At 45.1% G+C, this 61,319-nt stretch overlaps 3 protein-coding genes across 10 annotated transcripts in view; 2 read left to right on the top strand and 1 right to left on the bottom strand.

Moving 5' to 3' along the window:
- Positions 1–883: 883 nt before the first annotated feature.
- On the top strand, positions 884–34,901 carry efr3bb (EFR3 homolog Bb (S. cerevisiae)). 5 transcript variants are annotated; one of them, XM_030345006.1, is made up of 24 exons: positions 884–1,017; positions 1,442–1,582; positions 10,360–10,436; positions 11,655–11,782; positions 11,958–12,108; positions 13,798–13,919; positions 14,651–14,800; positions 17,251–17,370; positions 18,936–19,014; positions 19,511–19,646; positions 20,213–20,374; positions 23,834–23,945; positions 24,208–24,259; positions 24,839–25,011; positions 25,358–25,433; positions 26,107–26,268; positions 27,555–27,686; positions 27,800–27,867; positions 28,113–28,240; positions 28,423–28,514; positions 29,701–29,749; positions 30,005–30,111; positions 32,135–32,184; positions 32,301–34,901. In XM_030345006.1, the coding sequence occupies exons 2-24, from the start codon at positions 1,576–1,578 to the stop codon at positions 32,404–32,406; spliced, it is 2,439 nt and encodes an 812-aa protein (XP_030200866.1). In that variant the 5' UTR covers positions 884–1,017; positions 1,442–1,575; the 3' UTR covers positions 32,407–34,901. The 5 variants fall into 5 exon arrangements, with proteins under 5 accessions (XP_030200866.1, XP_030200863.1, XP_030200867.1 ...); XM_030345003.1 differs by lacking the exons at positions 884–1,017; positions 1,442–1,582 and adding an exon at positions 1,861–2,598; XM_030345007.1 differs by lacking the exons at positions 884–1,017; positions 1,442–1,582 and adding an exon at positions 4,027–4,271.
- Positions 34,902–35,116: 215 nt separating this feature from the next.
- LOC115534212 (pro-opiomelanocortin) lies at positions 35,117–39,683 on the bottom strand. 2 transcript variants are annotated; one of them, XM_030345009.1, is made up of 3 exons: positions 39,525–39,683; positions 36,644–36,779; positions 35,117–36,432 (listed from the first exon to the last, which is right to left on the bottom strand). In XM_030345009.1, exons 2-3 carry the CDS (start codon positions 36,758–36,760, stop codon positions 35,872–35,874), a joined length of 678 nt encoding a protein of 225 aa, XP_030200869.1. In that variant the 5' UTR covers positions 36,761–36,779; positions 39,525–39,683; the 3' UTR covers positions 35,117–35,871. The 2 variants fall into 2 exon arrangements, with proteins under 2 accessions (XP_030200869.1, XP_030200870.1); XM_030345010.1 differs by lacking the exon at positions 39,525–39,683 and adding an exon at positions 36,912–37,069.
- Positions 39,684–54,949: 15,266 nt separating this feature from the next.
- utrn (utrophin) overlaps positions 54,950–61,319 on the top strand; it is a 171,244-nt gene continuing 164,874 nt past the window's right edge. For all 3 annotated transcript variants that reach the window (XR_003974299.1, XM_030345001.1, XM_030345000.1), the window contains exon 1: positions 54,950–55,359. Coding sequence is in view for 2 of the 3 variants with exons in the window: in XM_030345001.1 (XP_030200861.1) it covers positions 55,278–55,359 (82 nt within the window). In the remaining variant the exon portion in view is untranslated. The remainder of the gene's footprint in view (positions 55,360–61,319) is intronic.

The raw sequence follows: 61,319 nt of genomic DNA, 5'->3' as shown, positions 1-61,319 counted from the left end.
ACAGAAGCCAAACAAAGTTTTTCCAACAACAATATTAATAGATATTGCAATTATCATAGCTATTATTATTCAGATGAATCATCATGTTCTCAGTATTAGTAGGAGCAATAGTAGGCCTAGTAATAGCCAGTTGTAGGGCTAGTAATGCTATTGCTTAGGCCTTTATTAAAAACGATTAACACAATAATGATTGTTTACTTAGAACAAACACGACACAGATTCACTTTACTCTGACACCTTTACTTTTAACACCCTTATATAACAAAGTTTCAATGAAAATAAAATATTTTTATTTTCATTGAAATAAAATATAAAATATTTAGGAATTAGGAGGAAAGATGGCTTAATATAGATAGGCTACATCCATCCTTCAACCTGCTTCAGGTACATCGCTCTTTGCTATGTAGGCCTATGGGAGTCAGTCCATATCATTTAGTTGGCCTACATCCATATGCTGAAAAGAAAGGTATATATATATATATATATATATATATATATATATATATATATATATATATATATATATATATATATATATAAATATATATATATATGTACATATGTGTGTATATATATATATATATATATATATATATATATATATATATATATATATATATATATATATATATATATATATATATATATATATGTATATATATATATATATACAAATACAAGTATATTATCTATTTTCTTCTTACTATTTTGCCATTTCCATGCATCTACTTGACCTTATTTTACAAACACGAATGGAGTTCCTGCAATAGATACTGCGCAGTGCGCACCCATTTTTGTGAATCAGTGACGGTCGGCCCAATGTAGTAGGACCAGAGATTATTTGTTGAGCAATGAAGGCAGCCCCCCCGCCCCCCCATCATTATAATATTCCGCTAACAGCAAAACAGACAGGAAAGTAGTGCTGGAGCTAACCGACTTCATATCCCGGATACTTATATTAACCCAACATAGACTTTCCGCATACTGTTTAATTGTTTTAATTGCTCTCATTTCATGGTGAGTATAGTATGTGTCACTTGTCTGCCAGTGAACATTTAAACCCGTTAACTTTAGCATGGTTAGCATCCTCCTAGCTACTATGGATGGAGTAGTCTGTCAGAATTAGGTTAGTCTGTTTTATATGGGTTAATGTAACGAATACTTTGAACTGAATGTCAATATAAATATACTGCTAACCTGTATTTAGAATATGGATCGAGCCCTTCTGCAGAAATAATTTTAAGATTTGTCAAAGGGAAGGGTCCCTGGGTGTGTTGACCGCTTTCAGGGAACGATAGAAGCTTCAGCAGCCTTTACACTTTTGTGTTTTTCCTTCATCTTATCCTACTATTCTCGCTGTTGCGTGAGAGTGATTCAGTGCCCCGTTGAACGTTATTTTGGTACATGGTGTTGAACATAACCAATGTCGGATATTGCACAGGCCAAAGGATATCCTGGAGGTTTCCTTGTTTCGAGCGCCCGACGTGAAGGCTCAGTTCGGGGCATTGTTGCTCCATTGGTTCCCAGCCTCGCTGACTCTGGAAGAGCAACGCCGCCTTGTGCCCAACATCGAACATGACAGGTCAGCAGAAACATTTTCGATTTCTATTTTTTTTTTATGTTAAAGTATTATTGCCATCAGAATGCACTGCAGATTGTCACGTGTACGTAAACATCTATGCCTTTGATCATGCTCCTTGGAGTTGAGCATCGATAAACAAATGTTTTCTCGTGTTTCGCAACGTTTTACATTACATCACGTCTGAACTCCTTGACTTGTCAATCAGCTATGTGGCTGAATAGTTAACAATCCCACTCATTCTCCCTCTCTCGCTCTCTCTCCTCTTTCTCCCCTCTCTCTCTCTCTCTGAGATAGAGGGGGCGAGGGACTGGAACTTGGGTAGGGAGATCTATTGTGTTGGTGAGATGTTTATTAATGAGAGGGAGAGGCAGAAAGAACGGAGCTACTTAAAGGGACTAATCTCAGTGGTTGATCCAGTCCACATTGGTCAACAGAGGGGCATCGAGAAGAGTCGCGACCTATTGCTGAACAAAATTTGTTTTCTAACTTTTTGCGTGTGTTTTTTTTTTAATGAAAAAAACTTTTCATCATTGGGAGTTAATTGTCCTGGACATTTTTTTTGTATGAGTGTGCTTTAAGTGTTGCCTTGTAGCCCAAGAGACGGTAGAATACAGCAACAAGGAGAGTTTGGGAGGAATCAGTTTAGTGAGTCGGTCAACGTCAGCTCAGCAGTTTTATTTTGTTGGCTGTTCTTCCTCATATAGAATTTGTTTTTTTTCTCGATTGAGTCAAGCTGTATTGATTTGTATGCTATTCAGCCAGGTCTTGCAGGGTTTCACTTTTGTAGTTTCGCTTGCTTCATCAACAGTGTCAGTGTAGGTCCTGTTTCTGCTGTTGTGCAGGAGCTTTTCTGTGTGCCTGGCTTTTGGGTGTCTGGCTGTGTTTCGGGTGTGGTTTGGCTGTGTGTGTGTGTGTGTGTGTGTGTGTTGTCATGCCACTGCCTGTGCCTGAAGCACCGGCCTCGCGGAGGCTGGCACTGGACTGTCGTACCATTCTGGACCATCGCGTTGGCAAAGGTGGGTGTGATGGCTGGTGCGTTAACCCCCTCGCTGCATTCCGGCCGACTGACTGGCTGTTCTTTGTTCAGCCCTGGGATCAGGAATACCGCGGATGTCTATTGAGTTTCCATATTATGAAAATGTATTTGCGGTATGTCATTTATTTGGTTAATTCTTTTTGAGTTGCGCTGTATTGAAGTTGGTTTTGTTTAAACAATTTATGTCCGTCAGTTGATTTAAGCCTGATGTCAAGCTTCTCAAGGATGTAAAAAGTGATATCAGACTTGATTGTTCTGGTTGAGTTGTATACTACATTGGACATGAAGGGCTTAATGGATTATTTATCATGATATGTGCTGACTTGATAATCTACCCTGGTCCATAATGCGCATTGGTGTTGCCAGTACTTGGGAGAGCTAAGTTTGGCCAAATTTGTGGTTGTCTTTCAATTGGCAAAGTGCAATATTCATAAACATAAACGGTGTTGGTGTCTTTAAAAAAGAAAAAAAGCAATTTTCTGCACTTTGTGAAAGTCATTGATAACCAAAACAATTAGCAGAATTTTAGCAAACCAAGACAAAGGTGTCTGGCCACAACTGGTCTTGAGTGGATGAGTGAAGAGATGGCCGTTACAGTGCTGCCAAGGGAATAATAATTAGCACTACATCAGCTCTCAATAATGGTTTTGGCCCATTTAAATGAGTGCGATCGAGCAGAGCAGGCCAGCGCTTTTTCATGTTGATGAATTGCAAGTGCTGACAAAAGTGCTTTTGGTCGTTAAAAGGGTAGCTGGATGTGCGTGCGTGTGTGTAGAAATTAATTGAAGGAACAATTTCTAGATTATTTTGGACACTGAAGGCTCATGCATATACATTTAATTAATATTGAGAAAAACAAACGCTATCGGGCAATGATTGGTGTGCAGAATTTTTGCGAAAGTGTTCAGTGACATTTTTTTAATGCTTTTTTTTATACCGAGAATTGATGATGTCAGTGATTTTAAGGATGTGTCTATTAAATGTATAACAGCTGTTTGTCTTTGGCCTTTTGAAAGTCCTTTGCTGTTTTGCCTTTGCAATGATTTCAGGAGCTATAACAAGAGAGTAATAAAAGATGTTCTGCCTAGAATCACCTACGTCATCCATTATTTTTACGATTTTACAAAAATAAATACAAATTCATTTGAGAGAGGGAGAAAATTCTGCTCTCGTGCTCTCCCTCCTTCTCTGTGTCTCCCTGTCTCCCTCCATCAGCCGATGTATAATTTGCAATACCCTCTTGAGGAGCGCTGTTGCAGAGGGCAAATAGGAAAATCCAAGGTCACCATCACAGCCCGCTGCGCTATGACGTTTCTTCCTCATGCCCCTTATGTGTGTGACTGTGTGAGTGAGTGTGTGTGTGCGCACATGTGAATGCGTCAGGGGGGGGGGGGGGGGGGGGGTTAGGGGGTGTGCGTGTATAGCTCATTGCTCCAAGCTAGGCTCTGCACCAATCGCGCTCCACGGTGGCATTCTTGCTAGGTTTCTTGGTGCACGTGCAGGCAATTCCTCTCAGGGAGAGAGACCTATGTGTGTGTGAGCATTTTCTGTGTGTGTGCGGGTCTCTTTCTGTGAGAGAGCGGCAGAAGCTGCATTTGCAAAGGCTGCAGACTGTTCTCTGTAGAGTCACTTGATCATCACGATCGATGTACGGTAAGAAGGAAAACAATCCCACACTTCTTTTTCTCTGCTCTGCTATTGTGTAGGTCTTTGTAAATAGGAATGTGTGTGTATGCCTGGAGGGGGGGGGGGGGGTAAGTAAACCAGCAAAGTCGTCACTGTTTATCTTGTTTTGCTACATTCTTTAAATTATAGTACTCTTATCTCATCCCTAGTAGACTGTTCTCTGACCCCACGGTTTTTCAACGTCGGCTTATTTGGACAAACTAGACTCTTACCAGGGCACCGCGCCGGACGGATAACGCGCAACAACACTTTTGGACATGTATATTTTCGGTAATAACATGAGGACCTCGTCCAGGATGGATTTATTGCACTGTAAATGCCTGCGTTTGATAACTTGTATGGGGTAGCTCATGTGTTTGAGCGGGCTGAAGCTTGTCCGTGTGAAAGCTGGCTAATGTGAAGGGGGTGACAAACTGGAATGTTGCTGTTATACAGGGGGTATTTTGTTTACCCTGGCATTGTGATTACATCCGGAGCTCCACAATTCAGTTTTAGCCTCAGGAACGCAATAAGAGCTCTTATTTTATTTCACAAATGAATATCCATTTCTTGCAGAAATCTTTATTGAGTGCATACATACATGTCATTTGGAAGACCCTTTACAGATACCTATTGTTAAGATATTGGTGCTCTCTATAATAATTGTTTGCTTTGCAGTAACCGTATCTGCTTTGAGCTCAAGACATTTTAGGTTATTTTCCCCCGAAGGGAGTCTGGGGAAAGGTTGGTGATTGGGGGGTGTGGGGGGGCACAACAAAGTTCTTCAGACAGCCATGTCTAAGCCCCTTGCAATGCTCCACACCTCGTGTGTGTGTGTGTGTGTGTGTGTGTGTGTGTGTGTGTGTGTGTGTGTGTGTGTGTGTGTGTGTGTGTGTGTGTGTGTGTGTGTGTGTGTGTGTGTGTGTGTGTGTGAAAGATTCAATGACACTTTGTCTGCTCTGTCCCCACACAATCCCAGAGGACTTTTGCCGGGATGTGTCTGTAGATCAGTGGTGGCGGGGTTAGAGTTAGACCAGCTTCCTCGCCACCCACCAGGGATCAAACGCACTCTCTGAACCTGCCGTATAGATAGATGGAGGGCTGTGCTGTGCGTGGGTGCTGACTGGATGCACAACGTTCCCAGAGCCACAACAATGTGCGTCGTGACTGAGGAGAAGCGACCTTGCTGTTCAGATGGTGTAGAAGCTGTGTTTCGAATTAGCTATTTGAACCAAACTGGCAAGGCTTGTCTCATGTTGATAGTGGGCTATTAGCGCTCTATAGTTTTGGACCAAACTGTTGGTTAAATGACAATGAACCTTTCTGTTACATGTTCATTACAAATGGAAAACTCACCTGATGCTTAAAGACAAATAATATAATTATGTATGTTATGTCTATTTTGTCTTTTGTGTCTTATTCAAGCAATATTTGTGTTTTATCTAGGTTGTACAGAGATGCGTAAGAAACGCGCTGTAGTTAAAACAACGCTACCATGGCCATTTGCAGCACCATTTCATATTTGTTTTATAAATAATGGTTTGCATGTGTGTGTGTGTGTGTGTGTGTCTGTGTCTATGTGTATACTCCTTCTATACTGTTAGTGTCATCCCATGCAAGGCGTTTTGACTTGGGTCTATCTTTCTGTCTAACAGATGTGGCTTTCCATACATCACCCTCCTATTTCTGACACTTTGTGACTTCAGCTCCCCCCCGCTCGTCTCTTCATCATGCAAACTCGCCTGATTGGAGGTCCAAGCGAACGCTATCCTGCCCCTGTTAATTATAGTTGAAGCTATTGTGTGCAATCCTGGCGCTGATCTGTGCTCCTGCGTCACTTCCACACACATGTACAGGCCTGTGTCCGTGTGTGTGGTCGGTTGTTTGGCTGGCCGTGATTTAGGATATGCCTCACGTATGCCAATTTCAAAATAGCACGTTGGTTGTTGCTCCAACACCCTCGCTCTAACTCTCTCTCTCTCGCTCTGGTTTGCGACTCCAGTTGTGCCTGAGCGCGTCTAATCGTTCCCGGCTCCGTTATGTAATTAAAGCATCTCTAAGACAACATCAAACATTATTTTGCTGAGGTGTTTGTTATCATGTACCACTGAGCTCCAAATTGTGAACATGCTAAATGTTTGTGAGCAGTCAATCCCCCAAGGAATTGGTGACACACTCTTTTTATTTTCCTATGAAATGCTGCCAGGGCTTGTGTTGGATGTTGTTGAATGTGACCCATGGAATTATTGCCCAAACTGTTACATTAACTATGTGAATGGTCTCGTCTTTGAATGACATTGAGTATGTTTTGAAATAACTTAAAATCACAATGGTTATCGACATTAAACATACTCAGCTGCCTTACATCTGATGCAATATGCAACATAAATCCATAGCCAAAGTAGACTAGGGTATTTGTGTGTGAGATTAATCCACTATTTCCTGAAAGGATTCTCATGAGAGGTTTATCTTTTGCCATCCTGTGGTCTGATAAATATATACATCTTTAGTATATACATTTTAAGTGGGCCTTCATCCTAAGCTGATATGTGGGAAAGCAAACGGACGCACACGCACACAAACACTATGCTTGTTTGTGAATGGGTCGCTGTTTGTGTTCCAGGTTCCCTACATCGGCTTGTCCATGCAGCTTTGATTATCGGTAGCTTCCCTGTTGTCCTTTGACATTGCACTTCTCTGTGCCACTCGCCGCTCTTCCTCTTTTCTGTTATTCAGTCGGGTCGACCATCTCTAGCATGGGCTCAGGTAAGGAATGGGCTCGGGAAAGGAATGGAAGGGCAGAAGCCCCTAATGAAACAAATGGAGTTGACTGGCTCTTTTTCTTATAGGCTGGTTGCCGCGGTGATGGGTGACAGGCTAGTAGTGTTTGTTTTAAGTGTTCGCTACAAATGGATTTGTGTAGCCACACTCAGGAGTGTGTTTGTGTGTCTGTGTGCACATGTGTTGGTGGATCCACTACAGTTTGCAGGAGATGTCGACGTATTTCTCAGTAGTGTAAAGGTCAGGGCTGGAGCTATATTGTTTGTTAAAAATAGAAATATGGTTTCCCTTCCATTCCAGAGCGCATTTTGCTAAAAATATTCATTCAACATACGTTATATGCAGAAAGGTCAAGGTGTTGACCTTTTAGCTGCATGTCGTCATTTTCAGCCATGCTAAAGATGGCAATTGTAAGGTCTGAGCATCTTATTGATTGGGTGATAAGTGTGTTTGCTGTCATTGTAAGCCATGCTAAAAATGGCGATTCTAAGGTTTGAACATCTTAATGATTGTGTGTATCCCATTCAGCTGTCGTGCAGGTCTGATTCGTATCACCAATTGGGAGACGTCAAACAGCCCTGTTTGTACATAAATAAGTGTTTATATACTAGGCCTGCATGATAAATCGTTATAACATCGCAATCTCGATTCACCCCTGTGTGGATCTAAGTTTTAAATTACTTGATTTTTATTTATTTTTTAAATGACTTGATTTATATATTTTAGTTCTAAGCTATATTTTCCCCCGAATCGTGCAGGCCTATTGTATACCCAAGCCTTCCAAGGAGACGGGAGGGATTAATGTTAGTGGACAGGAGCAATGGTGGTCCAATGTTGTATGATATTCTTAATCTTGCAACGCAGCAACCACAACATACTTGAATCTACAACACAGAGCCAGCATAGTCCCTCTCTCTGTATTGTGGCTATTACTGTTTTCCTATTGGCTAAGGTCACTGCCAAATGTCACTTCAAAAGATGGCAACTGACACTCGCTTGGCACAATTTCTTCAAGATCCCAGATTTACGCCTTCGACCTTCTTCCATTTGCAGAAAAATGATTCTGCAATTCTGATTGTGGAGTAGCCATTTATAGATTAGCCATGTGTAAGAAAAAACAAACCAAAATACCATTGACTACCTGATATTCGATGGTATTCTATTTATAGATGCTTAGCCATAAACAGCGAACCTCCCTCACCATTCAGGAGGGGCATAGTAACTGGTCTATTGAAATGTAGAAATCTGTTGATTCGCTCTACAGAATACCCAAGAACTCCGTCCAACAATCTCCATCTTTGAGGCAATCAACACATCATTCAATTGAATGTAGCATAAGTCAACATTGATCTTCAGGTCTTCATTCGGTTGATCCTCGAGCTGTTCCAACGGCGCTGTACACAGTGTTGCATTGAAATTTTCCTTTGACCTACTGAACTAGCATCACTCAGGCACCAACCCAGCACACTGTCCGCCCCAGGCTGCCTACACGAAGGCTCATAATGGAATGGATTCATTTACAAAAGTGCCTGTTGTTGCGCGCTGTTCATTAATTTCAATACTTTACTACTTGCATGTGAGTTTAACTCTGCTGCTGCTGTGCTGTCACAGAACTGTTGGTTTTTAGAAGCAGTCAACATTTGCTTTAGTGTGTGTATGTTTTGTGTACGAATATGCATGTACAAAGATGTACTGGCTCCGCCGTGTGTGTGTGTGTGTGTGTGTGTGCGTGTGAGTGTGTGTGTGTGTGTGTGTTGATGTATTGGCCGAGGGCCAAGTAGATTTGCTGTGCGCTGGTGGAGAAAGGACGCAGTATCCAATGTTAATCCGTGACTCACTTGGTGAGCTGCACCACCTGCCTACCCACCCCCATCACCACCATCACCCCCCCAACACTTCTTACTCCTTCCTTTTAGCTCTTTATCCATCCTTCTGTCACTCCTTTCTTAAGGCCTCGTCCCTTCTTTTTCTTCTCCTTCTTCCTCACCGGGTATCCGTCAGTGTGGTCAGTCATTTATCTCTGTCCCCCATAGCCAGGCTGTGGGCCAACAATGCCAGGGACGAGAGAGGGAGCGAGGGAGAGAGGAGTGAGGAGGAGGTGTTGGGCAGACACAGCCCATATTCCTGTTTTGAAGTGATGGATAAGCGGGCCGGGGCAAGGCTATTAATAGATCCAAAGCGCTTGGGAGGAAACCCAGAGCACTGGTCAGACTCCTGCTGTCGGGAGTCAAGTCTGGGCGTGACTTGGAGTCGGACGGACGCCTTTTAAAAGGCCATCATTCTTTCCCTCCCCAGCTTCCCATACAACCCCTATCCCACACACACACACACACACACACACACACACACACACACACACACACACACACACACACACACACACACACACACACACACACACACACACACACACACACACAGTGTCTTCTGGACCTCTTTCGTATCTGATTGCTGGATGATGTGTCTCCAGGATGAGGCTCTGCCTGCATTGTCTGCCTCCTCCACCCCCACCAAGGTGAAGGTTACTGAAAAGACTGCAGGAAGACGATGAAAGAGACAGCCTTCCCAAAGGATACTCATTTACTAAATAAACATCAGAAAGATAGAAGGCTTTTGGTGTTTTTTCGTGGTTGTTGTTGCTGAAATTCTAGCAAAATATTTTTGCTACCCAAGTGCAGTTCGGGAGAATACTGTATGAACATGCTCTGCATTGCTTTTTGGTGTCGGCTCTTTTAAAAATGTATATGCTGACTGGGGCTGCTGGCGAGTGTGTGGTTCTAAAGGGGTTCACGATGGTGTAATATTTTAGTAGGTTATTCCGTTCACTAGCTTCCTTGTTGTCCCAGAGGCTCCTTATGACTCACCACTGCTGAAATTCCTGGACCAATCACATTCCAGCTGCCATTGGCAGCCTAGTTAGCCGTCTCCTTGCTGCAAAGTCAGACAATGCACTGTGTGTGTGTGTGTGTGTCTGTCTGTCTATTCTTCAAACACGTATGTTGGTGTATCTGTTTGGAGAATGTCTGCGCGGAGGGTTCTTTTCACAAGCATCGTGTGTGTGTGTGTGTGTGTGCGTGTGCGTGAGTGCGTGCTAAACTCTTGTGTAAGTAAAGTTGATGACTGTGCAAGACAGCCAACACAACACTCAGCATGTGCTTGAGCTTTTGCTTACCACAATAATGCATCTGTCAAACCCAATTAGTTATCCACGGAATGGGGCAAGAATGTGTAGGGGGGTCTTTTATCAAAGCACATCTCAGTGATGCCATGGTCTCCTGTCCTTTGTCTCCTACAGGGGTGTGCGGTTGTTGTGGTGCCCTGAGGCCTCGCTACAAGAGGCTGGTGGACAACATCTTTCCAGAGGACCCTGAGGTAAAAGACACTGAAGCTGCTCCACGTCGTGGCTGTGTTTAATGGTTAACCTGCCACCATTTATTCTTTTTTTTCTGGTTTAGATGGTTTGTCAAATGTCACAGCAAAAACCCATCATGTAAGAGCAGACCACAAAACATGTCTCAAATGGCCTTGCTTTGTCTGATAAGTATTATTAATCAAACTTATTTTGGATGCTCTTTGTTAATTACTAAACTTTGTTTTTAATATCTAATGAGTGTTCTTTTAATCAGTTAATTTGAAATATTTTAGCAGTAAACATGAAAATAATTCTTTGCTATATTTTCCAGCAAGTAGGGCATAGTACTAATTCACTACAAAAACCATAGCCGCAAGGTCTGTAACCAACATCCTCAACAAACTCTTTCGCAATGAGTTGGTCCAGGCACAAATATTGTCTGTTGAAAGTGTTGAAAATATAAATCATTCAATCCAAAGGGTATTCTCCAAATAATATGGTCTGTTTGCCGCCTGGATTGTTTAGTTAAATAACACTTGAATCGTGTAAAGTATAGTAGATGTCACAACCAAGATAAATTGTCATTAGTTAGTCAGTCTTTAATTGGCTAAAATGACCTGGACATTTTTGAGTCTAAATAAAGGTTACCAACCAGGTACAAAAAGGCAGCATTTTGAAGATTCTCGTATTGCCAGTGTTTACCAGGATGAGTCAAGAGAGGGAGGACACCTATTTGTGGAAGAGTAGGTGGTGATTAGTTTAGATATGTTTTTCTCCTGTACCCATAGTTAAACCTTCTGTGTTAGAGAAAGGCCCCACTTTATCTGTCGGCTCTGTTGACATTGCAGTTTGGCACGTGAACGCTCTCAAGCGGATGTTCACACTCCAAAAAACAAAATTCTAATTTGAGCTCTAAGCTCCAGCCAAGCAGAGTCTAGCTAACATAATCCCACCGGCAGTGGAGTAATAGAGCCCTTTGAACACACAGCACACATGAGCTCAATGTGAAGTGGAGGTGTTCAAGACAACAGACTTGGGATTTCATTTTTGCTTGATAAAAAGACTAAATATTGATATTGAATGTTGTATTCAGAAGCAAACACAACACCTTTAACTTTTCTGTCCCTTTTCAACTGCTCCTGTCAACCACTTCTTCCTATCTTTTGTGTGTCTCTCTCCCTCTCAAACTTTTGCTGTCAATTTACCGTTCAACTCTTTTTCTTGTTTCTCCCCCCCAGGATGGGCTAGTGAAGGCAAACATGGAGAAGCTGACGTTCTACGCCCTGTCAGCTCCGGAGAAGCTGGACCGTATCGGGGCCTACCTGTCTGAGAGGCTGTCCAGGGATGTGGCTCGCCACAGATACGGGTCAGTCTGGACTCCTGCTCCAGCACTTGCACAATTCTGTTTAAAAAAACTGCACGAATGCTCAAACTATTCTATTTGATTCAGTTCAAACGCTTCAGACTCTTAAGAATGGGTCGACGTCACTCCTCCGATGTGAACACGTGCGATAAGCCCGGCTCTCCCATCCCTTGTTCAGCTACGTGTGCATAGCGATGGAGGCCCTGGACCAGCTGCTGATGGCCTGCCACTGCCAGAGCATCAACCTCTTCGTGGAGAGCTTCCTCAAGATGGTGCGCAAGCTGCTGGAGTCGGACAAACCCAACCTCCAGATCCTGGGCACCAACTCGGTGAGTAACCTTAGTCCGGGCCTCTGCGACCAGCCATCTGCGTCTCTAACGAGCTCTCCTCTAAGAGGAGCCACGAGGAGGTTCTAGTGGGTCTTTGAACACCCAGGAGTCACCGAACGCGTACGTGACGTGACCGAGGCTGAGAGTCTGGGTTCAGACTAGTGCCGACAAGATGTACGATGCGAAAGGACAGACCTGTGGGATGTGTAGTCACACGCGTAGCTCAACATCAGCCAGTGGCGGTGCAAACATTGTCAAGATAAATCAAATCTGATATAATGAGGCTGGGCTGTTTAGTTCTTCTCATGGGGCACAATGTTGGGCGTGCACATTAAACGATCGAGCTGACATACTTTCTGTGTGAAATGGGGGATAAAAGAAGGCTGGAGAGGGAGAGAGAAAGGGAAGCCATTCCTCTGAAATGAGTGAGGGAGTGTAGGTTGGAGGAGAAGGACTGGGGGGCATAGCAGTCAGATTAGGAGCAGACCAGACGGGTGACACTCCCCTGTCACCCACACGATGGAGCAGATATGGGACTTTCTGGCACGCCCACAGATTAATCTTTCCAACATTAAACTCGCTTTAATACTACTTGGGTATTAAGGGCACATATCTTTGTTGATATACACACTATGATACCAGTGCTGCAAAAAGGCTCATATATGGCAGGCATTAAGCTTGTTTGTTTATAAATATGATGGTGATAAAAGTTTAATTAATGTTGATTTCAGAACCCACACACACACACACACACACACACACACACACACACACACACACACACACACACACACACACACACACACACACACACACACACACACACACACACACACACACACACACACAGTGGGGTGAGGATGACCGCGTGTCAGAGAGAGGTGGGAAGTGGTGGATTAGAGGATTTATCCCTGCAGGGAGTCAATGTTGAGCCTCACCTCCCACGCCTGGTATCATTGACCTAAATAAAATAAACATCCTACAAGAGAAGCTTCAAAACAGGCTGACGGTTTCTTTAACTCATGGTAACTGCGGTATTGCCTCTTTTTTGGGGGGCCAGGGTTCTATCTTTACCCTTTGCCCGCAGCTTTTAATAATTCATCACTTCGGTTTATTTTTAGTTGCAGATTACGTCCGTCCCGTTTCCAATTAACACACCATGATCATTAATTCATTGGTCGGCGTCAGGAAGCTAAATGTCGAGCTGAAATGGTGACATTTACTATCCCAGTGGGGGGGGATTCCCTGCCTTTGTGGTCCTGCCCCCACGAAGACTCATTATCACTGCAGAGTAGGGGGACTTCTGAGTACAACTCGTCAACCCCCTGTTTAAATGGCTGATATAGATCTCTACGACCTGCTCTGGTTCATGTATCTGGTTTTGCTCCCTCCCCAGTACTAGGCCAGGACAGTGTCCCCGTCCGGCCTCGTAGGCCTTTCCTCTGTCAGATTTAATATTGAAGTAACGCTTTCACCTGTTTTTTTATGTCGTTTACAGAATTTTTTCGATTGGGTATTTTATCGTCGGCTGCCCCTGTCTCGGCCAGGTCTCTCTTGTAAAAGATGGTGATGATGTCAATGTTGAGTGTTTATTGACTAACCTGGTAAGATAAAGGTTAACAACATAGAAAATAACGACCTCTTCCACTGTTTTCTCTTATCCTTCCCCACCCCCCCTCCTTTCCAAAGTTTGTGAAGTTCGCCAACATAGAGGAGGACACGCCGTCGTACCATCGCAGCTACGACTTCTTCGTCTCGCGCTTCAGCGAGATGTGCCACTCCAGCTACGAGGACCCCGACATCCGCACCAAGTGAGTCGACCCGGCTCTTTCTGTTCTGGGTGGTTTCCTTAGCTTTGGGGACTATCTGATAATGAATCACAGACTGCTTTGATTGGTATTCGGGTTGAAATTATTCCTTTCATGCATTTCCCTCTTCCACATGAGATACGGCTTGTGAATGTCTGGAGCTATTCTGAAAATCCAGACAAAGTAAAGTTTTACTCTGTTCAAATAGGACATTCTAATTGGAAAGGACAATCTGTTATATTTAATGGGTGCTTTGCATGCAAAAAATCGTAAGGGGCAGACTTTCCTAGCACCTGGGTGGTGGTGTCCTAACATTTTGGTGCGTGTGTCCTGGTCCGACCTGTGTCCCAACATGTGGATGGGGGTGTCCTGGCCTGACCAGTGTCCTAACATCTGGGTGAGGTTGTCCAAGTCCGGCCAGTGCCCTTGCATCTGGGTGGGGGTATCCTGGCCTGACCAGTGTCCTAACATCTGGGTGGTGGCCCAACATCTGGGTGGGGTTGCCCGGGTCTGACCGGTGATCCAACATCTGGGTGGTGGCCCAACATCTGGGTGGGGTTGTCCGGGTCTGACTGGTGTCCTAACATCTGGGTGTTGGCCCAACATCTGGGTGGGGTATGTCCGGGTCTGACCGGTGACCTAACATCTGGGTGGTGGCCAAACATCTGGGTGGGGTTGCCCGGGTCTGACCGGTGTCCTAACATCTGGGTGCGTGGTCTCCGTCTCCCCTCTAGGATCCGCATGGCAGGCATCAAGGGTCTGCAGGGCGTGGTCCGGAAGACGGTGAACGACGAGCTCCAGGCCAACATCTGGGACCCCCAGCACATGGACAAGATCGTTCCCTCGCTGCTCTTCAACCTGCAGAGCGGGGAGGGTGTGGAGAGGTGAGCGCTCGGGTAACCCTAGTGGGCCGTGTGTGATGTGTTTTGCCAGCGTGATCAGGCCTCGGAACGATTCATGAAACCATCTTAAGGGAGACTTAATCGCCTGGAATAAAATATTCATCCACGGCGCTTTGAGCATATTGTTTTTGCGTTGTCAAGGAAACTAGTTGCATTTGACCATTATTTTTCATGTTGGCAGGGGGGGTCCTGGTTTAAAAAAATCCTGCACACCTGTGTGCACACATTATTACCAAGACAAGATCACGAATTTAACAATGCTGTTTCATAATTGTGACCCCGTTGACCCTCAAACACTCTGTTTCCAATATTCTTGATGAAACAGACCACTATTTCCCTGGAGGACGCAGGGACTAAGGAAGGGTCAATATCACCACCTGATAAATGAAGCATGATGAACCCCTTCCCCCCCCACACCTCAGTGTCAGGGCCCAACACATCACCATTCATGGTGCCTGGTGTGTTTGGTGGGGGCATGTTTGTCATGGTCAACCAGCCAACAGACGCCTATGCCATTCATCATCACTGTCACCGTCGAGTGATCGCGCTGACAGACCTGCGCCCCCCAAGGACACACTCGACAGCTTCCAAGGACATGGTGTGAGTTGGATACTGAGCAGGAACAAAGGGAAGAGACTCACAAATGGATATGGAACAGAGGGGGTAGAATTGATGGAAGTATTAAAGTGGATGCCATGGCAAAGGAAGCGGAGAGAAAAATAGAGAGATGGGTTTGCAGAATATATCACGGGCATGGACTGGTGGGCACGATTTCACCTGCTGCCGTCACATTGACGTCAGCAAAGGATGGGAGAGCAGAGGGGAGAAGGAGACCGGGGAAGATCTGAGAGGGACTCACAGACGTTTTAGAGGACTAATTCAAATTATGTCTTGGTGGACAGATGGATGCCAGATCCAGCCACAGTCAGACTGCAGGGGAGAGAGAGAGTTCAGGGAGAGCCAGAATGCTGCCATCTGGGGCTTCAGTTCCCCTAAGCCAAGGCTTGGCATCCTCCATATCTTTCAACATCTCTCTATATTCAAGTCTGCTCAATCAATACCGTCCACTGAGAGCATAAAGATCAGTACCCTGCCAATTTCAATTCCCGGACAGTCTGCGGCAGATTACAGATTTTTATATATATATTAAAGATCTCTCAATAAATACGTTTGGACTTCGTCAAAACGAATAACTTAATTTATTTTGGGGTGTATTCATAACGCCGTTCCCTGAAACGATCCTATTAACTTGATTAGCTTCCAAAGGCCGTTTGTTTTCGACGGTTTCCTGGCAGCTCTCCGTCTTCCAGACGTTGGCTCGGCAGAAGCCCCGGGCTGCAAACGGCCCGCCACCCACCCGAGGGCTCGTCGGCTCCCTCAGCTTGGTGCGAGCGTGTGGGCGCCGGACGCCCTAATGATGCCGCTTAGCGCCCAAGGTGTTTTCACGGTGAATGCGAATCCTGTAAAGCCTCGAGTCAACGAGACCTGCGAGGCAAAGCCCGCGAGCTGCCAGGGAAGTTACGCAACCCAATTTACCTTAAATGATCGTTTTAAAGATATTTGTGAGATATTTATGAGACGCGATTTTCCCTAGAGTATAGTTTTGAAAGAGAAAAGGCCCTCACTGCTGAAGGTGACTTATGGAAAAAATCAATGCCAGGCCAGGAAGCCACATGGCCTTTTCCATCAGCAATAAGTGGAAGTTCTGCTGTTTAATAAATGATGTGGGCATACAAGGACCAGCCGAGGCCAGCCCCAGCTGAGCTGGAGCTGGACCGGTGACGTTAACAATGCATGAGATCAAAGCCTGGCTGTGTGTGTGTTTGTGTGTGTGTGTGCGCACATTTAAAGCCGTGCGTTTATGAAAACAAGCGCGCATTGATTGCCATTCGTCGTTTGGCTGATCACAGTTCCAGCCTCTACAAAAAAAAAGTACATTACATTTATATGAAAAAAAAAAAGAAGAGAATGCAGCAAACACGCCCAGCAGCACACACTGCAGTGGCTGCAGTCCCTCCGCTTCCGTTAGAAATACGAGCTCCTCTGATGGAGTCGTCACTCCAGGCAGTGACACAGCGACCCGGTGGGTGGCTCGGACAAAAAAGACCCAGTGAGGGGAAATGCTGTTCGTATTGAGTCATTGATCTAACCTCGCTCCCCATCCGCCCCCACCCCCCCTCGCTCTCCCTTCCCTCTCTCTAATCCCCCACTTTCTGCTGTTTTTTACGCTCTTCACTCTCTTTCCCCTCGCCCCTCGATCACCCGTCACTCCTCCCTACTCACTCCCTGCCTCCTGACTCCCAACACGCACTTATTGACTGCCCGTCCTCTCTCTCTCCCTCCCACCCACCCCCACCTCTTCCTCCTCCTCCCACCCTCACTCACTCCTCTCCTCCTCCTCCTCCTGCCCCCGCCTTCCCTCCTCCTCCCAGCCGCTCTCCATCAGAGAAGGAGAAGGAGAGCCCGGTGGAGCTGACGGAGCGCTGCTTCAGGGAGCTGCTGGGGCGCGCCGCCTACGGCAACATCAAGAACGCCGTCACGCCCGTCCTCATGTAAGACCCCCCTTTTGATTTTGAGGCATGGACATGATTGTCGCTTTTTTTGTTTTTCTTATGTCAATGTTTTCCTGTCGTGTGTTCACCTGGGACCGGTCCTATGTGGTGGTGCGTTCTGCCTCGTGCGCCGTGGAGCTTTTTGATTTCCAGTGGGCTCTCACCAGCAATCAGTGGTGGTTTGGGCTGACGGGCGGACAGCTCTATAATTGCCCGCATCGTGCTTGCGTTCCCGGGTTCATCGCATCCTGCGATCTAGCTGTCTCAACTGTCCTCCTCGCTGTTTTTTGGTTTGTTGCGCCATGTGTTTGGTTCTTCCTCTGGTGTGTGTGTGTGTGTGTCTGTGTGTGTGTGTGTGTGACTACTTCTGTTGTTCCATCTGCGTCTCTTTCGTTTTTCCCTCGCTCGTTTCTTCGCTGTTAGGTTTGTTCAACCTTGCCCTTTCTTCCAGCCCCACTGGGACTCTTTCCCTGCCTTTAGCTCGGCGTGTGCCCTCTCCACTGTCCCCTGGTCCCTATTGATGCCGACCGGCCCCACATGTCACAGTTAACATGACACTGAGGGATATCAAAAATAGTGCACCCGCTGCCAATGTCTCTAATTTTAAACAAATGTTTTATGTTGATCTATTTTGTAGATGCAGCCTTTGACCAAATTACCAAACAACAACTCTTCAACAAAATACTTTATAACTCCTGAACAGCACATCTGCTTATACTCTAGTTCAGAGTGTGTGTCCATCTGTGCCATTTGTGCTATTTGTCCTTGTGTTCTATTTCCTATCATTTAATTTTTATAATCTCCCATCTGTCACATCTGTTACACCTTTTATTTTACACCGGCCCGGTCTTTCTGCATCGTTCTCTATTCATCACTATCACGTATGTTTATGTGTGTGTGTGGGTGTGGGTGTGGGGGTGTGTGTGTGTGTGTGTGTGTGTGTGTCGGTCTGATTTGAGGGAATGTGAATTATGTGGATCCTGTGATCAAAGACATTGATAGGTTGAGTCATGACTCACCAGAGATGACGTGTTTCGAATACGGGGCCTCGAAATGATCTAGGAAGGAAAATTATTCATTGCACGTAGAAAGACAGTTCCAGGCTTTGTAGTTGAGAAGCAGTCAGCTTCCCTTATCGAGGCCTGAGTCAGCTCCTATTAGTGTTTTCAACCTTATAGCTCCGCCTACGTTGCCAGAGTTAATTCTCTGTGGACTTGCTGATATTTTTTCGCCTCGTCATCTGAGTCACGGTCAGCGTTTATCACAGGCTTTGACAAACAAATAAAAGGTTCCCCTCTATACCTTTTCATTATACTACTGCTGCTGTCTTTTGTTTATCTGTTACGATGTACAAGACAAAGTTTGGCTGTAGGCAAGCTAACAATCGTTCTGTGTTAGGAGTTTACTAGCTTGTTTGTCGCTAGCGGAAGTGCATCGAGCGCGGTTGCCTTATATGGGCTGTGACTTCCTAGTTACTGGCTGGTTCCATGGCGGTCGTCAATGCCACCGCCACTGTGTAATTACCTCCACCGCATTCCCTACTGAATACTCCTTTATCTCTCCAGGCACTTGGATAACCACTCATTGTGGGAGGGCAAGACATTTGCTGTGCGCTGCTTCAAGATCATCATGTATTCCATCCAGGTAAGACTCTCTCATCCTCTGACACCTCCTCATACCTGGGCATCTTCTGTCGGTTCCCTCTTTGTCTTGTTGTCTCTTCTTTCCTTTGTGCAACTCCTACGGCTTGTCTTATCGGTCTATTTATGTATCCGAGTCTGTTATCACCACCCTCCTATTCCTTTGTGGTCCTCACTTCCTCGTCGGGTTGAATATTAGGATTGTGTGAGTTTCTAGACATTGGACATATTTTTATTTTTAGCTTTATAAATAAGGATGCAGTGTGTCGTCTCATGCAAGCAATCCTTTGAAAAGTTGTTATTTGTTCTGTTTTTTGTTTCCCTGCACCCAGAGTGGTTGTGAATATCAAAGCTATGTCTGCTAGGCTTAAATGTGGTTCTCTTGAAATAGTCCAAACCCAACCTGCGACTTCCCTTCAAAGTGCTTCACTGCGTCTACCTGCTGGCTCGTGATCCGCTGCCACTCACGCCTCTCCGTCTGTCTGTCTGGCCCCCTCCAGTCCCAGCACTCTCACCTGGTCATCCAGCAGCTCCTGGGCCACCTGGACGCCAACAGCAAGTCCTCCGCCACCGTGCGGGCCGGCATCGTGGAGGTGCTCCTGGAGGCGGCCGCCATCGCAGCCAGCGGCTCAGTGGGTGGGTACACGCTCGCACGCACACATGTACACACAGGTGCACACACACTCACACACACACATGTACACACAGGTGCACGCATACGTGTGCACGCGTGCACATCTACACATAAGTAAACACACGTGCACACGCACACACACACACACGATGACTCACATAAAATCACACCTCCATGTTGCAGTGACACCCCCCCCCGTCTCGCAGATGGTCAGTGTTTCATCACAGATTCCCTGGCATCGTGACATGCCGTTTATCTGTACACTGGATTACTTTATATCCCTTTATTGATTTGTGCCACGTATCCGCCAGACTGGTGGGTTTTGCCTAAATTCTCATAGATGCAGTAAGTGCCATGATACATCAAACATCTGTTATAGATCATAGCTTTAAGGTTCACTGTCTGTAAACCGTCTGGGTCATTTTCTGGCAAATAAATTGGTGTTCCTAGACATTATGACCAGCACTATATAAAGCATGAAGGCCACATGCACTTCCCCATTTCGGCCACAGTATGGTGCTATTTGTCCGTTTTAACTTTTTGAGTTTGTGTGTGTGTGCATGCCAAGGCCCCACAGTGCTGGAGGTGTTCAACACCTTGCTGCGGCAGCTGCGTCTGAGCGTGGACTTTGAGCTGACTGGCTCCTACGACCCGGGCAGCAGCATGGGCACCAAGATCATCAAGACCCACGGAGAGAGACAGCTGCAGGAGGCCGTCATCAGAACCATCGGTTAGTGTGTGTGTGTGTGTGTGTGTGTGTGTGTGTGTGTCACTTCACTGAGAACGGATGGTCAAACACTGCTACATTGATCAGAGTAGCCCTGTCCACCATCCTGGTTCTGCCTGAATTTCCTCCCATCTCGAACTCGGTCCAACACCAACCTTCTAGGTGGTTCTGTGAGCTGTCCGTTCCCTTGCAGAGCCAGTGAACCCAAAGCTGTTTTGGGGTTTTAAACGTGGTTGTCAACAAAGTAATTTTTGCCGCTTCATCAACGTTACTGAAATAAGGCCGTAATGTAGACATCTGGAGTGAAGTATTTTGGCACAGACTGGGAGGATCGTACACGCCCCATCGAACGCAGTAGTAGAGGCGTATCACTCCTTCCGTTTGCTGGCAGGGTCCTGAGATAGCTCAATGAGAGCTCTAATGGGATGTCCTCAAGTTTTGCCTGTCCCAACAAATGTGTTGACATCCTCAGCCAGCCTCCACAATGGATGAGTCATTTCTTGTCCGCCCAGGGATAAGGCAGGGATGCCTGCCAGCCCCATACTCCACGGCCTGGAGCCGCAACGTGGTTCGGAAGAGCTCTTCCAGCCCATGTTCCAGGATGCCTTCAGACTGTCCCCGGTGCGGCGTTGAGAACGTTCAGCAGAGTGGGGCTGATGGCCAATGGAGTACCAGCCTCCCATCCACTTTACTTACTCCTCAGTGCTGGTGATGAACAGCTGTCGGTAGTCTTTCTGTCAGCCATCTTTCCCGTACCCGGGGAGCATTGTCTCTGAGGATAGTGGCATTGAGGACGACACGACAGCCGCATTAAACAGGCACCCACTGCCTTTGGGAGACGTTGGCTCTCAGAAGAACAACCTTCATCCTGCCACAAAGTAAATGGTAAACGGACTGCATTTATATAGCGCCTTTCTAACCAGTGGCCACTCGAAGGGCTTTGCAATTATTACATGACATTCACCCATTCATACACCCATTCACACACAGACGGTGACGTCAACCATGCAAGGTGACACTGCCGCCCTATCTGCAGAGCAATCTCTGAGCGCTCTCCTTAATATCTGTGGGGCTTGGTGGCACCTATAGCTCTCACATTATCATCCAGCGTGTGCCGTCCCACTGAAACGCATGCAGAGAGCCACTGCAGAAGAATTGAGGCCATGGCCCCCCAGCGCCAGCTGCTGAGGCTGGGACACGTGACCAGGCCTCCCCCATGTGGGCCACCAGGCGGGGGAGCCTTATGGGCTCAGCCTCGTCACGCTCCACACTCAGTCGGAGGGCTGAGGAAGCCCTGTGAGGCTCAAGCGGAGAGCGCCGTGAGGCAGTGAGGGATCAGAGCTGAGGAACTGGAGGGTGGTGCTGTGGACCGTACACCGGCAGTTCTTAGGGGGAGGAAACAGCTCAGCCCGACCCCGTAGCCCCCGAAATATGGAGTTTAATTTTTTTTATTTTTGGAAATGAGGACACAGACTTATAATGCCACATCAAATCAATGTTCTTGCCCAATTCAGAGTTCCAAAATCAAGCTCTAGCGGGCTGTCTGAGAGCGCCTCTCTGATGCAATAATTACAATGATCTTTGCATAAGGTTAAACTTTAAAAGTTAAACTTTATTCCAACCTGTACAAATAGTTTACTAAGCATTTCCATAGATTAAATGTTCCAGAACATCGACTTGGGCCGTATCCCTTGGCGACAGCTGTGTTGGGAGTGTGTTTGTACGTTGGAGCTCGTGGTCAACCAGAAGACAGCAGAAGAGGGCCAGCAGGCAAACAGCCGTGGTTATCATGACCACCGCCACACATGCATACACCACCTGCATGTGTGTGTGTGTGTGTGTGTGTGTGTGTGTGTGTGTGTGTGTGTGTGAGACATGTACCACTGGCCTGTGAAAGAGTCCCTGTGTGTTTGTCCTTTTAGAAGAACATCGTGCTAATAGAAAGGGGGGTGTTGTTTGTGACCTTGGGCTAGGGATGGGCGATATGGTATAAAATCCATATTGCGATATACATTGCAGCCTCTTGCGATAACGATATATATCACAATATAAAAATCATAAAATAACCATTTCAGAACAGGTTACATAGACCCTAAGGAAAGCCAAACTGCTAAATGTATTTTTTAAAAAGGGCTAGTTTTGAGAACATTTATTGTGCAACACTATAATCAATCAACATAATGTTGCAGATAAATAAAATTCAAGGGCATGAGCTGCAGAAACTTTAACAAGGTAAAAGCGTCAAGTATTGGGTTTCTTTCCTTAGAATGGTTTGCACTAAACTTTAGTGCAAAGCATTCTAAAAGGCACTACACTTAGTTTATGTCCTTGGTTCTTAAATGCCACCCAAGATGCAGAGAACAGGAAAAGCTGGTGTTCTTTTAGATAAGGAACAGACACTGTACTGACAATTATGGATGGGCATGATTAATTGATGATCGATCATTGATTGTTAAGAATTTTGTCGATCACGTGATATTTTTTATCGATCCAAACTAAAGGAGGTTCAGTTTCATAGTGTGAGAGCGGAACAGCCAAGCCGTTGCTTGTCTGTTTAATACAGATTTTGTCTTTTTTAATTGATTCCCGTGTTTAGTGCACACTAAAACAAGTTTAGTCCCAGGACCTTTGGGTCTGTTGCGAATAAAAAACAATCGAACTCGGGAACGGACCAAACAGCCTGTCCGAGACCCAGCCGGAGAGGTGGACTCGGTTCGCTTCAAAACGAACCCTGGTGCGGTTCGCTTGAGATGTGAAAGCGAACACACCTCGCTCTGATCAAGAAAAAAAATCATAAACATTTGGACGTAACATGCACCTGCTCAGCCGTGCGCATTATGGGTATTATTGTTTGATTAGCGGTAGCTCCAAGACTAGCAGCACGTTGTCGAAACGTCGGGTGAAAATGAGTCATGGAGCAAAGAGGAGAGAGACGGAATGTCTGTTGGATATTGGGGTCCGATATCCAAAAGACATTCCGTCTCCTCTTTGCTCCATGTTGAGCTACGACTCAATTTCACCCGACGGTCCGACAGAAGCACATAAAAAGTATGCTGGAAAATATACATAAAAATGCCGATGCATTCAACACATTCCGAGTCAGGATGAGGGAGAAGGAGTTGGACTGGTCCGCAGATCAATATATATCACGCTGGATATCCATGATTGTTTACTTTAACAGGCGCTTTCTTCCCCTTTCTTCCCCTTTACCCCTCCCCAGACCTTTTTGTCCAATGTTTTAACGTTCTTTGCACACATGCAGGTTTATTGACAATTCTGGCACTGTTGCGAAAATTGCAATGCGAAATGGAACCGCCCCAAACCAAAAATTAAACATTGTATTTTGTGTCATCAACATGCATTATCGCGATAGGCCGTTTTTTATCGTGTACATCGTTTATATCGCGCATTACTACCTTGGGCTACTGTAATCATTCATGGTTCCTCTCTCTCTCTGTGCAGGGTCGTTTGCCAACACGCTGCCGACCTACCAGAGGTCAGAGGTCATGCTCTTCATCATGGGCAAGATCCCTGTGCCTGGCGTCCACCCTGCACTGTCCTCCTCGTGCTCTGGGTGAGACACACACACACACACACACACACACACACACACACACACACACACACACACACACACACACACACACACACACACACACTAGGAGATATTCTGCTGTGAAATATATCGTGTCTTGCTGTTCCTACTTCTGCCACATTTGCATTTGCAACACTTGGAAAGCCTGCCTCATTATTGATGAAAAACCGATGCAAAGAAAATGTTCCACATACTTGATATGTGTAATCAATGTAACCCAAATTGTGCTCTGTGTCTGCAGGCCTGAAGGAACCAGGATGATCCAGATCATGCTGCTCAAGTCCCTGGTCCAGGTGAGTCTTGAGGTTCTCATGACAATAAAGCTAACATCTAAGGGTATCTTAAAAAAGCCTTGCACTGAGAAAACTGACCGTACGATGACAATTAGTCGACAATACAATGACGATGCATTGCACTGCATTAGTTGACAATAGACCCCTTTCACAGAGACATCATCGTAGGATAATCACAGCTATCAGTCAAAACACTCATTTCTGAGATATTTGTATATAATGAACAGACCCATAATTAGTGACACTATCGCAGGGCTTGATCAATCGTGCCTGTTTGGGACGGGGTGATTGTTGCCGCTTTCTCAAGATCGGCTGATCGAAACGACCTCCTGCTTAACACTGCAATTTCTTGGGTCACACACAATCAAATGTGAAGTCGATCGAATGAACGGCTGTCAAGATTCGTCTAATTATAGTTATGAGTAATTATACGTCAGTATATCCATCATGCGATTCAGACAATGACCCAAGGCATGAATTCCAGTACGTTGACGACATACATCCACCATCCACCACCTACCACCTGAACCACTCCTCTCTCTCGCCCTCTCTCTCTCCCCCCTCCCCCATGCGCTCCAGGTGACGGCGGGCTTCCAGACCACCAACATGCTGACGGCGCTGCCCAGCTCGTTCCTGGAGCCGCTGCTCTCCTTCTCCCTCACCGAAGACCCCGAGGTCCGCCTGCTGGTGATCCACATCCTGCTCAGCCTCATCGATCGCCACGACAACCGCCCCAAGTTCTCCGCCATCAGGTGAGGGATGGGCGCGACGTTGTGTGGAATGACTCGTGTGCTGTGTTGTTGAACGAGGAAAAGCACAAAGCACAAGAAGCACATTGTTGTGATGATTCGGCTTCTCCTTTGGGGTCGCTGATGAACTAGAAGCATATCGTTTTTGTGAAGCGAAACACACACAGAGCATGAATGTAGTAGGGCTGTATTTTTCCGCTCGCTTCATGTAGGGCGTGTGTCTAATTGGACGCTTGTCTGGAAACAGCCGTGTGCTCAAGATTAAGATTTTCTTTTTTTCTAAGTATTTTGAATTTGTAATGGTCATATTAAATTGTGTGTGTGTGTGGGTGTCTGCGCTTCTGTCCAGCATTATCTCGGATATCTCTGTGCTCAAGCTGAAGGTGGACAAGTGCTCCAGACAAGACAACTTGTTCATGAAGAAGGTAATCCCTCTGCAATTCTCTAGTACTATCAAATTAACTCTCAATAGAGGGTATGCTTTATGGACTTTAGTGCTGGGAATCAGCAGGGACCTCGTCCAATTATAAAGACAAATGCTTGAGTGCTCATATTCTTCGAATCAGTAAATCAGTTTTTGATTCTGTAGATTTTGCAATACCAGAAAGAAATGTGTTGTATTTTAAATGAACATGACAGACCAGACCGGAAAGTAATGGATGGATCAACTATTGGCTTGTAAACCGTAGCGCACTTTCTAGGACGCTACCAATATTTTTTATATATTTATTAGCAGATAATCCTGATAGGTCCAAAAATCACTTTTTCACCCATCCCTAATGATTGTAAGAAAATGTAAGCAACAATGTTATTAAGTGTCTCCTCGGGCTAAGAACAGGAGGAATGTCATTTGGAGAGACAGCAGGGGCAAAGAACCAGTTTGTAGTCAGACAGCCTCGATGGTTGCATGGCAATAAGCCGCCATGAAAAATATCAGAAGCGGTAGAAGATCGATTTCAGCTCAGTGTGTCTCGTATCTTCATTGCTCGTATCATCAGCATAGAATGCAAAGCCACACATGTGTACTTTCTTTTCTTTATGCATGCGTGTCTCTCTATAATCTCTGTCCCCCCCCCCCCCCCCCCCCGCCGTCTGCAGCACGGCCAGCAGCTCTACCGCCACATCTACCTGGGCTGCAAGGAGCAGAGCAGCGGGCGGCAGCACTACGAGAACCTCTACAACCTGCTGGCCCTGCTCAGCATGGAGCTGGCCAACGAGGAGGTGGTGGTGGACCTCATCCGGCTGGCGCTCGCCCTGCAGGTGACCGGATAGATAGAGCACACGGGGATAGAGCAGAGCCTGAGATCTGCTGTGAGGATTGCATGCCGCTTAATGCCTCTGACCAGGCGAATCTGTGTTTCGTTTGAGGTATGTGATTTAGGGCCGTTTAGACAGTATGCTAAGTCGTATTGTTCCGATTTGCCAGCAACGTTTCATTGATTTTTCCGGGACTTGGCTGAACTCTGTAACTCTGTATTAACGTTGTAAATATTTGTATTCTTTTTTTATTTTAGCTCTTTTACGTGGACACTATTTGTAATTGATGACATTATGCTAGTCATGAAAGATTCAAGACACAAGAGGTTTATTGTCATATTCACAATGGAAACATAGTTTGCACCGGACAATGAAATTCTTAATTTGCAAGTTCCCTTCACACAAAATATACTTAAAATAAAGTAAATCTGTACGAAGAGCAGAATTTAGTTAAACAAAAACAGTTAAATATAATTTTATATAAGTTGGGGTTTAGCATGTGCAATTTTCGCATACAGCAGAAGGCACTGAAAGACATTGCAATATAAGAAGTTCGAATATGTATATTGGATATTGAATATTATTATTGGATAAGTTTACAGTTGAAAAGAAATAGTGTCATCAGTGTTTGATAGTCATTCAGCAGCTTGATGGCCTGTGGATTAAACAGTTTTTAAGTCTGGTTGTTCTGGCTTTCACACTCCTGTGGCATCTGCCAGATGGTAGCAGTGTGCAAAGTGTGTGACGGGGGTCGGTAGTGTCCTTGATGTGGTGTGCCCTCTTTAGTATGGTGTGTGTCATGAAGTGATGGGAAGGCTGCTCCACAGATGTATTGTGCAGTTAATCACACGTTGGAGAGCCTTGCTTTCCTGTACCGTGCAGTTCCCAGACCACACTGTGATGGAGTTGGTCAGGAGGCTATCCACCTGTAGAAGTTGCTGAGGAGTTTGGTGGACAGTCCAAATTTCCTCAGCTTTCTTAAGAAGGACAGCCGCTGCTGGGGCTTCTTGGCAATGTGCTGGGTGCTGTGAGACCAGGAGAGGTCCTCGCTGATGTGTTATTTTTTTTTTTCACCCTCTCTCCCTGAGTCTCGCCGATGTGTAATGGACTGTAATAAGCTGTGATAGAAGGCAAAAGTGTGCCCTCTTGTGCTGGAAAATGTGTTTGAACAAAATTCCAAAAAGATCAAGTTAACATGGGACCGGATATAAACAAAGTCATTTGCACTCTTTTTAACTGACAGTATTTATGCAGCCATCACTTATCTGTGTGTGTGTGTGTGTGTGCAGGACCTGGCACTGTCCACGGAGGAGTCCATGCCCGTGTTCAACCGCTGTGCTATCCACGCGCTCGCTGGCGCGTACCTCAACCTCATCTGTCAGCTGACCACAGTACCCGCCTTCTGCCAGCACATACATGAGGTGAGAACCCCCCCCCCCTCTATCTTAATACCCCTGTGTATGCGTTAGTGTGTATGCCTGCAGGCGACCGCATGCAACTTCATTAACAGCTGTGTTTACTTACCCCCTCCCAGGTAATTGAGGTGAGACAGAAAGAAGCCCCCTTCCTTTTGCCGGAGGACATCTTCATAGAAGGGCCCAAGTATGTGCCTTCCACCGCTTAATCAACTGTTGTATTCATTGTTTTAACATCTGGGGTCCAAGGGGACTCAGTTCTGGTCTGGATATCCTGGCCTAATCTTCATGATCTCTGTACTGTATTTTTACATTTCTTTAGCATTTCCATTCTACCTTTGGGTACAAGACAAGTGAGAGACAAATCCATACTCTTTACTCGCTGTTTGTTCTGACGTTGATTCTGATGTCCTTTTCGACCCCCTGCCTCAGGCTACCTCCCTCTCTGGAGAAGGTGGAAGGGGAGGTGCTTTTCCTCCAGTCCAAGATCACGGAGGTCCTGGGAGGCAGCGGCTACAACATAGACCGGCTGGCCACGCCATACATCCCCCAGTACACCGGTAAGCAGGACTGGGCACCGTCCACCATATAAACCACACTCAACCCACCTGTTTTAGTGGTTTGGGACAGAATGTGGATTGCTGGGCCATCTGTCGGTGCAAAGAACTACCGTTTTTTCGGCAAATGGCCACATGGCCCTTCCTTAGTGCATCTATAAAGACGGATCATGTTCTGTTCCCAGATGAGGATCGCCTCTCCAAGAGGAAGAGCATCGGGGACAACATCTCCCTCCCGCCAGAAGACGAGTCCCGTAACAGTCCTGAGAAAGAGGAGGTGAACTCCTTCGCCCATTCACACACACAGAAACAACTCCTCCACTTAATTCAGAAGGCCGTACTGAGGACTTCTTTGTTGTCTTAAGGTTCCACATTTGGCTGCATGGTAGTGTGCCAAGCAGTGAGAAGCACAATGGTATATATTACCATATAATGTGGTGGCATTGAGTGTAGCGGAAAGGTTCTGGATTCAAACCCCAATGTAAAGGCCAAATGTAGCCCAGAGCACTTCCCGTGTGTGTGTGTGTGTGTGTGTGTGTGTGTGTGTGTGTGTGTGTGTGTGTGTGTGTGTGTGTGTGTGTGTGTGTGTGTGTGTGTGTGTGTGTGTGTGTGTGTGTGTGTGTGTGTGTGTGTGTGTACTGTTTATAGCACATAACCTTCCCATAGATGTGGTCGGGCTTAATGTGCAAATGTATTGTGTAAAATTTTTTGACTTTCATCCAAGATACAGTTTGCCCTCACTTACTTGATGGGGCTTAAAGGGTTACTATTTAAACTGTGAACGTAAATTCTTAAATAATTAAAACCAAATTAGATTGTGGCCCTCGAAGGCTTGAAGAGTGTTAAAGACCGTCTAGCGCAGTCTGAGTGATGGAATAACATCAGTAGCATCTTTGGGCGCCTCCAGGCTTGGGTATATTCCCAGCAGGGAGCCGTTCGCACACACATAGTCCGGGGGGGGAAGCTCAATGTACCCATGGCAGACAATTGTTGAGGTAAACCGCACCCTCAGTTGGTTAAGTTTCTGACTGAGCATATAATTCACTGGGCATTTAACTGTTGGAGTTGTTACATCTCGGTGCATCACTGCAGCGGAGGCAAGAGGCCGGGCTCATTCATTAGGACGCTCCTCGTCAATGACATCCTCACTAATCCCCAGCTTTCCAATAATAATCGCGCCAGTGTGAAAGAAAACACTGAACCTATTCATGAAGAAGAGTTGAGGCTCCATCTTTTCACCTAAATATCCTATGTATTTAGAGGTACAATCCTAATGGAGTTTTACTTTTGAATCCAAGTGTAAAATTGGATAGCAAATGGCGGGGTTAGGATAAGTGGGTGTGCATTCTGTAACAGATCCACGTTTTTGAGACGTATGTTTATTTATACTGTTAACCTGTTGTGATTTTCAATGCCATATACGACATCCCCTCCTAAAATCTGTCCCTCTCCCCTAAACACAGCGTACCCCAGCAGAGGAGATCACGTTTGAAACGCTCAAAAACGCCATTGGTATGTTTACTCAATTTGTGCTGGCAGTTTTTTCAAGTGTTTCATGATTGAAGTTAATGGAGTTATAAATGCTTATTTTTGAGTCTTCAATGGATTCAAATGTGTGTGTGTGTGTGTGTGTGTGTGTTTGTGTGTGTGTGTGTGTGTGTGTGTGTGTGTGTGTGTGTGTGTGTGTGTGTGTGTGTGTGTGTGTGTGTGTGTGTGTGTGTGTGTGTGTGTGTGTGTGTGTGTGTGTGTGTGTGTGTCCCCTTCCAGTGGACAGTGTGGGTATGGAGGAGCAGGAACGGGAGCGTAGGCGACAGGTGGTCGAGAAGTTCCAGAAGGCCCCGTTCGAGGAGATAGCTGCCCACTGTGGCGCCAGGGTACAATCAAATATATCATTATAACTGCATGCAATCTTGAATGGTATTCACAGCCCGCATGCACCACCAGCCCCAGCGACCGCCCCTTTCCAGCGATTTGCAGGGGCATGTCACTCAGGGGCGATGATAAACGTGATTTGGAGTGAATCTGAGTCATTGTCGCCGTCATGCCGTTTATATGTGGTGTCGAGCCCCGTGTGGGTGAAGTGGTGCCTAGCACTTGACACTACCACCGTGACATCATTGATAGAGCTTTGAGAACCAAATTCGGCAGACTTCTGAAGTGAGATGTCCTCTCGGTCCAGAATATTCCAGTCTCTTGAAACTAGATATGAAATAGAAAATATTTGCTAATTTTCACATTTGGATTTAGGAAACATCGAGGAAACACATGCAAGAAGACAAAGCAAAAGCAAATCAATTTGACAACAAACTGCAACTTAATATAACGCATGAAAATAGACAAAGCACACAAAATGTATAAAACATCAACGGTCCGACAATTTGCTGCTAGTCTTGGAGTTACCGCTAATCAAACAACAAATATCCTTCCCTAAGTGTTGGGAAGGATACTTTTAAAATGTATCCAGTTACAGAATACGCTATACATGCCCAAAAATGTAATATGTAACGTATTCCGTTTCATCACTCAATCTGAGTATTGTATTCTGAATACTTGGATTACTTCCACATTGAATTGCATTTTATAAGAGTAGGAATGCGGCATCAAATCCTGCTTGCTAAACAGGCCTATTCTGGTGTGGTGTTCTGTTCAAACTGGCTGAATGTGTTAGGCCCAAGTCTCCCTGAAAGTGCACTATTTTATATAATTTGCTGTATTGGAACCAAGACTATAAGGGTATGTTCATGCAAAAGATATTTGCTATTACATCTAACATTTTTTTCACTGAGCTAAGTGCATATATGTGTTGCCTATAAAAACGCAGAGAGAGAGAGAGAGATGCATCGGCATTTTTATGTGTGTTTTCCAGCATACGTTTTATGTGGGTGTCTGGACAAATTCCCTGACGGTCCGACAATTTGCTGCTAGTCTTTGAGTTACCGCTAATCAAACAACAATTCTCATAATGCACGCGGCTGAGGGGGTGCTTGTTACGTCCAAAGAGGCATATGCTTTGTAGAACTGGATCGGACCGAGGTGCGTTCGCTTTCACATCTCAAGGGAACCGTAACAGGGTTTGTTTGGAAGCGAACCGAGACCAGCTGTTCAGGGAGGTCTCGGTCGGCTGATTTGGTTCACATCGAAGTGAGGTGGTTGCATTCACAACAACGCAAACGTACCGATCTAAGGGACCAAACTCATTTAGTGCGAACTAAATGCTGTTGGTGTGAAAGCACGAATAAACTGCTGAAACAGAAGTATCGTCATGTAATCCATTGATTTCAACAATGTAACTGTATTCTATATACCAACTATTTAAATTGTAACTGTAACGGAATACAGTTAGCTATAATTTGTATTCTGAATACGTAACGCCGGTACATGTATTCGGTTACTCCCGAAAACACTATGCAGTATATTGAAAAAGTGTTGCAATTGAAGATACCACAATACAGACTACACACATTACAGAATGTACAGCAAACGACAGCAAAAGTGTTTCCAGAGGACGCTTCAAAGTGATGAACACGTCCGGACATAATATCTGAATTATACAATCAATGTAAAAAATAATTGCATCGTGGTTGATTCACAAACCGAGTCACAAACTGTGAGCAACAAGCGTACCCACACCTGTTCATCAAGTTTTGCCTTTTTTGGAAAATGTTATGTCAATGTGGTCCCAGTCTACACACCAAAGTGATTTGAATGCGAAACCCAAATTACCTGGCTGCATGCATTGAATTCACTAGACACTCGCTACAGTCATAATTTACAAGTCATTCTGAGAAAAAAAAAGGAAAAAAGGGTTGCATCTTGACGAAGTTACTTTGTTTTTGTAAATTGATATTTTGTATTTCCTTTATATTCACAAAACATCTTGTCGTTTTCGCCCGCCAGGCCACGTTACTGCAGAGCAAGCTGAACCAGATCTTTGAGATCACCATCAGGTACGGCTGCAATGCTCGGGAATTCAAAATGACATACCTCCTGTAGTGGTTTCATTCCACTGTTATGTCACTTATTGGGAACGTTGATTTTTTTCTTTCCCGTCCCCCCACCGCAGACCCCCGCCCAGCCCGTCGGGAACCATCTCGTCGGGCTACGGCCAGACCCAGAGCCGCTCCGTACCCGTCTACGAGATGAAGTTCCCAGACCTCTGCGTGTACTAGCTTGGGGGGTGGGAGGGGGTGTCATAGCTCTGATACGGTCATCGCGGGTAAATACCCACTTGCTGAAGTCGGGGTAGAAGAAAACGCGAAAGCTTCCTCGGTCAGTAGTAGCCTGCAATCAAACAAAGCCCGGTGGAAGGCCGGGGGAACCCTCCAGTTGTTCGAAGCCAAACTTAATAGAGCAAGCTAACTTAAATTATTTAGCTGCCCAATCGTCGCTTCCCAGTCGTTTCTAGGATTATTATTATTATTATTTTTTTGATTTTTTGCCAAGAGACATTGCCAAGAGCCGTTGACAAATCTGCAACCGTAGATTCTTAAGTCCTCGTTCAAACTGACCTGCTGCATGCCCTACGCGTTTTAATGTTGTCCATGACCCCTTTCACACAAGGCTGTTTTTGTTTTGTTTCCGTTTCCCCGTGACGCCTGGGCGGTCGACCCTTGGGAGCCATCTTACCTGGCAACAGTAAAACATAATGGTCCTGTAAACTGTAGGCCAGGTTGTTAAATTTACTATTTAGGGTCATTGGAGGAATGCATAGGAAAGCACATCCGTGCTTTGGTTTCCGTAGCGTAAGTCGTCACTGACTGACGATTTGACCCAATGTTTAAGGGATTCCAAGCATCATGTTTGTTTGTTTTTAAACAAATGCATTGAAGGTTTAATTTTTTTCTACCTTTTTATTTATTGTTCTGTTTTTATTCCTCTTCCTTTCTAATTTTAATGTGGGGCCATTACGCCTACCTTGTTTTTATCATCCTAACTGTGGTAATTAATTTGCTTTGCTTACAACAGGTAATTAATTGTCTTTGTGTGTCCCTCTCAAAGCGAGTGTTGCTGTCTGTTGACGAATGCCGGCTGCCTGAACACTGTGGCACTTAGTCCGGTCCCAGCCACTCCACTGAACCGCACTACATATAAACAAACCCACAGCTCGTGGCCGCAGCAGCCTGAGTGTTGAACCCCCAAATGGTGAGAAGATTCAGAAAAACAAGCAGGACCAGATCAATCAAGCAGCCAGTGTGGTCTCATTAAACCACACTGGCTGTACTCGCTGCTCCACACACATTTGTATATAAGCCCAGAGTTGTAAATATCCCCGGAAAGCAGATTTGTAGGAGGGTTGAGTGTGTGTATATACCTTTAATTGTGTATATATATATATATATATTACTAAATAATATGCCTAATTTTCTTTCATTGCACTGATTCGGGCCATAAATAAGTAAAGTTTTTTAATGCTTCTTAAATCAACCGAAGCAGCAGTAAAACAATGGACTAAATACGGTAGAGTCATTTGTCCAAGTGATGCCAGGAAACAGGACTTTCATTCGTCTGTAAAACAAAATATATATGTGATCGTAAATTGTCTCGATGGTCGCGGGAGACAAGAACTTGGCCCGTAACTTAATACAATACTGGTTAATATGGCTAGTTTTATTTATTACAATTTAAAGCCCACACACACACACACACACACACACACACACACACACACACACACACACACACACACACACACACACACACAGGTGTATAACGGCAATAATTTGTTTTGAGCGCAACGCCATTCCTCAAAAATGATGCCATTGGGGACAATGTAGAGCGAGATGGTGGGCTACATAGGACCCCCATCACTCCTCTGTATGACAACGATACAATGCTTCTCCAACCACCTCCAACCGCTCTCCTGTGTTTCTGTCACATGACCGCGTTGGGCTTGCCGAATGTAGCTGCCAATACAATCCCATCATCCTGTTCTATTGATTATGTTTGGATTGTCCAGCGGCTCCCCTATGTTTTGCTGCAGCTGTCCGCCATGTATTGTCTTGTGACCATATACGTATGATTGTCCACATAAGCCGACATTGACCTGTGTACATTTTCCTCTGTGTGTGTGCGTGTTTGTATTATTGTTACTATTATTATTATTATTGTTAATCGTACTGTCTGTCAAGTGTTAATCATGTTTTATGTGTGTGTCTGGCATTCATGCAAATAATATTCCATGTGTCTTTTCAAACGATTACTACCCAAGACCGAACTATTCAAATACAGTTTACAGTAAAAAAATAATGATCCCAGTTGTTGACCCCGTGTCTCAAGCAGTGAGCCTGTCTCAATGTTTTTCAACCACACTGATATTTTGCCACATTTGTACTCTTGTTTTTACACCATCTTGTGATTTTTGAAGTGAACGCGTGTGATACCGTCAACATGATTGTCGTGGTCGCAAATGCCTACCGACTCATTCCACATTAGTTTCCGTCAACATTTACATGTCTGGTAATATGTATATGTTTACAATGTAGTGCTGTAGGTCAAGTGGACTGTGAACTTTGCACTTTACAACTGGATTATCTAGTGACACAGGCAGCTTTTATATGGAGGAAATGCCTTACCCAAGTGTCAGTCCCTAAATTGCATGCTGTCGCTGTAGCTGTGTTGTACAGTTCAATGAGCATTGTGGAAATAAACTCTTAAGTGATCATTATGAAGAGTGTGTGTGTTTGTCTCCAGCGCTGGTTTTTCAGGGATTTTAAGATAAAAGGTTTCTTCCTGCCGAACTGAAAGCTTGAAATGATCTAACTTTGCATGAAAATACGTCATCGACTTGCATAACAATGCAGTTCAAATCCGAACATCTCGCAATTCCATACAATTAAAAACACTTGCAGTTCAAAGCCACGACAATGTGGTGCTCTTAAATAATTATTTGAAAGCTTATTTATTAGGCTGTTGCTTGTTAACATCCTCAGGTAATTGGCAAACAATTTGCCGATTTCCATTAACCACTGGAAACGTGAAGAGAATAGGCAGTTTCTTTTTAATTCATGCTTTCAGACATAAACCTATGCTCTAAATAGGAATAATATTAACTTATTTACATTGACATACTTTGATATCTCATCGTGTATAGTCATGGGTAGTTGGAGCTCTCTTTTAAATGATGTAGAAAAATCACAATACATGTGTCCTCTACATTCATCGAGCAAATCAGTGTCCCTGTTTGCCCCAATTATAGAGTATGATCATTGTGTGTAGGTGATGAATGTTTATAACAAACTGTCAACCGCCTCTGTCCAAAGAACAATGGAGTTCAGTGGCTGGTTTCTTAGTTACGTAATTTGAATCACTGACGTTCTTTGCCGCCCACCTGCAATAATGTTCTCCAGAGAGAGCGGGAGCCAAGGCCATCAGGGTCAGAGCAGTAGGTGGATGATTATGGAGGATTTTATTTCAATTACCCATGCATATTTATTTATTTTTACTTTTGGGGTTATTATGTGTTTTTTTCATTCAAAAAATAAGCTGAACAGCATGCGAATGGACTGATCCAAGACATTTTAAAACCACAAGTATAAGATGAGATTCCAAGACGTGCAGGGGTTACAACCATTTCCTTTCCTCTCATCACCCCCCCCCCCACACACACACACACGCACACACCCCACCCTCCCCTTCTAATGCATGCGTTTGAAGGTGCTCCCGAAGAACCTGGACAGGGGCTTCTTCACCTCCCACGGAGTCAGCTGTCCGTCGCCGCGCTTGGGCGGGCTCCCCCAGCGGAAGTGACTCATCCGGTACGTCCCGGGGTCTTTAACCTCCTGCGAGAGGGTCTCGGGGCTGAACGTCACCCCCGGCATCAGCTGCTCCTCCAGGTCCCGCACGTCCAGCACCACCTCCTTGCCCCCTCCGGCCTCCTCGTCCCCGACCCTCACCACCACCACGCCCCCCGCTGGCGGCGGCCTCTCGGCCGAGACGTCGCCACCCACCTCCTCCCCCAACGTGGCCTGCACCTTGACGGGCCGGCGTTTCCTCCTGGCCGGCTTCCCCCAGCGGAAGTGCTCCATGGCGTAGGAGCGGCGGTCCTCGCTGCGGCCCCTGGCGCTGGGCCCCAGCGGCGGGTGGTCTTGGGGATCCCCCAGGGACGACAGCAGCCGGTCCAGCAACAGGCTGTTCTCGTTCTCGGGGGGGGAGGAGGAGGCGGAGGCCTTCCGGGACGCACACAGGCTGAGGCAGTCCTACGCCGAGAGGGGCGAGAGGCAATAAAGTATTGCCAGATTATTCTTTTTTAGACACTTCTAAAATAGAAATTGAAAAACACTTCTGAAATGAAATCCCCCAAATCCTCGATATTTGGGGGTTTAATGTGGTTGTAGTTGAAGCAATGTAAACTTGGGTAACATAAGGGACCACGAATAAGGAGGACGGACCAGGAGCAGCAGAACCTACTATGAGCCGGTCCTTGGTACGGAGATCACTGCAGAAGGAGCTCTGCCAACACAGGGCCCTTGCCGCTGGGCAGCACGCGCACGCCGCCAACACCACCATCAGCCAGGACGCCTGCATGGTCCGACCGGGTCTGGGGCTGGGAAATGGGTTAGAGACAAACATGAGTCAATTAAACACAATGTTGTCACGCCACTTCTGTTTCTCACTTCTTCTTTCATTTCAGAGAGGATATTATTGTACGATGCATACTCTAATGAAAAAAACCTACTGTGGTAAACCTTCTAAAAAAAAACGACAGGATTTTCCTATTAAATTGGGAAAATCCTGTAAAAGCCGACTGACAATCTAGGATCTAGGATACCAAACATTTGGTCAACATTTCCCATCATTGTTTGCGTAATTTCCTGACCTAAAATCCAGAGAAAGAGGAAGTCACTTGTTTAGGTACCTCATGCAAATTCAACATGTTTCATCTGCAGCTGCTGCTTCAATGACCTTATGTTGCAGTACTTGTTGATCTGAAATTGACCAGTTTTTTTTAACAAATATGAGGTACATTTCTACGATGGCTCATTGCATTCACTCAATAATAAAAATTTCACCAGGTTATCTCATAATTATGAGATAATTATCTCGTAATTATGAGATAATTATCTCATAATTATGAGATAGTATCTCATAATTATGAGATAATTATCTCGTAATTATGAGATACTATCTCATAATTATGAGATAATTATCTCATAATTATGAGATAACTGGTGTTCTGACCATCAGTAGTGTTGCCAGATTGGGCGGTTTCCCACCCAATTGAGCTGCTTAGGATGGCCGTCTGCGGGTAAAAATGTGTAAAAAGGGTATTTGGTTGGGTTTTTCTGCAGATTTCTGGCCATAGAAAGCAATAGAATTTAGTTAAAATTGGGCGGGATTGGGTGCTTCCAGGTGGATTTTGAGCATTTTTGGGCTGGACATCATCAGTCCTCACCTGGCAACCGTGCAGTTGCACTAGTCCCAGGCTTGCTGAGGGTTGCTTTCGTGATATAGATGTACGTGCGTATATCACGCAGCTAAAATGTTGCTTGACCATTTTGTGTCAAAAATGGTCCTACGTACGCAGCTACGCGCCTGTGGCTGCGCTGGATTTAGGAGTCCCAGGAAGGAAACCCAAACCCCGTGTTTGGGTGCATGATAGAGCTTGGATCGGGTTAGATTAAATAATCTCGGATATAAATAACAATAATCGGGTTAAATAACTTCACATGGTGTGTCTGGTGTGTTTCCAGCATTCGTAGTGTTGATCAGCAGAGAAATAGTCCGCCAAGACGTTGAGGTTGCTTAGCAACCAGAGACTCTGTCCATGCAAGTGAACGGAGCGTTCACTCTTCGTCATAACTATCAAACCAAACATCCTTCACATTCACCGAGCGAACATTATGAAAGTAAAATGCACATTTCTCGCTAAAAATGTTTCCATAAACGCATTTAATGGCGTAACTATGTTACTATTTTCAACCAGAATAAAGAAAGATGTCGGCCGTATGCTTCTGTGCAAGAGTCACTACTCTCTACTATCTCATAATTACGAGATACTATCTCATAATTATGAGATAACCTGGTGAAATTTTTATTATTGAGTGAATGCAATGAGCCATCGATCATTTCTCTTCTGTGAGTGGTCTAAACTTTTATAGAGGAATCTATCGTGCTACATTACATAAATATTCAGAAAGCAGTTTTAAAAGGACAAGCTGCATCTATGAGATAAAGCAAAGGGTCAATACTTCAATAGAGTTAATAGCTGTGTGGGAATCACGATAGGCGCCTTCAGCGGATTCAAGCTACTGTGTGGGCAATAAACACTCATCGTTTCTTTTTTCTTTTCATTTTAAGCAAGGCATGACAACATTTCGCCACTCAGTAATGAATGGAGCTGCGGCCACGTCATGTCAGCATATAGAATACCTGCATTTATAAACATGCCTGCGCACGCCGCGGCCTCGTGCTCGGGGGTTCACAATAAAAAATACATGCATACATCCCACGCGCCGCTCTCCGCGGAAGGACTTGCACAAACAGAGCCCCCGATTCTGAATGGGCAGTAACCTTCAATGACTTCTCCCCCGTAGAGTGACGCATCTCTGCCAATCAAGGGAAGGGAAGTCCCTCATGGCTCCTCGTTTAAATCTGTGTAGTGCTAGGTTGTCAGGTTGGGTTCTTAAATATTTACCCCCCTCCTCCCTTTTTACATTTTACAAACAAATTATTTTTTGCATTTTAAATATTATAGTACACAATACTTTCTAAATATTAAATAAAAAAATAATCTATATTTATTCTATATGACTCTCGACTCGAGTAACATAGTTTAAATAGGCTTTATTGATAACTTTCCAACCTCGAAGAGACACGTTTTTTCAACTTCGAAGAGACACGTTTGGTGTTAAATCCCATCGTATTCATATGAATAAATCCTCCGTGGGGCTGTCTTTCCTATTGCTCAGTCAGAAGCGGTATTCTCCACAGGATGACTCATTGAACTATAGCTCTATGAAGCAGATGTGCCATGATAAGCAGTTGTAATCATGATACATAGAGACTACATTTGAAATGATGTGGATGAAACCATATCAGTTAAAGCATTACTTTTACACAGTTCACCTGAGACAGACTTGTTCTGGGCTCACATATACTGATATGAAGAGTTGAATGAGAAGAAAAATGTATTCTTCATATATTCTAAATAGAGAAGCATCCATACACTCACATGGCAAACATACAACAAGTAAAAGGCTGTCATATCAATTTTTGTTATGAAAATCTGTAAATTAATAAATTCACCAAGAAATGTACTAAAACAGATAAAAAATAGTTCTAGTCATACCTGTTTATCTTTCACAGTGTTTTCTTCTTCTTTGGTCTTCTCTTGAAGCTTGGCGATAATAAGTTGTGTACTTCCTCTCTCTGTGTCTCGTGGTCTCTCTCTGGCTGTGCTTTGTGGTGAGTTGTTAGGTCTACTGTTAGCGTTCTGTGTGGTGTGCAGGCTCTTTATATAGATGCTGGGAGCCTCAAGGCCTCGGGGTGTGATCGAGGTGAGGGAACCTCCTGTTTCATCACTGACTCTCAGGGGGAGGGCAATGCTTCTGAATGTGTGTGCCCATTGGTAGGCGTTTGTGTGTGTGTGTGTGTGTGTGTGTGTGTGTGTGTGTGTGTGTGTGTGTGTGTGTGTGTGTGTGTGTGTGTGTGTGTGTGTGTGTGTGTGTGTGTGTGTGTGTGTGTGTGGACTTTGTGTGTGTGGAAAAGTGCCTTTTCTGTGTGCGTATGAATTTCATGTAACACCATTCACATTGTATGCACCCATAGATACTTCCCAGGCAAACACACAAATAAACACACAGACACACACACACACACACACACACACACACACACACACACACACACACACACACACACACACACACACACACACACACACACACACACACACACACACACACACACACACACACACGTTGAAAGGTTAGAAGGCAGGCTACATCTTTTTTTAAAAGTACATCTTATACGGTTATCTGACAAGTGGCTTTGACAACAAACCAGCTCTTGTTTAGGCACAGCATGTTGCGCACAACTGCACCTGAGTCCACGAGTGAGGTCAGGTTCCGTCGGGGACAGGGGTCAGGGGGTCAGCAGTGACTTTGTCTGAGATGCTGGTCAAAATCCTCTGTCAATCTGCAAACGTCAAAGAGCAAACATCTTATCAGGGAGCACTGAGTGGAAAGTGAGGGGGCATCAGGACACAAACCGACACACCCACACCCACACACACACACACACACACACACACACACACACACACACACACACACACACACACACACACACACACACACACACACACATACATACACACACTGTGAAATGGATTTTATTCAGCCGATCACTTTTCAGGGAGATGGCTGACTAGGTCTACCTCAAGGAAAAACTGACGACGGCGTTTCGGACGTCATGGTTTCTTGGAACAACACAGCATTGCATGGCTAAAGCCTTCCTTCTGATTGATGCTAACCTGTTTCACTTTGAGCACCTGCCTGTATTGCTTTTTTACACTAGCCTGCTAGCGGTCTGGTAAGGTCAATATCTAATCCAGGTAGAGAGATCAATCTCAACCATTTTTTAAATGTCACTATAGTAATACTTTTTCATCATTTTTTCATTTCATTTGTGCTTTATAAAATAGGGGGAGAAAGGTATTGTGATTTCTGATTTCCCCTTCATTTAGGGTATTTTTTTTTGGCATTGAAAGTGTATTGTGTCTAGAAATAGTGTATCTTACATAGGAATGGCACATAACACGTATAACAGGTATTTTCCTACCAGGTGGCCCAAACATTTAGCTGAGGCCTGGACATTTACATCTTGAGCTTGTTTGGCTCACAAAGTCCAGTATATATATAGATAGTACACTGTCTGCCCGTCACACATGTATCGATTGGTACAGTATCTACTCCCAGATGGAAAACCCCTCCTGGATGACAGAATGGGCTTTACCTGGTGCTTCCCAGCCCCCCCAGGAGCATAACAGGTTACGTTATCTAATGCAGTTCCATGGGCCGTAACAATAAAAGCGGGTCAGGTAGATGTCTTTGTTGATTTTATTTTGTAAGTTTTTGTATTGTTTGTAGGCTTACATCCATCAAATACATATTCCTGATTCTGGTCTGATCAAAATCCATATATTAGCTCTTACTTGTTAAATATATTTTTTTAAGAGGAAGCTCACACAACTGAACGTGGAGCTTACAGAAGTCAAGCATACTATGTGCCATATTGCCCCCTTGTGGTAACTGTCTGGTAAATGCAAGTTTACAATCAAGATACATTGCCACACTCACAAACACGGACACACATAACCAGCATATGCTCGTAAACTATCAGAGTTAAGAGAGACCTTTACATAGGCTAAGTCGATGATTTGTGCATGTGGTAATAGTATCCTTTTGGCCTCTGGCGGAACCATGGCACTGCAAACCATGGTCAAGGTTCAAACGGGTCCAGGTGGGGACCATTCTTTTCTTCCTTCATAAAGGTAACCACTTTTCAGATGTATCTTACATACAACTGAGGTGCCTCTATAGAAGTCTCTATAGAAATTCGATGCTAGCAGCATGGTTTCATCATCAAGGGGGGATTTTATAGCCCCCCCATGCGGCAGCCATTTGCCATAGAGTGACCTGAACAGATGGGTAGGCTCTGTAATTGTCGTAAAGAAGCAGAACCCTGAAGGGGGAAAAAGCTCTCCGCAAGGTGCATATTTTAAACACTATATGTCACACATTGTCAGCATACTTTAATGTACTGTTGCTAAAGTGGACGGTGGCAGTGGAAGAAAGACTGAGTCTATGTCTCAGTCTTTCTTCATCTTTCTCCTCATCTATGTGAAGGCCTTCATCTGATGGCGAGAACGCGGGGACCATTGATCTCAAGGTTTACCTTTGAGGTCAGGGCATATCATTCCGTATTGGGTTTGGGGCTCTCTCTACTACTGTAGGGAGGAGGCTGGTGAACGAGGGGTGGAAAGGTTTACAAAATTCAAGGTTCGGTTCATATCACGGTTTCTGGGTTACAGTTTTCTGTTCGGTATGGAACGTTTTTGGTAAAGCAGGGGATGACACAAGTGCCTATAAAAACTGTCTATATATTGTGGCGACCGTAGTTGTAGTTGCTTTGTTCTGTTAAGTATTTTAAGAAGCTGTATTACCCTCACATAGCCACAAGGGGAGCAAGACCTTATTGGAGGCTGCTCCAGCCACAGATAGCAACACCTTTAGATAGGTGAAGAAGCAGAAGCCATTACGTCACCCCGGCCACGCCCACTAGGCCACGCCCACTTGACGTCCTAGCGGGTGATTTGAAGTGCAGAGCCCAGAGATCAATAGGTAGACGGCAGAGAGCCACCCGGGCCTAAGCCCGGGGGCTTGAAGTAGATCTCTTGAAGTATTTTCCTCTCCACGTGTTAGATACAATTCCCGCCCTTAAGCTTCATAGTTACCATGCCGAAACATGCCTACTTTATAACGAATAAAGTCAGTTAAAAGCAACCCGGGATTGGACTATTTTCTTCGAAGAATAACGTAATAGTTCCAGCAAAGGATCTTGGGAAGGTTCTAGAGCCTCGATAGCTGACCCTGCCAGGCCCTGATAGACCTGAGGCTGTATTAGGGCTGCAGGCGGTCAGGGCAGCCTGCTATCCGGCAGGGCCTGTTCGATGAAGGTGGTCTGCGACCACACCCGAGAGGGGTTTGGCAGAGGGGGTTCGCCACAATTTTTAAGAGGGTGCCCCCGAACATTGAAATAGTGGCGTGGCGCCTAACCTCTTTAAGTAGGGCTGTCACGAATGCTGGCAGTGGAAGGGAAAGAAAAGGAACACATATTTACAATTTTTATAGTGCATCTCTTAAATTTTAAGTACACAATTGGATGGTTAGGGACATAGGATACAAATGGGTGGAACCAAATGTGTCTTGGAGCCTGGGAAGTTTCACTGGGTACTGTAATTGTGGCGCCACCCGTTTCCTGGACCAAATGAACGGAACAATTCATAGAGATCGGGCCTACAAGCCCCGAACCAGGAATAGCAAAACAACGGAGTAACCTCTAACAATATGTTAGAGGTTACTCTGTCGTCCTGTAAATCAATGATATCTTCCTGCAACATACAAGCCTGCGGTTTCAGGAGGTACCTAAGACTAATATATTTGACCCTTTTTTTCTTCTTTATTTCTTCGCTTTTTACTTAACTTAACATCCCCTATACCTCATAAAGGAATTACCATGATATGTTGTTTTTGTATATTTAAGTAAAGGCAATATAGATACTCTGCAGTTTCAGTGCCAAAGTATAAAACGATGTATGAATCAATCAGACATATGTGCTTGTGTGTCTTTATTGGACAAAGGAAGGTGGGGTTCAGGGCAGGGGATGATGTGGGGGTTGTCTCTATTCAGCAGCATCCATTCCGGTGGTGTGGATCCAGCTGTCACGGTTTTCTGCAGACGTCCAAGGCTAGCGGCCACTGTCACAATGACATTATTATTGTGTGCTTACTTATAATGTATAAAATGACTACCTTGAGGGGAAACTCTTCATCTCTCTCTCTCTCTCTCTCTCTCTCTCTCTCTCTCTCTCTCTCTCTCTCTCTCTCTCTCTCTCTCTCTCTCTCTCTCTCTCTCTCTCTCTCTCTCTCTCTCTCTCTCTCTCTCTCTCTCTCTCTCTCTCTCTCTCTCTCTCTCTCTCTCTCTCTCTCTCTCTCTCTCTCTCTCTCTCTCTCTCTCTCTCTCTCTCTCTCTCTCTCTCTCTCTCTCTCTTCCACCAGAAAGCTTGCCTGTGGTAAGACGGCCACCTGTGATGACGTTCTAGACGCCGCCGTAAGACATCTAGTGACAGGCAGGGGCAGCCACGGAACAGCAGTGCGTTCGTTCAGCTCAGGACCACAACTGAGCTGAAGTTAGGTCTACGTGCATAGATAGTTAGTGCCACCTACAGGCTAAGTCTGGTAACATCGTAACCAATGAAAAGCAATTCTCTCAAAATACTGATCTTCCACACTAACCCTGACCTTGTCTATTCAATAACAAAACGTAAAGTAAGAAAATATCAATTGCATTATAATTCTCAGTCACAGTCTTTCCTCATCCTCTCTGGCTCCATCCCAGTTTCCCCAGTCCTGAATTCTGCATTGTTGCCAGGCTGAGGGTTTCTCCAACAGGACGGATGTGATGCTGGTTCCTCTGTACGTTTTATCGCTCACCAGTGCGTAGTTTGACCGGCCACACAGTTGGTCTGTGCAAATGCCAAGTGCACTCACACTGTAAGGTAGATAGGTTGGATGGCTACGGGGTTGTCCTGATCAAGTAAATCGTTTAGTGCGAAGGTGCTCTTTGGTATAACAAAAACATAGTAACTTAAAAGATAAGCTGACCAAGGCACTCTTCTTAAAGTTAAAAAGCTTTAATAAATAGGCTAATTCATAATAGAATAAAAAAGTTGCCAACATGTTGCCCACACACTGTGTATAAGGACTCTGTCAGGAAGATCACTGGCATGTTGTGGGCAGCTGCTGTAATGGGGTTTGTTTGCAACCCATTTAGTTTGATTGTTGTTGATCACAATCTACACCATCAGAGGCTGAAAGGAGGTCTCTGGAGGGCAGGTGCGTGTGTGGGTGTCTGGACATGAGTCGCTGAGAGGGGGAGCTGTCAAGTCCCTCGTTAGAAGTGTTCCTCAATCACCGTACCACTCTCTATTGGTCCTCTCTCCATCAGATTTGAAGGCCGACTCAGCCTTACCATTTCTTTGTTAGCCGACTAGCATCGGTCAGCTTCATCTATTAGATGACAAAGAGGTTTTGTGAACTGGAGAGACGCAGAAGAGAAGCAGTGCTGGGGTGGTTTATTCTCAATACACATGTAATGGAGGGACAACGGAACTCTTTGGCATCTCCTCCAAATCTTCCCAAAGAAGTCATATTATTTACATAAAATAAGGCTGATACTCATTCTATAAAATATGTCCCAATTGTATGAAATGGTATGTTGACGACATTAATTGTTCGAAGTCCATTCCAGAAGGTATGACAATCGAGCCAAGAGATGGGGTGCCATTGTCAGGGATAACGGGATAAGTTACACCATTTCGGCTGAACTGGTGTCTGCAGCGATTGGTGTTGGTAGATGCTGGGGCGTCTGCCAACTCATCCAGAGCAGTAATCCAGCATGAAGAAGTAATGAGGCTAGTCTAAGGTGAACAGGGCCTGAATGGCTTTTGCTAAAAAAGTCTTGGAGCAAAGCTCATTGATAAAAACTCTGGGAGGGAAAGAGCACAGGGATTATAGTAGTGAGGCCATTCAGCTCTGGCTCACATTTAGAATCCCTTTTATTATTTATATTATTTATAATTTTTTCTTTTGAAATAGCACAACATTCATCCAAACAATTTTCCCCAAAACAGTGTACCGTGAATGGAGCCTCAGGGTTTTGTGCCCGGAGGGTTCACTGAACTGTCTCTGTGTGTGTGATTTTTTGTTTGTGTGTGTGAGTACGTGTATGTGTGTGCGAGAGAGAATTTGTACGGTGTGTGTGTGTGTGTGTGTGTGTGTGTCAGTGTGTGTCAGTGTGTGTGACTTTGCAGTTCTTCCTCCAACATGACTACACCAGAGGTTATCTTAAATCATTCAGAAGCTTTGACACCGGCAGCAGACGTCCACACTAGGGATCGACCGATATATCGGTCGGCCCATATTATCGGCTGATATTCGCGTTTTTTACGTGTATCGGTATCGGCCGATACGCGGCCGATTTTTGCCGATATTTTTTTCGCCAATTATTTTTTTTTATTTTTTTTTACTTGTTCTACCTCACCTGTTTTTACTATTTGTTAAATATAGTTTTTTATATTGAAGTTCAATAAATTTTCCTTTTTTTTAATTGAGACTTGTAACAATTGTTATCAGTGTAATTTTTATGATTGAGGGAGCAAAAAAAAAAAAGTAGTATCGGCTCTAAATATTGGTATCGGCGTATCGGCTAAGGCTGATGAAAAAATATCGGTATTGTATCGGCTCTAAAAAATCCGTATCGGTCGATCCCTAGTCCACACAGGTCGGCCCGCCATCAGTGTCGTTAGGCATTACTTGGTGCAACTGTCGTCCATTCAGGTTCTTCATGATTTTCAGACGTAGAAGGTGAAGAGCTGCTGAGGACCCTGCTCTTCAGCAGTGCTGCTCTTACTGCCCCACTGATGATGACCTGTGATAAAGCATCAGATGCAAAACTGGGCTGCTGTCACCTGAAGATAAAGCAAAAAAAAAGAAAAGTACAAAGCCTATATTAATAAATAAAATGTATTTATTTTGTCCAGCTTTGTCACAACTCTCTATCAGTTATTTTGATCAGAATATATGTATTTTCAAATGGTGGCTTAAGTTTTGTAGCTTTCATATGGAGATTGTATGAAGACCTCATTCACATTTTTTGCCTCTCCTGATATTAGTCTATATATTAAACACATAATAATATATTAATATATGCCTTTATATTATCAATGCTGAGCGTGTTCTACCAGCAGGTGGAGCTGAGTGGCCTCTTCTTAGGGCAGCAGCGGTCACGCAAGCCTCCAGACACAAACAAGCAGCTGTGGTCTGCCTCAGGTCAGACATGGGCTTCAGCATGGAGACACGGTCGTCTAACAAATGCATGACCTTCTGATCAGGCAGAGGAGCATGTTAAGCATCGCCTAAATGCCCGGCATCACCATTGGGATTTTCAATGCATCCCTGGATTAAATTGATTTTAATAGGCGGCATACTGCAAGACCACCTTGTAGAAAACCACTTAGAGTCTTTGCACCATGTGACCTAACACAACCGCCACCCTAGATGCAGCTACAGGACATGTTATTCGTAGTTTTCTGCATTGTGCACTTTTAACGCATCGATACCAATTCGTAATTCAAAAATGTTTTGTTTCATTTTACATTTTAGTTTTTTTTTTAATTTTCATTTAGCAGAAACCTTTATTGGAGTCGTAACTCTGTTAGAATCAATGCTTTTCCATGGAACAAATAACTATAACTTTGGAGTAGCCTAGGCTATTAAACAGGGTCAGAACAAAACATCATTAACTCAAAAGGAAAGTACGTAGGTTCAAATAGTAATTGTTTTCAACCCATTTTCCTATATACCGCTCTTAAAATACAGGTAATTAAATATGTTAAATATAATGAGACAATTTGATAATATATGAATTATAATATACGTGTTTTATGTATATTGTGATATACATACACAGCTAATTAGCTATTTAAAATAATAAGTAATTAGTATATGATAAGTGAAAGTGATTCCTCGGTAAAAGTCCCCTATTTCTACTGTTTTCCATCGGGAATCCTCCGGCGCTCAGGTCCGCGGTCACGTGACGCCCGCCGCGCCATGTTTCCATCCGCACGTCAGAAGTTTGCAGTCTCACAGAAGGAAGGAAAGCGAAGGAAAGCGAGGAAAACAGGGCAACACGGACTAACTTTTGGAAGCAACTCCTCCTTTGCGTTGCCGTGTTCGCCCTTGAACGGAAACAACTGGCTGTTGGGTCTGCAAACTAAAGCCTCCCGTGTGCTCTCGGGGCATAAGACTTATTTTTCACAAGGAAAAAAAGCCCATACTGCAGCTTTTGTTAAATTGTTATTGCGAACGGTGCATGGCGCTTTCTGAGCATAGATAGTGGCTCCACACTCACGTCAAAGAATGCCTTAACGTCCTTGGATTAAGCCACTGTTGTTTTTTTTGGGAGGCACTGTTGTTATAAGGGCTACATCACTACAACTTTGTTTTTTGGAGTTTATTTTAACCCAACTCGCCCCGTTCCGTGGAGGAAGTGAAGGTGAGTGAGACTCGAGGCAAGGATCGATCAGACCTACTGAGTTCCCTCGATAGATGATCTATACATTACAAATGAAGGCTCACAGTGTATAGGTTGCTGTGTGTTGGTTTACGATTAAACTGTAAATAAACTAAGATTTACATCTAGGAAAGGGCCTCCCTTAAGAAATAATGAACAGAAAGTCAGTAAGCGATACTTATACTTATGGTAATTGTACACTTGAACGATAACTTAATCCCATTCCGAATGACAGGATCAACTGGCTGCAAATTGTCATTGTTCTGTATTAAACATGTTGCTAATAATCCTGAAGATGTTGAAAAGAGAAGTATATAGATTAAACAAACTGCTGCTAAACAAAACAGCCTGCTTTGACCGGGCTGGGTTTCAGGAAACTTTCTGGTGGGGAACTGAAAATTATAGAAGGCCTGACGTTGGACAATTAAAACCTAGTTTAAATATGTTGCCATCATCGCTTACACTGATGCTCTCTTTGTATCTGTCGATTACACTACAAGTTGATTATTAACAAGAAGAAAATGACGAAAGCATAACACAATATTATGTGATGTATACATGAATGTATGTTTGCCTCACAATTAAATAACACTTGGTCCTTAGGCCAGCAATATCCATAAGGTCACCCCCTCTGCCAGATTTGTATTGCTCAGTGGGGGGCCTACCTACATTACACATAGTGATAGAACATGATGCCATGTCGCGTATAGACAAAGAGAGAATACAATCATGACTAACTCCTTTGCCATTGTTTCTTTTAGATATCTGGAGACCAGTGGATTGTAACAAAAACCTGCGGATCGTATCACATTGGTGGATTATTTCGCTACCATGGCATCACCTGGTGTCATCACAGAGGGCGGAGCTAACGAGGAGTTTAGTGACATCATCAAGTGGAGATCAGGTGCGGGTTGGGTTACTCCCCTTGTGTCCCTGATATGAGAGAGAGAGAGAGAGAGAGAGAGAGAGAGAGAGAGAGAGAGAGAGAGAGAGAGAGAGAGAGAGAGAGAGAGAGAGAGAGAGAGAGAGAGAGAGAGAGAGAGAGAGAGAGAGAGAGAGAGAGAGAGAGAGAGAGAGAGAGAGAGAGAGAGAGAGAGAGAGAGAGAGAGAGAGAGAGAGAGAGAGAGAGAGAGAGAGAGAGAGAGAGACGTTTGCCGTTGTCATGCACAAAAGCAACCAAAAGTGCCCTGTAAAACTACAGCTACCAGGCAGGACAGAGGGGGAAGCCCAGGCTCTTTAGTGGCCCCTGAACATGACAACTTTCCCAGGAGGAACGACAAAAAATAGGGGAAGCTGGAGTCTGGCTGCCGATCCCATCAGAGGGAGAAAAAAAAATCCCTTTCCTTGTGTGTTTTTTAAGAAGCAGAACATTCAATTTGTTTGCCTAATGTATTATGGACGCCACCGAATCAGAAGCAGCTGAGCGATTTCCTTCCTGAGTGCTTGTCTGCGTTGAGGCTCAAACCAACAAGGTCAAATAGGAGCAGTGTGCGTGAGGCTAATCAGCTGGTGTGTGGGTCGTAGGTCGCCAATGCATTGGTCTGGGTTAGGCAGGACTAGGCTGCCACTAAACCCCAATCCAACCCTTCTCTTGGCTACACGCACACCTCAAAGCTTTTGATTTTCCAAGAACCTCCGCTTTTCTCTTCAACCCAGCCTCGGGTCGCCTGGAGATTCCGGGGGCAGTGAATCGAACCATTTTTGTTCGTAATTTACAACACTTGTCACTAAACCACATAGCTTTTTCTTACAAGGATTCTCATCGCCTAGCAACCCCTTTTAAAAAAAGTAGTGTTTACTTTTATTGCTCAAGGAGGGAAATTTACCACATTGCTTAGTTCGGTGCAGTAACTAGAACAAAAAAAGACCTAGGAAAAACAGCAGACATGGCTGGAATGGCTAAATGAAGGGCTTAGACATGGTCTTCTGCTGATCAAGTAGTTCAGTGCCTCAGCGTGTGTGTGTGTGTGTGTGTGTGTATGTGTGTTGTGGATCTGCGCGTGTGTTTGTGTCAGATGTGTGCGTGTGTGAACTGGACCTGTTTGTATGTGTACTGAAAGTGTGAAGGTGGTTGAAATGTGTTCGTTTTTCCCTTATTTGGTGTGTGTGTGTGAGAGAACTCTGGTCATGAATCTGCTAACCTCAACAATCATTAACTCTGGAAGCAGCGGTGGACGTGACACCAGACTGGAACCCACCAGAAAATCTCCAGAAAGATGACTTATTCGTCAGCGAGCTTATCCTCATAGCTGGTTAGGTGTGTGTGTGTGTGTGAGGTATACAACATGTTGTTAAGGTGATACAGGCCCTTGGTGATTGGTCAGCGCTGCAAAGAAGGCTGAGAAAGTGTTTGTCTTTGGTGGCCGTTGCTGTGACTGGTGAGGGAGGAGGGGGGGCGATGGTGTGGTGGTGACAGGGAGCTGGGAGCAGGTGGAAGGATGTTTTTACAGCTGAAAGCTGTCGTGGGGGGCAGGGTGGAGAGGGTGTCGGTGTGTAGCTTTATGAGATCCTGATCACACGAATGCACGCATACAAACGTGCTAGTACAGTGGAAGTTTCACTTTTCAGCAAACATACACATTTGGCGCGTGAATGTTCGTCACATTATTTGCCCCCATTGATAGAGGTCACCTTTGATGGTTGTCACTTAATCTTCCTCCACTCCGCTATACTACAATGCATTGCATGCATCAGCCATGTTTTTCCAAGTGATCAGAAGCTGGCTTGTCATGTCATTCCATTGGGATAACCAGTTCTTGCCTTTGAAATAACTAGTTATATTCATGGTGGTAAATCCCAGCCTTCGGGGATATTTCCCAACAATGTTTTGCCCCCAGATGGTTGGGGTAGTTTATTCACCCGTCCTGCCCTTGGACCCTCTCTCCACCCCAAATAGAGTCAAAGGTAGCTGGCAGAGGTGGGGAGCGGTGTGGGTTGTTGTTTAACCAGGATTAAACACAATAACTATTTTTCCCACACACAAACAATAAACCTGTGTGTGTGTGTGTGTGTGTGTGTGTGTGTGTGTGTGTGTGTGTGTGTGTGTGTGTGTGTGTGTGTGTGTGTGTGTGTGTGTGTGTGTGTGTGTGTGTGTGTGTGTGTGTGTGTGTCATTTGAGAACAGGCGGCATGGGAAAAAATGTAAAGCGCACACAGTCAGTCTGCATCTCTGGTTACCTGACCTGCCCTGGCTGTGTTGTCTCTCGGTCTCCTTGTCTCTCCGTCTTTGTAAGTGCTTGTCTGAATGTTCCCCTGTTTACTATTTAGTTAGTCTAATTATTTTAGCATTGGTTGGGTTGGGTGTCAAGGGCTATTGTTATTTTTATTCCACCTTATTTTCCATAGCTATCTCTTCCTATACCAAACCATGGCAAAGAATTTGGCATGTATTAGTGAAGTGCACAATTACTTTTATGCTTAAAATATTGTATCCTTTTTGGAATATTATTATTTATTATGAAAAGGGAATGGGTAAAAAAACGCTGACATTAATCGCTCAAGGTGAACAACTGGGACAACAACCCAAATTTGGTACACATATAGAAACCACACATAAGCAGGTTTGCACACAAAGTAAGGCACCACTTTGGCCACAAGGGGCGCTATAAATGATAGTCAAAGATGTTCAATCAGCCCCTTGTCCCATTTGTCCCATTTGACAAAATCTAAATAAACTTAGTATATGGGCCTTATTTCACATACTGATTATTTCTTCCCAAATAAATCATGAGATCTGTATAGATTTTTCCTGTACATTAAAAGTATTTTCCTTTTGCTCACAAACCTTGATCCTAAATGACAGAGAGTAAACAAATGCAAATGCAACAAGAACTATCCATTCAATCAAAAGTCAGCTTCAAGTGGCCCAGGGAATGGAAACTTGGCATGTTTGCGAATAAGCTTTGCTAGCATATACATGTTGGCATACTCATAACAATTTGGCTATATGAGGAGTCGACTCATGCAACCACACCTACTTCCTTTCGAAAAATGCAGATTTGACACGTCTTAGCTGTATTCTATTCTCCTCGGTTTTTAGTAATTGTCTAAATGTCCCCCCTTTCATTTGTTGAATTAATTCATCATTGTATTTTAGTCCTAGATTTTATTAAACGCGACTTCAATATGGATAATGGGAAAACAACACACACCTCTTCCTATATTTAGTTCTAGATACCAGTGTCACTATTTAATTTCTGGTCTAAACATTTTCCTGAAAGAACACACTTTAGCATTTACAACATTTTCTTTTCAATGGGTGTTGGCAGAGCTCCAGATCCACCCATCCACACCCTTTCAAAAACATGGGCATGACCCAGAAAACAAGAAGTGAAAAGGCCCACATGGAACCTTGTGGTGCCCGGAGGACGTGTCATCACCCTGGGGTGATTACGGGGAGGCCATCCATCGCCGCCACCACAAGGGTGCGGTGCCCGTCCCACCTAAATGACTCCCCGGGGTGCGTGGGATGTCTTGTCGCCACCCTTGGCCTTGGTACACTGCAGGCCACGTTACTCCTAGGCTGGGAGGGAGGGCCTGGCGGGAGTCATTTGTATGTCGCAACTCTCGTAGAATGTCAGCCTGTTCAGAGAATGCTCTATTTTTTTGTTCCTTGTTTTTGGGGTGGGGTGTTGCTGGTTATGGTTTCTGAGAAAACGGGTACCACATGGGGTAATTTACAGCTTTCATTGAGGTTTTCAATCTGAGTTGTATGCGTTTGATAACATTGGGAAAACAGGATTGTCAATTGATTGTCACTGACCAAAAGTGTGTGTGTGTGTGTGTGTGTGTGTGCTGCGCGCCTCACTGACTTTTTCATGGGTGGGGTGCCTCCTCTGCCCGGAGCTGATGGAGTCCTGGGAGGTGGTGCTGGAAAGGGGAGTTCTACGGCAGGCTGGAATTGTAGGGGAGAAACCATTTCCCTGTGGTCAGTGTTTGTGTGTGTGACTTGGATTCCTTGGCTTATAGTTAGCTGTGGGTGTGTGTGCGTGTACGCAACTATGTGTGCCAACACACACGACATTTTAACTTGGAAGGCATCAGCAGAAAATGATCTGCCTTCTATACAAGCCTCCCGTTTAATTCCAATTGAAGTGAGTATATGTATTTATGTGTCCAGGGAAAGTTGTTACTACCTATCGCCTGTGACCTATTTAATGCGGTTAAAGTGACTGAAAACGGGCTCTCGCTCTCTCCCCCCTTTCTGCCGATAGTAAGCCTCCAACTACCCCACCCGTGGCTCACTGAGGAGAGCTTCATTCCACCTTCTGACTCTTTGCACGACACAAGCGGCTTTGCTAAAACAAAAACAGCTCCATTCCCCAAGCGCAGATTAACCCTTGAAATCTCCTGCGGCATTCCTTTGGTCCACTCCATGGTTCGCCGCCAATTGGCCCCATAATCAGATCTCCTATAGTTTGGGTTACACGTTTTTCAGAAGCTTGTGCCTTTTACCAAAGCGGATGTGTTTTGCTACTATGCGGCGCGATGGGTCAATGGAAACTTTGATGGTGTATATTAAGGAACTTGCTGCAGCGGTGGCATTTATTGTGATTTTTCAAGACTCATCCTTCCATTATAGGGCTGTGGAATACTTATATTTGCCATTAATTACTTTTTAATTACGTTTCTGGCCGGCACAAGTACTTTCGTTGGCCTGCAAGTACTCACGTGTGTGTGTGTGTGTGTGTGTGTGTGTGTGTGTGTGTGTGTGTGTGTGTGTGTGTGTGTGTGTGTGTGTGTGTGTGTGTGTGTGTGTGTGTGTGTGTGTGTGTGTGTGTGTGTGTGTGTGTGTGTGCGTGCGTGTGTGACTGCAAGAGAGGCAACACTGCATCAGGCAGACAGAGTGAGAGACACACAAACCTAAGAGGACACGGGAGAGTACGAGAGACCCATACAGGCAGAGAAGACAAACGGAGGCGGATGGAAGCGCAGAAAGAGAGATGAGGGAGGAAGACATGCAGGTTCTGGAGGAGCGAGGGAGTAAGAGAGAGAGAGACCTAGGCAATTATCCAGAGACCTACATGGAGAGGGTGAGAGATGGAGAGACAAAGAGGGTGAGGGAGAGATGTGGGGAGAGTGGATGCCTAAAGCAGCGACGGGTGGAAACTTTAGTCGCGTCCTCTGGTTCCTCCAGCTGCCTCCAACCCTTCTTCTTCACTCCTCTCTCTGCTCTGGGGGCAGTACAGTAGGCTGCAAGGGTGCATGCTTTTCATTCTCTGGGAATCGCTGGTTAATCTGGGTTAAGGGTTTGAACCGAGCCGGGCCGGACTTCCTGCCACCTCGACCGCAACAAGGAGAAGAATGAAAACAAAACGCGACACGTGAAACGAGACAGCGCAACAACAACCTCTTTCTCTTGCTTATCCATTGGGCTGCTTCCCTCTTTTCTATTCTTTCTTTTACCTTTCCCTCCCTCTTTTTCCCGTTGATCCTTTGATGTTCCTCCCTTTCTCTCTCTTCTAGCGGAGGGCTCTTCTCGCTCCTGCATTTTTCCTCTCCCCAACATCACTTCCTCCCACTCCCTTATTAATTTCACTTTATTATTGGCTTTATTTTGGACATATCTGCAGTTGTTTGGTTGTTTCAGGCTCACACACACACACACACACACACACACACACACACACACACACACACACACACACACACACACACACACACACACACACACAGACACAGACACAGACACAGACACACACACAGACACACATACAGACCACATTACTCCACACCACACACTCACACATTACATACCACCTGTTACTTGGTGAGCCAATTGGTGTTTCCCTTGTCCCCCTTCTCGCCCCCCTGCTAAGAGTCTCCAGAGGAAGTGTGTGTGTGTGTGTGTGTGTGTGTGTGTGTGTGTGTGTGTGTGTGTGTGTGTGTGTGTGTGTGTGTGTGTGTGTGTGTGTGTGTGTGTGTGTGTGTGTGTGTGTGTGTGTGTGTGTGTGAGATGTCACTGGAGTCATGCCAGCCCACAGCAGCCCAAGTAAACAATCCCAGCGTGCTCAGCAAACGTTCTCTAACCTCCACTTCCTCTTCTCTATACCCCCCCTCTCTCTTTCTCTCTCTTACCGTCACCTCCACCACTCTCTTCTCTTCCGCTTCCGGATTAGCTGCTGTCTTTCTTGATTCTTCTTTATTTTTCATGTTATTAGTAAAAATAGCAGCATTCTAGCGTTGTCATGAATGCCAGTAAATGGCTGCCCTGGAAGAAGCGTGCCCTTTTCAAGAGGAAAGGAAGGCAGGCTTGTGGTCCACTGATGGGTGAGTGTTTCGAATTCAACCCATAGTGTTTGACGAAGATGTCTTATGCAATGGCAGGCAAAAGCCAACATTTGCGAATCAAGACGTACGTTTTCTTTAATTTGTTTAGGCTAGGGTTACTTGAAAGATCCAACACACTGCTCTAGAACTAATGTTCATGTTACAGTACCTCTTTCTCTGCTGCTCACATTTGAGCTGAACAGATGTAAGTGACCTTCCTGCATTCTTGGATTCGTCTTGCTTTTCCATCCCTGTGCTCTTATTATTTCTCATTTTCACCTTCAGTTGCTTCCTTTTACATTACTTGAAACCCTGCTTACCGCTAATGCTAGGATGCCATTTCAAACCAATTCAGTCTCTCTCTCTCTCTCTCTCTCTTTTTTTTTTTGAGCACTTTAAAACACTAGTCTCTGCTCATGGTGCGAGTCTTCTCTTGACCCTAAAGTCGTCTGTTTCCTTGTGTCAAATTTAAAACTTGATGATGTAATGCTGGTTATTATAAGGCCCTAGAGTGCAGCACTCCTTCTGAGTCACATTCATAATTGGCCGATACAACTGCACTGACAAGGGGAACACTTCAGCCGAGAGTGGAGTATCTTCGTTTCGTTTTTCTATTCATGTTCCCGTTGTCCCTGACAATCCTCAATGGCACACTGCTCCGCGGTTCAAACTTCACAGGACTGCCGGTTCAGCGTATTTTTTTAATGCATTTTTGCTTATTTTGTTCCCTTTCGACCTGAAATCCTATTCTTTCTTGCCTTCCCTTGTGTGGCCAAATGTGGTTAGTTAAGAAAATGTGCTTCCTGCTAGCTACGAGTCACTGATGGGGTCAGTGATGGGATTCTTTCACATGTTGTCGTTTTCTTTATGCACCAATGCTGTTTTGCAGTTCAGACAGCAGAATGTCAACACAATCTCAGACTCAGGAAGTGTGTGTGGGGGTTTAATTATGCAGGTTAAAGCGAGGACATGCGCCTTCCCCTCCACTTGAACTCCTCATAAACGCTGAGTGTGGAGCGTTGTTTCTGGGCAGGCGTGCGTACGTGAACCTTCTCCGGGTCTGTTTTGGGTTGCTGCCTCACGCCTTGCTCAGGGGCCTTGGCTCCTCTGGCTTTATATCTGATCCTCGGGAGGACAGTGTTGTGTCTTAGTGCCGTCTGTACATATTTGTGGTGTGAGTGTGTGTGTCTGTCCGTGTTTGGCAGTAAGAGGGAGGCAAGGTCCTCTATATTATCTATTTCTGTCTTTTTTTCTCTGTCTCGTCTGTTTTCTCTTTCCATCGTGGGAGGCCCTTCTTCCTTCTATGCCTGCTGCATGCTGGGATGGTGCTGAACAAAGTGTGTTTGTGTGCCTGAGGACCACCTCCTCCTCCTCCTGGCCCACAATGCATTCCGACTTCCCACCTCTGTCCTGTCCTGTTCTGACCCCCCCCCCCCCCCCATCCCCTCACTTTCCTTCTCTCCTTGACGTCGACTAGAGGAGTCTGTCTGTCTGTCTGTCTGTCTGTCTCTCTCTCTCTCTCTCTCTCTCTCTCTCTCTCTCTCTCTCTCTCTCTCTCTCTCTCTCTCTCTCTCTCTCTCTCTCTCTCTCTCTCTCTCTCTCTCTCTGGAATTCTTGAGAAGCTGACTGACAGTGACTCAGAAGCACAAGGGAGGGCGAGAGGCACTCACTCTGAAGGGAGTAGGAATGTGAGAGACTACAGCTGATTTTCTTTTGGGATCTTCTCGTCCGACTCCTCGCGGTTCCGTTCCTCTTTCGCGCAGAGATGGCAGAGCGTGGATTGATACTCCGAGGTAGGGACATCACAGAGGCGCTGCTGAACACAGCACAGAGCTTGTAGGAGCTGGGGTGGGGGGGGGTGGGGGGGGGCCCGGATTGTGTCACAGAGATTTGGTTGTCTCGGGTCGCAGATGAAGGTGTGAAAAATGCAGGATCTTTAATTTGGTTTATGGTGTTCTGTAACTTACCGATTTGTATTATAATGATGTAGCTGAATACAAAGTGAGGAGACTCGAGTTCAGGGGCGGTTGTTTAATACCGGATTCTTTTTGTTTTTTAATGTAAAAAAACGTAATGCTACAAGGTTTCTTTAGATTTGTAGAAATTGTAGCCGAAGACATTAGTAAAGGTTACCTGTAGCTTGCATACACAGAAATCGTTGCTGCAGCAGAACCGGATTGTAAATATCAAAGCCACACATTTGACAGTTGAAACTCTACTTGAAGAACACGGATAGAAAAAGTTGTAAACTAAAGCTGTAAACTACACAAAATTAAGCTTCATGTTGTTTGTCCTGCAGACACAATGTTTGCTTTAAAAAAATGAAAAACTCAATGTACCAAGATGATACACAGCGTCCAGGCCGTGCAGATGATCTTTTGTCATTTGTGTTTGAACCAAACCCCCCCCCCCCCGGGCCTCTGACACTCATTCACAATTACACTGTTATACACACACACCCTTCCACTACAATTACAGTAACACACACAGCGCCAACCCTGGCTAGCCAGGCCTGGCTTCGCACAGGGCCATTCAAAGAGCTCAGTGTGGATATCAGTTAATCTGCCCCAACGCAGCCATGCTTTTTTCCTACAAATTCCCCCAAAACCCGGGCTCCGAGGACGCGTGTCAACTGGGCTTCTCGCGCCGGGGCAAGCTCGGGCAAGTGACCGCACGAGCCATAGCAGGCAGGAATGCCAGAGGAATTACGGGAATTCTGTGCGTCCCACGTGGCACCACAGGAGTTGAACCAGGAGCCCCGTCTCGGCCCGGCGATGGGGAGCGAATACGTGCCGTGTGGCTGACATGTCGCCGCGTGCAAGGAGCATGCTATTGTGTTTGAATGGTCTGCAGGAGGGATAGTGACAAAGGGGTGTGTGTGTGTGTGTGTGTGTGTGTGTGTGTGTGTGTGTGTGTGTGTGTGTGTGTGTGTGTGTGTGTGTGTGTGTGTGTGTGTGTGTGTGTGTGTGTGTGTGCACGAGAAGAGACTGCACTGACAGACAGCACTGCGAACAGCTGTTTTGCTCTGCTACTGCTCCGCAGTTCAACCAACAGACAGAGCTTACACACCAACGTTAGCTGCTGGGAACCGTCAACTTGCGCTTCTCAGTTCAGGAAACTCCTCGGTATGCTTCACGTCGGGGAGTTTACAAACCTCTTGACCGCGCATTTAAAACAAAAAAACAGCGCTTCCCCAGCGATATAAACACAAAACATCCTACGCTCCGTCGGGCCGTTGTGGTCAACGCGGTAGACAGTTGGGTTTGGGGTCAACACTGTTTTTTCCAAAACGACACCACCAGCGCTGATGTTTACTTGTCTCACACACACACACCTTCGCACACACACAATCTGTGTGGTCACCGTCTGTCCCCCCACCTGTGAGCCTGTGGAGGGTAGAGTTGTGTGTGGGAAACACTGTCCTGGTCGGGTTTAACGGGGTCGTATACATTTACACACCACCATCCCTGCACTCCAGGCAAAAGTTCCTTTTTTAATGGCTTATTTTTATTTTCTGCTGGAATCTTCCCTTTCCCTTCCTTGTTCTAAGTTTGGGGTTTTCGTGGTGGCTGCCAAAACACACACGGCCTCCATTGCGTCATGAGGCTGCTTGGAGTGTGTCGGGTTTTTGAGGGAGGAACGGACATTCAGAAGTCTGAAGTCATGGAAAATGTGGACAATGGATGAGGGCCATTCAAATAACATGCAGGAAAATGAATGGAGAATATAGTCTCATCTTTAGCTGTGTCGGCCCAAAATCAATAAAGGTAGGGTAGGCAATTCCTTCCGAAGAATATAATCTGTTAAAATTCTCTATCCCAACAGAAATCCATAATTCAAATTGCCAGTCTTATTTCTAACTTGGTTGGAGGAAGTCATGAAGGGGTTAGTGGTATTTATTTATCGTTTTTTCTCCAAATCTCACTTTCTCTTGCTGGTTTCTCCAAATTGCCTACCCTGTCTTTATGGCAAATTCCTAGTTTATTTGACTTCTAACTGCAAATATCCTGAAGCCCTGATGATCTCCATGGTGCGATTTGTTTGTTTGTGAGTCTATTTGCATTGCCGTGCATATCAGCATGTTGCTGATGGTGGGCGGCTGATAAAGTGTGTGCGTGTGCGTGTGCATGTGCGAGAGAGAGACCAGCTGTCGAACTTCCTGTTTGACCTAACCCGTCCTCTCTGAGCGCAAGCCCCTCACTCAGGACCTGGTCAGTGCAAATAACAGACTCTCCCTGCTGTTGCTAGGGTTACTGAATATATGCATATGCTTCGGTGTGCGTGCATGTCAGCGGGTACTCGTGTGTGTGTGTGTGTGTGTGTGTGTGTGTGTGTGAACACGTGCATTGTGTTGCTTTTCGCTTGAACTATGTGGGCACATGGGGACTTTTGCGTGTAGTTTCTTCTTTTCTTTTAATATAAAGGCTGAAATGCTTTGATGAACTTGTGGCTCGGCTTGGCTCTCCTCTCTGTAATTGCAGGCCCCCTCCGACCAGACAGGATATCAAGTATATGACCATGCATCCCATAAAGGTCTTGTTTGGCTGTTTCTCAAAGTTAATAATTACTTCCCATTTCCTGTGTATGAGCTTGGGAGAGTTATTCACAGAACCACTTTGTTCACACCATTGGTCTGGGAATTATTTTTTTGTTTATTTTACTTGTTTTCTTTTCATTGTAGTTTATTGCTTTTTTTCTAAGCTATTTTAATATGAACAGGTGATTGATTTAATTGGCTAGTTTTAGCAATGCATACCCAATACTGCACCCTTTTTAACCAAGCAATAGGATGTTGTTGATTAATGCATTTGCGTTCATGGTCGTTTGCTGAACATGCATCTTTATGGACTATTTATTTATAAGAAATAATTATACAAATATAACTGAATTTATCACATTCAGTTTAAGGACATTTATCAAAACCCACAAACAACCGACCTCAGAATCATTCATCCTATGGCAGGGTTTAGAAATTAGAAAGCGTTTTATAGCTTTTTAATGAGGTTTATAATAGACTTTTCAATAGGACTACCAGTATTCAAAAACAAAATGAGGGGAATAGGCCTAGTGGATGGGATTGCCGTTACAAATCCACCCTCCATCCTCCACCCTCCAAGCCTTCATCGATACAGCCAATGCCTATATCCAAAGAACTGCTCTTTTGATCCATGTGCCAGTAAGGCATTCTTGTGCTGGGGAGAAGATGGAGCAGCCAGGGTGGGGGGGCAGATGCCGGGCTGGGCTGGATCAGGGATGAATCGGGTTCATTGTCTCACAGAGGTGGCAGGTTGATGAGCCCAGGAGACCTAAGCCCACCGGCAACCTTGTGTGTGTGTGTGTGTGTGTGTGTCTCTCTCCCTCCCTTTCGCTTGCTCGCTCGCTCTTGTTCTCGCTCGCTCGCTCTCTCACTCTCGCTCTCTCTGAGAAAGACTGTAAGGGCCGCAGGCACCTGCTCGAGGTTATCCTCATCAAAGGGAAGTTTATATCCTGTTGAAAGATCACCAGTAATGGCCTTCTCTTTTTATGTTGCGGGCAGTTCTTCATTCTTGTTTTTAATGTCCTCTCTGACTCTGTCTCTCCGTTGAGACATGTCTTGGTCATGGTCCAGCTGCTGTGTATCGGCTGACATGAGTAATTATGGGGAGGGGGCAGGGGCCCGCCCTGTCCCCTGGCTTGGCCCCTAACCTCTGTATGAGCAGCAACAATCATTTTAAAAACGACCCGGGCCCTGCACACACGTCCTGTTGGCACCTCGACCTCCTGCTGAACCTCACTCCGGCTCTCCCCTGGATGCCTCCGCTCTTCGCTTCGTCTTTTCAGCGCAAAACCCTGCATGTGCTGTTTAGATGCTCTCCAGCTGTTGTAGAGAGTTCTGAGTCGTGAAGGCCTGGTGAACTCCTCCAAGGCTGGGTTAGATGAGGTGCAGGACCTGTACCGCGGCAGAGTGTGGCTGTTTGTGT

This window comes from Gadus morhua, chromosome 21, assembly GCF_902167405.1.
Source record: "Gadus morhua chromosome 21, gadMor3.0, whole genome shotgun sequence".
Lineage (NCBI taxonomy): Eukaryota > Metazoa > Chordata > Actinopteri > Gadiformes > Gadidae > Gadus > Gadus morhua.
Note: the sequence above shows the minus strand (reverse complement) of the source record. Positions and strands in the feature narration are given on the sequence as shown.

Bases quoted from the DNA above. Each gene is read 5' to 3' on its own strand.
- LOC115534212 (XM_030345009.1), bottom strand. From the start codon at position 36,760: ATGCAGGCGTCCTGGCTGATGGTGGTGTTGGCGGCGTGCGCGTGCTGC. The intron at 36,433-36,643 runs GTAGGTTCTGCT...CTCTCGGCGTAG, and splicing joins GTACCAAGGACCGGCTCATA to GACTGCCTCAGCCTGTGTGC.
- efr3bb (XM_030345003.1), top strand. From the start codon at position 2,514: ATGCCACTGCCTGTGCCTGAAGCACCGGCCTCGCGGAGGCTGGCACTG. The intron at 25,434-26,106 runs GTAATCCCTCTG...CGCCGTCTGCAG, and splicing joins ACAACTTGTTCATGAAGAAG to CACGGCCAGCAGCTCTACCG. The intron at 27,868-28,112 runs GTATGTGCCTTC...CCCCTGCCTCAG, and splicing joins ATCTTCATAGAAGGGCCCAA to GCTACCTCCCTCTCTGGAGA.